The sequence below is a fragment of the Mya arenaria genome, chromosome 12 (genome assembly GCF_026914265.1).
Source record: "Mya arenaria isolate MELC-2E11 chromosome 12, ASM2691426v1".
NCBI lineage: Eukaryota > Metazoa > Mollusca > Bivalvia > Myida > Myidae > Mya > Mya arenaria.
In genome coordinates this window covers 66,366,940-66,439,028 of record NC_069133.1, presented here as the reverse complement: position 1 = coordinate 66,439,028, position 72,089 = coordinate 66,366,940, and the positions used below count along the sequence as shown (strand labels likewise).

The following is a 72,089-nucleotide window of genomic DNA, read 5'->3' as shown; positions in this document are numbered from 1 at the left end:
GCCAAATTCTGGCTGGATTCCTGCTGAAAATTTCGTACGAGAAGATGTCATTGAAGTTTTAAAGTTTGTATTCAATAAAAAAATTCTAAAGTTTGATAAATGTTTATATAAGCTAATGATTGGAATTCCAATGGGTGCCAATAATGCACCTTTACTTGCAGACCTCTTTTTATTCTGCTATGAAAGTGAATATATGTTAAAATTATCTAAGTCTGGATAAATTCAATAGCGCTTTAACATATATTGATCATATTCTAAGTTTAAACTATCCTGTGTTTACAGATAAAATTCATTCGATTTACCCTTCACAATTGCGAATTAATAAATCTTATATACATCCGTTTTAAAAGCATCCTATTTAGATCTGCACCTTTAAATTCAAATAATTAATTACCCTTTTTTAGATGGTGATGTTCCTAGTTTGCCTTCATATGCTGTTTTTATTGCACAGTTGAGATTTATTAAAATATGTACAGTTGTAAAAAACTTTAGCTCTCGCAATATACTTATGACGCAAAATAAATCTCAAACAGGGTTTCAGATGTAAAAACTTTCTCAATATTTGTTAATGGTCATTATAATCTCATATCAAAGTATAAAAGTAGTCTTAAAACGCTGATTGCTAATAGTATTGCTCATCCCGATTATTATGGTGATGTTTTAAAGAAATTTCCTAAAGTTGTTTTTTTTAACAGTTAGTTTGGTAGATAGACTTAATGAATTACTTGGATTTTATTTAAACCGTAGATATAAAGGCAATATTTTAAAGAGCACTTGCCTTCTAGTTTTTGAGGATGAATACTTGAAACAAAATAGGGTTTATGTTTAAACTTTTTGCAACTGAGCATGTTTCTGTAGCTTTTTGCATAAATATTGAGCATTCTTTCATAACTAAACTTTCAGTCCTTTGATTTTATAAAGATTTTGCTTATTCATGTTATCTTTAAAACCGTATTTGGTGAATACGTTTTTGGCTGACTCGAAGTGTTTGGCATGTGATTTCATTTGCTTTAAATATTTTACATTATTTTATATTTTCAAAATTATTAGCTAATACTTGTCGCTTTTATTGTTACTAATGATTTCCTTATTTGTTCCCAGTTTTAATAAAATGATGTTTGTTATTATGAAACTCTACATCATGATCACACAGTTTTAAACCTTTATTGTATAAGGCAGACTGTGTCAGGGCGGGTAATCGACCTTCACCGTGCCATTTCAAATGCAAACGAAAACCGGCCATCTTGGATCCAAAAGGTATGTTTTTAACTATTTCTCCGTTTCCAGAATAAACTCGAAGAAGAAATAAAGTTATGTGCATGGTAAATTGAATCGACTGGAAATGGTCACGATTTGACATGGTAAAGTACAGTGTATTTTCACTATTTTGCTTTATCTCAGCTTTTTTTGTCCAGAAAAGTTACGTTATTGGTAAACTCTCCTTATACGTAGAGCCAATTTATATTTCACGTCCAATGACCAAATTCCAAATCGAATCAAGAACAATTATTCAGTTAAATTATCGTATTTCAATTTTGGTACGGCGCAATGCTATAAAATAAATAATAAAGTGTAGCGCATTTTGCTATTCTCACTGTTTTTGTCCAAGAAAGTAATTTTGTTGGTAAACCCTCCAAATATATAGTGTTATTTTTCATTTCATGGTCAATAACAAAGTTCGAAATCAAATAAAGTACTAGTGCTCAGTAAAACTGTCGTATTTCATTTTTGTTACGCCGCAGTGCTATAGAATAAATGATAAAGAGCAGTTAACTTTTGCCCGTATAACCAAATGACATTGTCGTCGTATCTTTCAGACTGACAATAAGCACAGCTCCGCACCGATCGCCAGTTAAGTTGCAGTTCATGTATACGTACAATAGTTTATCAGTTTAACGAATCGTTATTTTAACTTAAAACAGTGATATTTAAATTACACACCGTCTATTTAAAATATAAGCATTTTATTAAGGATTTATTGGGATAAGAGTGAGGATTGTGCACATAAACTAGTTGAACCCCCCAGTAAATTTACATTTCACTGACCGTTCCAAGACGGTACCTATCAATTCTTGACAAACACCTAGTTTTTAGCTCGACTATTCTAAGAATAAGAGAGTTACCCTAGTCACCCGAGCGTCGGTGTCGGCGTAACCATGTATGTGAATGTTTGCGTACCACCTCAAATATTTTCAACGTCCATTAACATCTGCAGCCAATTGTATAAACGTGGATAATTTCTAACCAGCGGTTATCTTTTGGTTATCTCCTTGGTTTGGTCAAGTTATCCGAAAACCGATTGTATAAAAATTAAGTTATCCTAACCAGCGCATGATTCGCTAACTTTTGGACAATATTTAACCGACCTCAAGTATGGTTAACTGACTTATCCAAAACAAAGATGGCGGACCAGACACAAAAAAAGCTCGATTCCCAACTTATTTCGACGATTTTACAGACACATGGACTCTGCCTAAATAGAAAACAAATGTTATAACATCGGTATCCATGAAAGTCATGAATGTAGAGGTAAGAAAAAATCAATTTCCTTTTTGTGACCCAATTTATGCATGAAACTTATCCACGGAACCTTGAAACAAAAACAGTGACAACTAGCTGCATTTTGAGAACGATATTGACCTTGTTATTGTGTGCATAGTATTCCATAATCTTACACAAGTCTCGAATCTGGGTCGAGACCAACAATTGCTCGCTTTAAACATATTTTATTTCATTTGCACATATTTACAAGCAAAATAAACCGCGTGTAAACATTGAGAAAAGTTGACAGCAATGACGTCATTTTCAATTAATCGTACTCATTCTAAAGTCTATTTCTACAACTTTCTCTTAATACACCCTGGTAGAGGCACCCATGAGGATAATGTGTTACTGTTCAGAGGTATGTAGTTACATTACTGAAAACAGTTACCGAAGTGTGTGTGTGTGTGTGTGTGTACGTGCGTTTGTGATATAAATGAGTAAATGTTAGCATAATTGTGATTTGAGACTTGAACTGTATCCTTCAAATAACATGTCTTAGATAAAAAATAGATACATTATTCATCTCATATTGTATATAATAAATTAATGTTTCAGTTGATTGGTTTACCAGCCAAAGTCGGAAGATCCAGTGTTGAAAAGTTCTACACATGACTGCTACAGCAGGGATTGGAACCAACACCAGATCTAATTTATTCTTATACAAGGGCCATGAGGATATATAAAGCCTTATCATTCTATTTTGTAAACAAAACTATATTGTGAAATTAAATCATATTTCAAAACATAAAGCAGTATACTCATGTAGTGTACAGTCATTTGAATATAAGAATATATATATATATATATATATATATATATATATATATATATTTAAATAAATTACATAAATTTATATATATATATATATATATATATATATATATATATATATATATATATATATATATATATATATATATATATATATAAATTTATGTATAGTTTTTGGCTTCTTCATAATTCAACCTTCATTAATGACAATGGACATAAATATGATAATGTGAGAGCAATACTTTGTAGGAATTATTAAGAATGCCTACCCTACCACATGGTATGGGTAGAATTACTTTATAGGAATTATTAAGAATACCTACCCTACCACATCATTAACTAAAACTTAAGAATTATTGATAGACCAAAGGAGATTAATTCCAGAAACTTTACTACAGTATTTTTTCACATGAAACTGTATAGCAGTTAAGCAGGATGTTAGTAAAATTGACACTTGTTTCGTAGAGCAAGATATAGAATTAACAATAAATCGTGATTTATACGGATTTTTATGCATCTTAGGCAACCAGTGTATTGTAGGAATGTTTTTATGATCATCATTCAAAAGAATTTGAAATTTAGTATTACAATCGATATGATTTTTATTGAAACTTTCTTCATTCAGTTGGCTAGAAATGCAAGTTCTGGAAGATTGTAACTCTCCAATAATAATATTTACATAATATAAACGTCAAACTATGATTACATTATTAGCTGCTTTATCAGCTGGTACAAATACAAGTTTTTTATGTAGGGATTTGATATCCATTATCAACCTTGGAGTTATCGAAAAAGACTTTGGGGGAAGTGCCAACGGATTGTTGTTAAAAAAGCTCTATTTTCTTTCTTTTCTATTAGGTACAATATTTTATTCATATACGGTAATAAGGCATTTGGTTCGACCCCTTCTCTTTTGCACCAGCTTTTACTATATTTGGATAAAGTGTCTGTCAACTCTAACTTAACATTAATGGAAATTAATTTCAGATGCTATCCGGTTTTTAAGACCTTTATTAAGCAGTTTCCTAAGAAGATTATTTTTAATTAAAGAAAAATCTCCTGTAACAACATATTCAACAGGGTCTTAGCGGTACATGGAGTCAATACAATCTCAAGAAGAAGGTGTATTTGCGGAAATATCATCTTCTGATACTACTTTATTATAATTAAATATTAAATTTCTAAAAGGCTTTTTATATTTGTAACATATCATTGGCATTTCTTTATTCTTAAAGTATTGTGGAATACACTTTTCTACGTTTTTATTCTTAAATGAATTATTTAGGTTAAGAAGATCTACACCCTTGTTGCTGAAGGAAAGTTTAATGCGATATCTTTTGCTAGTATCAACACTTTCAAAAGTGGGATGAAGGTAATGTTTAGCACATTCATACTTCCACTTTCCTTATCTGTAAATATAAGGTGTTCAACTGGATGAATGGTTAATTTATCTAAACTATGTCCCGTCTTGTAAAAAAGTTGATATATAGAAAATTTAAGGAGTTATTATTGTTTTTGATTTTATAAACATGTTCACGTAATCGGGCTTTCAATGGCCTTCCTGTCTGTCCTACATACTTTATTCCACAAGTATCTACATTTCAAGTTAGAACACAAATCATATTAGATGATTTTCAAGAGACATTCTCCTAAAGTAAACAGTTAAATGTCCTTTTATTAATGGACGAGGTAATATTAGAGCTATTTCGAAGAAAAGAACAGCATATCCCAGAATGGCACGAACACATTTTAAGAAACAAGCCCCATCGTAACTTTCGCACTATTGGAAGTTTCAATGGGGAGACTACCACTCTTAAATTATTTGAGAAAAGTTTATTATTTGAATATGTGTTATAACTGTCTTGACAAGTATTAGCTTGATGTCGTGATCTCTTCCTCACAGTGTATACACAGAATTCTCTTGGTAGTTGTTGTCCTATCCGTATTTTCAGTATCTTTTGTTAATATTGATTAATTTGACGTAATAAAATTGCCGTTAAAATCGTATGTTTGATATTTTCAGTGATCGGCTACATTCTGGTGTGTGTGCCTTTAAGTTATGTAGTATGTTCCTGGGCTTAAACTTCGGTACACTTCTCAGTTTGCTTCTCGGTGTACAAGTACAAATCGTTCGGAATTTAAAGTTTTGGTCGTTTGTCTTTTCCACGATTTCTGCAGTCTTTAAATCTTTACGGGTGCATGAACTGTCGAGTTTGCCTTCAGGGTTACTTTGGCCAAGCCTCCATGTCAGGTTTGGTGACCAAAGGCATTGTTCGTTTATAAATCGGCCAAGTTTTAAAACCCTTTTACCATTAAAGGTCACTGTGACTTTTCGACCCGATGACCCCTAAAAGAAATAACGAGTTTAACTAATTTCGGTAATAAAACAAATGAGGTGCTCTTTTAAGGTTTTTAGAATGACATTTGTTTCATATAAAATTGACTTGTAAGAGAAAAGTTATTTTAGGTTAAAGTTTTAGTATGTAGCAAAATAATGCCGACGTAATATATATTACGTAATTTATCACGTAGTATATACACAGACTGATATATGACGAAATTTATCTCGTGGAATACACACACTGTCTTCAATGGGGGAGCTTAATATTTAATCGTAGTCCTTTACTTCAAATACGTTCGATTTTTTGTGACGAACCGTTGCATTAACGCCACATTTCCAATTACCAATGTATGCATGTGAAACCGTTGCGCATGCATGTGGAACCGTTGCGCATGCATGTGAAACCGTTGCGCATGTATCCACAATCTGGAATCATTTGTCTGCTATCTTTTGAGGGAAGCACATCAAACTGCAATATCTACCGGGTTGATACACTTGTAATTCTTCTCACACTAATTGTAAGAGATTTATGATGCATTGCCTTGTCATCTGCGTTCACATATGCAGTTGTTGATAGCATCATAGGTTTATCTTTCAAACTGAAGAGGATACTCATGCGCTTACATAATATACTGACTGCTCATGTGTTGAATCGCAACTTAGAATTAAAATAGGTTTTATCAGGAAATGGGTTCCTCACTGATCAATCATAATTCCATATACCTTACCTCTCAGTTATATTTGTTATACATGTGAATGTATTGCTTTTGAATACTTAATAGTATTGTCACTTAAACAGTTTATTTTCCATAATGTACTGTCTAACATTTGCAAATAATCATAGTATATGACCTGGTCGTAATTATCATTTCTAGAACAAGTTTTGTACCCCGCATGCCATTATTTCCTACTCGTTCTCTGCTGGCACTCTTGGTTCTGAAAATAAATGGTCAGTTGTATTAAATACAACAGCCCCACTATATCTGCGTCTTAATAATTTCATAAAAAATGCACTGCAGGTCCTAGTACATTTAAGCAAACAAATGCCTAGTTTATAACACCTCCGGAAAAGTCTGCATCACTGCCAGACATTTTAATGTGTGTTCATTATTTCTTTGAAGATAACTGAATCCCCGTATTAATCAGGACAGAAAACTAAATGAGGCAGTTATGATTAACATTATTTTCTTAGATTAACTGGTATTTACCACATGAACTTTTAACAGTTTGAATTTGCGATAATTAGATATGCCAGGATTAACTATAAATTTTCAAGCCCTTGAACTTGCATAAATATTGACTATGAAAATGTGAAGATCAAAGGAAGCGTTTACAAAATGACAACCATAACTAGCAACGTAGGATGTAAGAAATTAGTTTCCTGAATTAAGCAAATTTACAGATGTTACACTCTGTCATAAACTCTTCATCTGAATTCTCATCAAGCATTACCTCCTGGGTTGCCTGAAGCGAAACACAAGAGTTACGTATTGGCACTCCTATGAGAATTTAATTTTCCAAACTTAATGAATGTTTATCAGCAGCCTTCCGTCACCTGCTACACTATAATTAAAAAAATATTGCATAGTTTAACGGGATTTGGTATTTGTTAAATTCATTGACTTCTTCACATGTAATTGTTCCATGTCTTAAGGTCTTTAACACAGGTAATAGAATTATTGAGAAAATTGTTCAGTGTTATTCAATATTATTATGTCCCTCTTCGAAAAAAGGGGGTTAATTGCTGTGCACATGTCAGTCAGTTGGATGTTCGGTCAGTAGGTTTGTCAGTCAGTCTGTCGATAGACCATTGCTTGTCTATATGATATCTTGACAATTCCTAGACATTCGTTCATCAAACTTGTCGTGATGGTTTGGCCTGACCAGAAGATGAACACTTTTGGTTGTTAAGTCATCAGGTCACGGGTCGAGGTCAGAGACCTTTAATGGTCAAAGGTTGTCAAAATTTTCCGAGAAAATTTACGTCATTTTTACTTATTAGGCGATACATTTTTATCTGCAAATATCAGTCACCATTTGAGCATGATTAAAAACTGTTCCTTTTATCCTCACAATTTTGAGTTGTCAAAATCTTAAAACAGCCTCAATGACATCCAAGGAAATAATGCTTACTTGATTCGGTTGTTCGCCCGCCCGACCTTTTTTCTTAGTGTTTGGCTTTGAGCTCTGAAACGAATATAATACAAAATAATGGAAAATTAAGATGCGTACCACTACAATGTTCTGTAGCCCTTCCCTGGCCCTCCTTGCAACAACCCGTTCAATCAAATCCTTTGAACTCTACCTTAAATGCGTACCGGTACAATGTTCTGTAGCCCTTCCCTGACATGCCTTGATACCACCCGCTCTATCAGATCCTTGGACTCCTACAGAAGAATGATTCAAGTTTAAAAATAATTTACATTATTAGCCAGAGTGCAAATATGAAATTATTTATAGTTCTGTGCTTCCATTTAGATGAAAGTTTTTTTAAGGTTTTTTTTGTTTATACTTAGTGTCATAACTGTCCAGAGGTTTCACATCCTATGATTAACGTGATCATCATTAACTTTTTAACATGGATAGGTTGATTATGTAAATTTAATAGAAACATCTGTAATTCATCTCCGGTTTTGTTAGAAATTCAGCGGATTAAAACTGAATATGTTTTTTTGAAGTGTGTGGATATTGTGTATTTGCAAGTTGTGTGTTGGTATTGGTTTTTTAAACCCTTGTCACACTTAGCGGCATGCAAAGCGCCTTGAGATTTTTTTTCATGAAGATGCATGGCCAAGTCAGTAGGCTCTAAACCTTTAAGCACAATCAAAGTTGAAAGTGTTTTGTGGGTTGTTAAGTCCAACAGCGTTTTGTATGAAATATTATTTCCAATATTCTTGTTTAAAATAAAAACATATTATTAACAAAATAAACTTTAAATAAGGGAGTCATTGGTGATATACTTGATCTCTTCAATAATGTAGGTAAAAGAATAATACAATTGTTCATATGGAATTGATAGTTAAGTCATCTGAATCAGTCTATTACCGGAATGGAGATAGCGTAATATGCTTTGATAAGTGTCTTCCATGTCAGCCCAATTTGTTTGCACCTCGCCATTGAGATGTTTCTCTATTTCTCGAACATTTCTTTGGATCTCTTCCCAGTTCAGTGACAGGTTTTTTCCAGGTCCTCAGGTTTGTTCCTTTGAAGTTATTTTAAATTAAGTTATTCATTTAAGTTAATAACCACTAATAGACAAAACGTACTGAACAAATTCACTCTTTAACTATGTTGTTAAGTTCATATTGTTAATACAGATCTGTTTAAAGACTCTTATCACGTAATTTTAACAAAAAAACTGTTTAAACCCTTGTCACACCTAGCGGCATGCAAAGCGCCTTGAGATTTTTTTTTCATGAAGATGCATGGCCAAGTCAGTAGGCTCTAAACCTTTAAGCACAATCAAAGTTGAAAGTGTTTTGTGGGTTGTTAAGTCCAACAGCGTTTTGTATGAAATATTCTTTCCAATAGTCTTGTTTAAAATAAAAACATATTAACAAAATAAATTTTAAATAAGGGAGTCATTGGTGATATACTTGATCTCTTCAATAATGTAGGTAAAAGAATAATACAATTGTTCATATGGAATTGATAGTTAAGTCATCTGAATTCATTACCGGAATGGAGGAAATGGAGATAGCGGAATATAAATAAGAGGAGCTTTACCATCATAGTTTCCATGCTTTGAGTACAGTCTTCCATGTCGGACCAACTTGTTCGCACCTCGCCATTGAGGTGTTTCTCCATATCATTATGATTGTTTTGGATTCCTTCCCATTTCTGAAAATTGCCATTAATATAGAGCACTGAATGTTTCAAACATCATTAGATCAGGTCAATATGGATTATGAATTGTAACGTGACAATTTCATTATTTGATGTTTTGTGTGAAGTGACAGGCATTTTTTCGGTCTTTAGGTATGTTCATTTGAAGTTATTTTAATTTAAGTTATTCATTTAAGTTAATAATCACTTATAATCAGTAATTTACTAGACAAAACATACTGAAGAAATTCACTCTTTATCTATGTTGTTGAGTTCATATTGTTAATACAGATCTGTTTAAAGACTCTTATCACGTAATTTTAACAAAAAAAACTGTTTAAACCCTTGTCACACCTAGCGGCATGCAAAGCGCCTTGAGATTTTTTTTTCATGAAGATGCATGGCCAAGTCAGTAAGCTCTAAACCTTTAAGCACAATCAAAGTTGAAAGTGTTTTGTGGGTTGTTAACAGCGTTTTGTATGAAATATTCTTTCCAATATTCTTGTTTAAAATAAAAACATATTATTAACAAAATAAACTTTAAATAAGGGAGTCATTGGTGATGTACTTGATCTCTTCAATAATGTAGGTAAAAGAATAATACAATTGTTCATATGGAATTGATAGTCAAGTCATCTGAATTTATTACCGGAATGGAGGAAATGGAGATAGCGGAATATAAATAAGAGGAGCTTTACCATAATAGTTTCCATGCTTTGAGTACAGTCTTCCATGTCGGACCAACTTGTTCGCACCTCGCCATTGAGGTGTTTCTCCATATCATTATGATTGTTTTGGATTCCTTCCCATTTCTGAAAATTGCCATTAATATAGAGCACTGAATGTTTCAAACATCATTAGATCAGGTCAATATGGATTATGAATTGTAACGTGACAATTTCATTATTTGATGTTTTGTGTGAAGTGACAGGCATTTTTTCGGTCTTTAGGTATGTTCCTTTGAAGTTATTTTAATTTAAGTTATTCATTTAAGTTAATAATCACTTATAATCAGTAATTTACTAGACAAAACATACTGAAGAAATTCACTCTTTAACTACGTTGTTGAGTTCATACTGTTAATACAGATCTGTTTAAAGACTCTTATCACGTAATTTTAACAAAAAAAGCTGTTTAAACCCTTGTCACACATAGCGGCATGCAAAGCGCCTTGAGATTTTTTTTTCATGAAGATGCATGGCCAAGTCAGTAGGCTCTAAACCTTTAAGCACAATCAAAGTTGAAAGTGTTTTGTGGGTTGTTAAGTCCAACAGCGTTTTGTATGAAATATTCTTTCCAATATTCTTGTTTAAAATAAAAACATATTATTAACAAAATAAACTTTAAATAAGGGAGTCATTGGTGATATACTTGATCTCTTCAATAATGTAGGTAAAAGAATAATACAATTGTTCATATGGAATTGATAGTTAAGTCATCTGAATCAGTCTATTACCGGAATGGAGATAGCGTAATATGCTTTGATAAGTGTCTTCCATGTCAGCCCAATTTGTTTCTACCTCGCCATTGAGATGTTTCTCTATTTCTCGAACATTTCTTTGGATCTCTTCCCAGTTCAGTGACAGTTTTTTTTCAGGTCCTCAGGTTTCGTTCCTTTGAAGTTATTTTAAATTAAGTTATTCATTTAAGTTAATAACCACTAATAGACAAAACGTACTGAAGACATTCACTCTTTAACTATGTTGTTAAGTTCATATTGTTAATACAGATCTGTTTAAAGACTCTTATCACGTAATTTTAACAAAAAAACTGTTTAAACCCTTGTCACACCTAGCGGCATGCAAAGCGCCTTGAGATTTTTTTTTTTCATGAAGATGCATGGCCAAGTCAGTAGGCTCTAAACCTTTAAGCACAATCAAAGTTGAAAGTGTTTTGTGGGTTGTTAAGTCCAACAGCGTTTTGTATGAAATATTCTTTCCAATATTCTTGTTTAAAATAAAAACATTTTGTTAACAAAATAAATTTTAAATAAGGGAGTCATTGGTGATATACTTGATCTCTTCAATAATGTAGGTAAAAGAATAATAAAATTGTTCATATGGAATTGATAGTTAAGTCATCTGAATCAGTCTATTACCGGAATGGAGATAGCGTAATATGCTTTGATAAGTGTCTTCCATGTCAGCCCAATTTGTTTGCACCTCGCCATTGAGATGTTTCTCTATTTCTCGAACATTTCTTTGGATCTCTTCCCAGTTCAGTGACAGGTTTTGTTCAGGTCCTCAGGTTTGTTCCTTTGAAGTTATTTTAAATTAAGTTATTCATTTAAGTTAATAACCACTAATAGACAAAACGTACTGAAGAAATTCACTCTTTAACTATGTTGTTAAGTTCATATTGTTAATATAGATCTGTTTAAAGACTCTTATCACGTAATTTTAACAAAAAAGCTGTTTAAACCCTTGTCACACCTAGCGGCATGCAAAGCGCCTTGAGATTTTGTTTTCATGAAGATGCATGGCCAAGTCAGTAGGCTCTAAACCTTTAAGCACAATCAAAGTTGAAAGTGTTTTGTGGGTTGTTAAGTCCAACAGCGTTTTGTATGAAATATTCTTTCCAATATTCTTGTTTAAAATAAAAACATATTATTAACAAAATAAACTTTAAATAAGGGAGTCATTGGTGATATACTTGATCTCTTCAATAATGTAGGTAAAAGAATAATACAATTGTTCATATGGAATTGATAGTTAAGTCATCTGAATCAGTCTATTACCGGAATGGAGATAGCGTAATATGCTTTGATAAGTGTCTTCCATGTCAGCCCAATTTGTTTCTACCTCGCCATTGAGATGTTTCTCTATTCCCGAACATTTCTTTGGATCTCTTCCCAGTTCAGTGACAGGTTTTTTTCAGGTCCTCAGGTTTGTTCCTTTGAAGTTATTTTAAATTAAGTTATTCATTTAAGTTAATAACCACTAATAGACAAAACGTACTGAAGAAATTCACTCTTTAACTATGTTGTTAAGTTCATATTGTTAATACAGATCTGTTTAAAGACTCTTATCACGTAATTTTAACAAAAAAACTGTTTAAACCCTTGTCACACCTAGCGGCATGCAAAGCGCCTTGAGATTTTTTTTTCATGAAGATGCATGGCCAAGTCAGTAGGCTCTAAACCTTTAAGCACAATCAAAGTTGAAAGTGTTTTGTGGGTTGTTAAGTCCAACAGCGTTTTGTATGAAATATTCTTTCCAATAGTCTTGTTTAAAATAAAAACATATTAACAAAATAAACTTTAAATAAGGGAGTCATTGGTGATATATTTGATCTCTTCAATAATGTAAGTAAAAGAATAATACAATTGTTCATATGGAATTGATAGTTAAGTCATCTGAATTTATTACCGGAATGGAGGAAATGGAGATAGCGGAATATAAATAAGAGGAGCTTTACCATAATAGTTTCCATGCTTTGAGTACAGTCTTCCATGTCGGACCAACTTGTTCGCACCTCGCCATTGAGGTGTTTCTTCATATCATTATGATTGTTTTTGATTCCTTCCCATTTCTGAAAATTGCCATTAATATAGAGCACTGAATGTTTCAAACATCATTAGATCAGGTCAATATGGATTATGAATTGTAACGTGACAATTTCATTATTTGATGTTTTGTGTGAAGTGACAGGCATTTTTTCGGTCTTTAGGTATGTTCCTTTGAAGATGTTTTAATTTAAGTTATTCATTTAAGTTAATAATCACTTATAATCAGTAATTTACTAGACAAAACATGCTGAGAAATTCACTCTTTAACTATGTTGTTGAGTTCATACTGTTAATACAGATCTGTTTAAAGACTCTTATCACGTAATTTTAACAAAAAAGCTGTTTAAACCCTTGTCACACCTAGCGGCATGCAAAGCGCCTTGAGATTTTTTTTTCATGAAGATGCATGGCCAAGTCAGTAGGCTCTAAACCTTTAAGCACAATCAAAGTTGAAAGTGTTTTGTGGGTTGTTAAGTCCAACAGCGTTTTGTATGAAATATTCTTTCCAATATTCTTGTTTAAAATAAAAACATATTATTAACAAAATAAACTTTAAATAAGGGAGTCATTGGTGATATACTTGATCTCTTCAATAATGTAGGTAAAAGAATAATACAATTGTTCATATGGAATTGATAGTTAAGTCATCTGAATCAGTCTATTACCGGAATGGAGATAGCGTAATATGCTTTGATAAGTGTCTTCCATGTCAGCCCAATTTGTTTCTACCTCGCCATTGAGATGTTTCTCTATTGCCGAACATTTCTTTGGATCTCTTCCCAGTTCAGTGACAGGTTTTTTTCAGGTCCTCAGGTTTGTTCCTTTGAAGTTATTTTAAATTAAGTTATTCATTTAAGTTAATAACCACTAATAGACAAAACGTACTGAAGAAATTCACTCTTTAACTATGTTGTTAAGTTCTTATTGTTAATACAGATCTGTTTAAAGACTCTTATCACGTAATTTTAACAAAAAAACTGTTTAAACCCTTGTCACACCTAGCGGCATGCAAAGCGCCTTGAGATTTTTTTTTCATGAAGATGCATGGCCAAGTCAGTAGGCTCTAAACCTTTAAGCACAATCAAAGTTGAAAGTGTTTTGTGGGTTGTTAAGTCCAACAGCGTTTTGTATGAAATATTCTTTCCAATAGTCTTGTTTAAAATAAAAACATATTAACAAAATAAATTTTAAATAAGGGAGTCATTGGTGATATATTTGATCTCTTCAATAATGTAAGTAAAAGAATAATACAATTGTTCATATGGAATTGATAGTTAAGTCATCTGAATCAGTCTATTACCGGAATGGAGATAGCGTAATATGCTTTGATAAGTGTCTTCCATGTCAGCCCAATTTGTTTGCACCTCGCCATTGAGATGTTTCTCTATTTCTCGAACATTTCTTTGGATCTCTTCCCAGTTCAGTGACAGGTTTTTTTCAGGTCCTCAGGTTTGTTCCTTTGAAGTTATTTTAAATTAAGTTATTCATTTAAGTTAATAACCACTAATAGACAAAACGTACTGAAGAAATTCACTCTTTAACTATGTTGTTAAGTTCATATTGTTAATACAGATCTGTTTAAAGACTCTTTATCACGTAATTTTAACAAAAAAACTGTTTAAACCCTTGTCACACCTAGCGGCATGCAAAGCGCCTTGAGATTTTTTTTTCATGAAGATGCATGGCCAAGTCAGTAGGCTCTAAACCTTTAAGCACAATCAAAGTTGAAAGTGTTTTGTGGGTTGTTAAGTCCAACAGCGTTTTGTATGAAATATTCTTTCCAATAGTCTTGTTTAAAATAAAAACATATTAACAAAATAAATTTTAAATAAGGGAGTCATTGGTGATATATTTGATCTCTTCAATAATGTAAGTAAAAGAATAATACAATTGTTCATATGGAATTGATAGTTAAGTCATCTGAATTTATTACCGGAATGGAGGAAATGGAGATAGCGGAATATAAATAAGAGGAGCTTTACCATAATAGTTTCCATGCTTTGAGTACAGTCTTCCATGTCGGACCAACTTGTTCGCACCTCGCCATTGAGGTGTTTCTCCATATCATTATGATTGTTTTGGATTCCTTCCCATTTCTGAAAATTGCCATTAATATAGAGCACTGAATGTTTCAAACATCATTAGATCAGGTCAATATGGATTATGAATTGTAACGTGACAATTTCATTATTTGATGTTTTGTGTGAAGTGACAGGCATTTTTTCGGTCTTTAGGTATGTTCCTTTGAAGTTATTTTAATTTAAGTTATTCATTTAAGTTAATAATCACTTATAATCAGTAATTTACTAGACAAAACATACTGAAGAAATTCACTCTTTAACTATGTTGTTGAGTTAATACTGTTAATACAGATCTGTTTAAAGACTCTTATCACGTAATTTTAACAAAAAAAGCTGTTTAAACGCTTGTCACACCTAGCGGCATGCAAAGCGCCTTGAGATTTTTTTTCATGAAGATGCATGGCCAAGTCAGTAGGCTCTAAACCTTTAAGCACAATCAAAGTTGAAAGTGTTTTGTGGGTTGTTAAGTCCAACAGCGTTTTGTATGAAATATTCTTTCCAATATTCTTGTTTAAAATAAAAACATATTATTAACAAAATAAACTTTAAATAAGGGAGTCATTGGTGATATACTTGATCTCTTCAATAATGTAGGTAAAAGAATAATAAAATTGTTCATATGGAATTGATAGTTAAGTCATCTGAATCAGTCTATTACCGGAATGGAGATAGCGTAATATGCTGTGATAAGTGTCTTCCATGTCAGCCCAATTTGTTTCTACCTCGCCATTGAGATGTTTCTCTATTTCTCGAACATTTCTTTGGATCTCTTCCCAGTTCAGTGACAGGTTTTGTTCAGGTCCTCAGGTTTGTTCCTTTGAAGTTATTTTAAATTAAGTTATTCATTTAAGTTAATAACCACTAATAGACAAAACGTACTGAAGAAATTCACTCTTTAACTATGTTGTTAAGTTCATATTGTTAATACAGATCTGTTTAAAGACTCTTATCACGTAATTTTAACAAAAAAACTGTTTAAACCCTTGTCACACCTAGCGGCATGCAAAGCGCCTTGAGATTTTTTTTTCATGAAGATGCATGGCCAAGTCAGTAGGCTCTAAACCTTTAAGCACAATCAAAGTTGAAAGTGTTTTGTGGGTTGTTAAGTCCAACAGCGTTTTGTATGAAATATTCTTTCCAATATTCTTGTTTAAAATAAAAACATATTATTAACAAAATAAACTTTAAATAAGGGAGTCATTGGTGATATACTTGATCTCTTCAATAATGTAGGTAAAAGAATAATACAATTGTTCATATGGAATTGATAGTTAAGTCATCTGAATCAGTCTATTACCGGAATGGAGATAGCGTAATATGCTTTGATAAGTGTCTTCCATGTCAGCCCAATTTGTTTGCACCTCGCCATTGAGATGTTTCTCTATTTCTCGAACATTTCTTTGGATATCTTCCCAGTTCAGTGACAGGTTTTTTTCAGGTCCTCAGGTTTGTTCCTTTGAAGTTATTTTAAATTAAGTTATTCATTTAAGTTAATAACCACTAATAGACAAAACGTACTGAAGAAATTCACTCTTTAACTATGTTGTTAAGTTCATATTGTTAATACAGATCTGTTTAAAGACTCTTATCACGTAATTTTAACAAAAAAACTGTTTAAACCCTTGTCACACCTAGCGGCATGCAAAGCGCCTTGAGATTTTTTTTTCATGAAGATGCATGGCCAAGTCAGTAGGCTCTAAACCTTTAAGCACAATCAAAGTTGAAAGTGTTTTGTGGGTTGTTAAGTCCAACAGCGTTTTGTATGAAATATTCTTTCCAATAGTCTTGTTTAAAATAAAAACATATTAACAAGATAAATTTTAAATAAGGGAGTCATTGGTGATATATTTGATCTCTTCAATTATGTAAGTAAAAGAATAATACAATTGTTCATATGGAATTGATAGTTAAGTCATCTGAATTTATTACCGGAATGGAGGAAATGGAGATAGCGGAATATAAATAAGAGGAGCTTTACCATAATAGTTTCCATGCTTTGAGTACAGTCTTCCATGTCGGACCAACTTGTTCGCACCTCGCCATTGAGGTGTTTCTCCATATCATTATGATTGTTTTGGATTCCTTACCATTTCTGAAAATTGCCATTAATATAGAGCACTGAATGTTTCAAACATCATTAGATCAGGTCAATATGGATTATGAATTGTAACGTGACAATTTCATTATTTGATGTTTTGTGTGAAGTGACAGGCATTTTTTCGGTCTTTAGGTATGTTCCTTTGAAGTTATTTTAATTTAAGTTATTCATTTAAGTTAATAATCACTTATAATCAGTAATTTACTAGACAAAACATACTGAAGAAATTCACTCTTTAACTATGTTGTTGAGTTCATACTGTTAATACAGATCTGTTTAAAGACTCTTATCACGTAATTTTAACAAAAAAGCTGTTTAAACCCTTGTCACACCTAGCGGCATGCAAAGCGCCTTGAGATTTTTTTTCATGAAGATGCATGGCCAAGTCAGTAGGCTCTAAACCTTTAAGCACAATCAAAGTTGAAAGTGTTTTGTGGGTTGTTAAGTCCAACAGCGTTTTGTATGAAATATTCTTTCCAATATTCTTGTTTAAAATAAAAACATATTATTAACAAAATAAACTTTAAATAAGGGAGTCATTGGTGATATACTTGATCTCTTCAATAATGTAGGTAAAAGAATAATACAATTGTTCATATGGAATTGATAGTTAAGTCATCTGAATCAGTCTATTACCGGAATGGAGATAGCGTAATATGCTTTGATAAGTGTCTTCCATGTCAGCCCAATTTGTTTCTACCTCGCCATTGAGATGTTTCTCTATTTCTCGAACATTTCTTTGGATCTCTTCCCAGTTCAGTGACAGTTTTTTTTCAGGTCCTCAGGTTTGTTCCTTTGAAGTTATTTTAAATTAAGTTATTCATTTAAGTTAATAACCACTAATAGACAAAACGTACTGAAGACATTCACTCTTTAACTATGTTGTTAAGTTCATATTGTTAATACAGATCTGTTTAAAGACTCTTATCACGTAATTTTAACAAAAAAACTGTTTAAACCCTTGTCACACCTAGCGGCATGCAAAGCGCCTTGAGATTTTTTTTTTTCATGAAGATGCATGGCCAAGTCAGTAGGCTCTAAACCTTTAAGCACAATCAAAGTTGAAAGTGTTTTGTGGGTTGTTAAGTCCAACAGCGTTTTGTATGAAATATTCTTTCCAATATTCTTGTTTAAAATAAAAACATTTTGTTAACAAAATAAATTTTAAATAAGGGAGTCATTGGTGATATACTTGATCTCTTCAATAATGTAGGTAAAAGAATAATACAATTGTTCATATGGAATTGATAGTTAAGTCATCTGAATCAGTCTATTACCGGAATGGAGATAGCGTAATATGCTTTGATAAGTGTCTTCCATGTCAGCCCAATTTGTTTGCACCTCGCCATTGAGATGTTTCTCTATTTCTCGAACATTTCTTTGGATCTCTTCCCAGTTCAGTGACAGGTTTTTTTCAGGTCCTCAGGTTTGTTCCTTTGAAGTTATTTTAAATTAAGTTATTCATTTAAGTTAATAACCACTAATAGACAAAACGTACTGAAGAAATTCACTCTTTAACTATGTTGTTAAGTTCATATTGTTAATATAGATCTGTTTAAAGACTCTTATCACGTAATTTTAACAAAAAAACTGTTTAAACCCTTGTCACACCTAGCGGCATGCAAAGCGCCTTGAGATTTTTTTTTCATGAAGATGCATGGCCAAGTCAGTAGGCTCTAAATCTTTAAGCACAATCAAAGTTGAAAGTGTTTTGTGGGTTGTTAAGTCCAACAGCGTTTTGTATGAAATATTCTTTCCAATATTCTTGTTTAAAATAAAAACATATTATTAACAAAATAAACTTTAAATAAGGGAGTCATTGGTGATATACTTGATCTCTTCAATAATGTAGGTAAAAGAACAATACAATTGTTCATATGGAATTGATAGTTAAGTCATCTGAATCAGTCTATTACCGGAATGGAGATAGCGTAATATGCTTTGATAAGTGTCTTCCATGTCAGCCCAATTTGTTTGCACCTCGCCATTGAGATGTTTCTCTATTTCTCGAACATTTCTTTGGATCTCTTCCCAGTTCAGTGACAGGTTTTTTTCAGGTCCTCAGGTTTGTTCCTTTGAAGTTATTTTAAATTAAGTTATTCATTTAAGTTAATAACCACTAATAGACAAAACGTACTGAAGAAATTCACTCTTTAACTATGTTGTTAAGTTCATATTGTTAATACAGATCTGTTTAAAGACTCTTATCACGTAATTTTAACAAAAAAAACTGTTTAAACCCTTGTCACACCTAGCGGCATGCAAAGCGCCTTGAGATTTTTTTTTCATGAAGATGCATGGCCAAGTCAGTAGGCTCTAAACCTTTAAGCACAATCAAAGTTGAAAGTGTTTTGTGGGTTGTTAAGTCCAACAGCGTTTTGTATGAAATATTCTTTCCAATAGTCTTGTTTAAAATAAAAACATATTAACAAAATAAATTTTAAATAAGGGAGTCATTGGTGATATATTTGATCTCTTCAATAATGTAAGTAAAAGAATAATACAATTGTTCATATGGAATTGATAGTTAAGTCATCTGAATTTATTACCGGAATGGAGGAAATGGAGATAGCGGAATATAAATAAGAGGAGCTTTACCATAATAGTTTCCATGCTTTGAGTACAGTCTTCCATGTCGGACCAACTTGTTCGCACCTCGCCATTGAGGTGTTTCTCCATATCATTATGATTGTTTTGGATTCCTTCCCATTTCTGAAAATTGCCATTAATATAGAGCACTGAATGTTTCAAACATCATTAGATCAGGTCAATATGGATTATGAATTGTAACGTGACAATTTCATTATTTGATGTTTTGTGTGAAGTGACAGGCATTTTTTCGGTCTTTAGGTATGTTCCTTTGAAGTTATTTTAATTTAAGTTATTCATTTAAGTTAATACTCACTTATAATCAGTAATTTACTAGACAAAACATACTGAAGAAATTCACTCTTTAACTATGTTGTTGAGTTCATACTGTTAATACAGATCTGTTTAAAGACTCTTATCACGTAATTTTAACAAAAAAGCTGTTTAAACCCTTGTCACACCTAGCGGCATGCAAAGCGCCTTGAGATTTTTTTTTCATGAAGATGCATGGCCAAGTCAGTACCAAGTCTAAACCTTTAAGCACAATCAAAGTTGAAAGTGTTTTGTGGGTTGTTAAGTCCAACAGCGTTTTGTATGAAATATTCTTTCCAATATTCTTGTTTAAAATAAAAACATATTATTAACAAAATAAACTTTAAATAAGGGAGTCATTGGTGATATACTTGATCTCTTCAATAATGTAGGTAAAAGAATAATACAATTGTTCATATGGAATTGATAGTTAAGTCATCTGAATCAGTCTATTACCGGAATGGAGATAGCGTAATATGCTTTGATAAGTGTCTTCCATGTCAGCCCAATTTGTTTGCACCTCGCCATTGAGATGTTTCTCTATTTCTCGAACATTTCTTTGGATCTCTTCCCAGTTCAGTGACAGGTTTTTTTCAGGTCCTCAGGTTTGTTCCTTTGAAGTTATTTAAAATTAAGTTATTCATTTAAGTTAATAACCACTAATAGACAAAACGTACTGAAGAAATTCACTCTTTAACTATGTTGTTAAGTTCATATTGTTAATACAGATCTGTTTAAAGACTCTTATCACGTAATTTTAACAAAAAAACTGTTTAAACCCTTGTCACACCTAGCGGCATGCAAAGCGCCTTGAGATTTTTTTTTTCATGAAGATGCATGGCCAAGTCAGTAGGCTCTAAACCTTTAAGCACAATCAAAGTTGAAAGTGTTTTGTGGGTTGTTAAGTCCAACAGCGTTTTGTATGAAATATTCTTTCCAATAGTCTTGTTTAAAATAAAAACATATTAACAAAATAAATTTTAAATAAGGGAGTCATTGGTGATATATTTGATCTCTTCAATAATGTAAGTAAAAGAATAATACAATTGTTCATATGGAATTGATAGTTAAGTCATCTGAATTTATTACCGGAATGGAGGAAATGGAGATAGCGGAATATAAATAAGAGGAGCTTTACCATAATAGTTTCCATGCTTTGAGTACAGTCTTCCATGTCGGACCAACTTGTTCGCACCTCGCCATTGAGGTGTTTCTCCATATCATTATGATGGTTTTGGATTCCTTCCCATTTCTGAAAATTGCCATTAATATAGAGCACTGAATGTTTCAAACATCATTAGATCAGGTCAATATGGATTATGAATTGTAACGTGACAATTTCATTATTTGATGTTTTGTGTGAAGTGACAGGCATTTTTTCGGTCTTTAGGTATGTTCCTTTGAAGTTATTTTAATTTAAGTTATTCATTTAAGTTAATAATCACTTATAATCAGTAATTAACTAGACAAAACATACTGAAGAAATTCACTCTTTAACTATGTTGTTGAGTTCATACTGTTAATACAGATCTGTTTAAAGACTCTTATCACGTAATTTTAACAAAAAAGCTGTTTAAACCCTTGTCACACCTAGCGGCATGCAAAGCGCCTTGAGATTTTTTTTTCATGAAGATGCATGGCCAAGTCAGTACCAAGTCTAAACCTTTAAGCACAATCAAAGTTGAAAGTGTTTTGTGGGTTGTTAAGTCCAACAGCGTTTTGTATGAAATATTCTTTCCAATATTCTTGTTTAAAATAAAAACATATTATTAACAAAATAAACTTTAAATAAGGGAGTCATTGGTGATATACTTGATCTCTTCAATAATGTAGGTAAAAGAATAATACAATTGTTCATATGGAATTGATAGTTAAGTCATCTGAATCAGTCTATTACCGGAATGGAGATAGCGTAATATGCTTTGATAAGTGTCTTCCATGTCAGCCCAATTTGTTTCTACCTCGCCATTGAGATGTTTCTCTATTTCTCGAACATTTCTTTGGATCTCTTCCCAGTTCAGTGACAGGTTTTTTTCAGGTCCTCAGGTTTGTTCCTTTGAAGTTATTTTAAATTAAGTTATTCATTTTAGTTAATAACCACTAATAGACAAAACGTACTGAAGAAATTCACTCTTTAACTATGTTGTTAAGTTCATATTGTTAATACAGATCTGTTTAAAGACTCTTATCACGTAATTTTAACAAAAAAACTGTTTAAATCCCTTGTCACACCAAGCGGCATGCAAAGCGCCTTGAGATTTTTTTTTCATGAAGATGCATGGCCAAGTCAGTAGGCTCTAAACCTTTAAGCACAATCAAAGTTGAAAGTGTTTTGTGGGTTGTTAAGTCCAACAGCGTTTTGTATGAAATATTCTTTCCAATAGTCTTGTTTAAAATAAAAACATATTAACAAAATAAATTTTAAATAAGGGAGTCATTGGTGATATATTTGATCTCTTCAATAATGTAAGTAAAAGAATAATACAATTGTTCATATGGAATTGATAGTTAAGTCATCTGAATTTATTACCGGAATGGAGGAAATGGAGATAGCGGAATATAAATAAGAGGAGCTTTACCATAATAGTTTCCATGCTTTGAGTACAGTCTTCCATGTCGGACCAACTTGTTCGCACCTCGCCATTGAGGTGTTTCTCCATATCATTATGATTGTTTTGGATTCCTTTCCATTTCTGAAAATTGCCATTAATATAGAGCACTGAATGTTTCAAACATCATTAGATCAGGTCAATATGGATTATGAATTGTAACGTGACAATTTCATTATTTGATGTTTTGTGTGAAGTGACAGGCATTTTTTCGGTCTTTAGGTATGTTCCTTTGAAGTTATTTTAATTTAAGTTATTCATTTAAGTTAATACTCACTTATAATCAGTAATTTACTAGACAAAACATACTGAAGAAATTCACTCTTTAACTATGTTGTTGAGTTCATACTGTTAATACAGATCTGTTTAAAGACTCTTATCAAGTAATTTTAACAAAAAAGCTGTTTAATCCCCTGTCACACCTAGCGGCGTTGCCACTGCAACTGCACCGGGTTTCTAAATTTTGCAAAGCGCCTTGAGATTTTTTTTCATGAAGATGCATAGCCAAATCAGTAAGCTTTAAAGACAACTCTGATATTCTACGGAGTTTCATGGTGTTCTACTGCTATCCAACAGAGTTCTAGTTAGTACGCGCCATGGCTTGGCTTTCTTTGCAACACTCTGCATTCACTGGCGATGCCACTACATTGCTATGGAGATGCTTTTAATTCCACTGCACCCAGATTGATTTTTTAACACCTTGGGAATGCAGCCTTATTGTGATTGGGGTTTAATGGGCTGAACAAGAAATGGGCACAGTTTGTATTTGTTGAATCAATTTTGTCATTATCACAATTCTGTCATCTGTCTTAAACCTTGAATAATGCCTTTAACTTTGATTAAGGAAGAGCTGCAGTTTAAAACAAAAAAAGTTTTATCTTGCTCAAATAGCTCAAATTTTGTTGATAAAAGGAAGCTTTTTAAAGTATTGCGTACTTTATTTACCCATTTATTGGCATGTTCATCTTTTTTGAAGGTATTTCTTGCTTTAATTTGTACTTGAGCCCTATCATTTCAATTTGTAAATAAATCCTCTAACCTTGCCATTAACAAATACACGTTTTGAATCTTTTATAGCTTTCCTCATCCTCAATACAGCCTATGTATCTACGTTGTTATGATCATACTTAACAAGTCCATGCTGATGATTTCTGGATCTGCAAATAAGATAATCGTATTTCAGTATCAGAGCATGATTAAGTTCTGTAAGAATCTTTTTAAAATTATTATCAAAATTATCCAGTATGTAGTTGTTCAATCTGAAATGGATAAAAGCAACAGCTTATTTGTTAAATTTAAGAAATACAACAACCAATTTCTGTTGATACAACAACCAATTTAACCTTCCTTGAAATGATATCATTTATCACTTAAAGTATTAATTACAAGAATATTATGATTTATTTTTGAATGCATTTACAATGATGTACATGATCAGTATTGGAGTTAACACTGCCCTTTACTCAATTATTTTATTAAAGCTGCACTCTCACAGATAGGCAGTTTCCACATGTTTTTTATTTGTGTCTCGAAATCAGCTGATGTTGGCATCAAAGCCTTTAATTCATTCATAAATGTAAAACTAAAAAAATAACATATCTCAATTGTGGAAAACTGCCGTAAATTTCAAATATAAATGTTTAAAAAACTACAATTTGATATTTTGTCACCTGTCTTATATAACTTGTTTGTTACCGAAATATTAGCTTGTTCCAAGAACTTCTTTCGTCACTATGGCCAATCTGTGAGAGTGCAACTTTAAATATTGTTGAATTTGTCATAAGGAATCGAATTCCTTAAGTCTTCCTATCATGAAACATCTCTTTTTTAAACAATGGAAGTTCCAGATCTAATTACTTAAAATGTTACCAAAACATATTGCAAGTGAATACAGAGAGATGAGTCAATTGTACATGTACAAGTAAACAAAATACTGATATTCAACTGTTATTTCTTATGTCATATGTTTTTGGATTTGAATTCATTGATTGGAACTGTTCAACCTCACTCCCTGTTCCTTCTGGCGATGAGACCTCTCCTGTTTTGACCTCAGGTGAAGTTGCCGGGACCTATGATGACATGATGCCATTCAATTGTTCTGCATGGTGAATTACAAGTGGCTGTCAGTTATTTGTAGTAATAAATGTATTTAAATACAAAACATGCTAATGCTGTCATGTCTGTACCCTACAATTAACCCATATCTATGTTGTCACAATAACAAATACATGTTAATATATTTCCGTTTTTGATTGAGGTACTTATCAGTTCAGGGCATGTTGTTTATTTTGTAACACAAACTTAGCACTAGTGTCGATCCCCCCTTCTATCCAAGAAACAGACACCTTTGGTATGGTTGCAAGGACCTGGAAAGGAGAAATCTGTTTTTCAAAATGAAACTATTTCACGAAAATATTCAGTAAGAAACAATAAAAATACTGATACTATAATGTTTGCTTAAAAGGGACCCATTCACATATTGTTGGGAAAACAAAACTTAAACAAGAAGTCAAGAAATAAAGGGCCATGATTTCCATTAACTGAAAAATAGAAGTCTATCACTTGCTTGCTCCAGTTGGTGTTTAGGAAGCCCTGTTTAAAGTTTTTTATACAATACAGAAGAGTACAATGATGAACATGTCTTGCCTTCTCCTCCCAATCCTTCATGTTCATCTCAATGGGCTCGCCACCTCCGGTTTGTTTGTGGCCATGAAGCTGCCCAATGACCTTCATTTTCACTACAGACTGCATAAAAAATGTGTTTACATTATTGCACGGACCTATAAACCATTTTAGGTCCGTGATTATTGACATTAAGTTGCATGTGTTACTTACAGATCATGCAACTTATCTACTACATAGAAATATTACTTTCATTAAACTTCACGAATAGTTGTTGTAGTTAATAGCAATAGATAAATACAATACCTCAACATTTTCTCATGAAAGAGGTTTTAAAGCACTTTACCCTGGGTTAATTATGGAGTATTATACATGTATGATCACTTGCATATTGGCATTATTTGAGAAAATAAAAACTCAAACATGCCATTTAGTCATGTAGCTATAGTGCCCTCAAAGGATTAAAATTTGACATGTTGCATTTTATTGGGGTATGGTATGCAATGAGGCTGTTCAAAATGGACGGAGTCCGAAGGATGACAGGACAGAAGTATCAAACAAATGCATGTGATTTTGATGGGAAATGCCATAGCACTTTATACAGAAATAATGTGGAATTGATAAACAACAACCATCGTTTACGAATGAAGTGTTAATGTAAATATTGTACCTTCAAGTCGATCCATTTTTTCTTCACTTCTCCAGCGTCCCGGCCATGCCCACCAACACTGTTTACTCTATAAAGGTATAACAATTTCCTTCGCAGTGGTCAAAATTAACACAAGCCCGCAAGCCCTGCACTGGTAAAATGTCATTGGGCTTGCTCAAATTTTGAATTGTATATAGCAGGGCTTGTTAAAAATTTGATGCCAAGCAATAGTATAATAATTCGGGCTTGTTGATCCCAAAGTCTTATTCCAATGACTGCCTTAGTCCAAATAATTGTACGTTGGCAGATTTCTATAATTTTTTTAATATGGCAATGTTTTTTGTATAATGGAATTATATATCAATTACTCTCATTTAATTTTAAATGTGATAGAAATTTCATCCAGACTTCAGTTGACATTTCCACTATTTGTCCTCGAACATCACATATTCAGTTTACCTATCAATTTGAATTCACTTTACATAAAAAGGACTTACACTTCAGTCGCTTCATTCCATGATACAGACAGGGTAATCTTCGTGGACATAATCATGTCGATTAAAGCATTTCACAAAGGGGTCACTCCTACCACTCTAGACAATTCGACATTTTCTGACTTTGTAAAAGTGCAGTATTTCATAGTTATTTATGCTAGATAGTTGGTTGGAGTGACCCCTTTGCTGAATCTGAAGAAAAAAATATATATATTTTAGGTTATTTTAGCTTAAATGTCACTAAATTTTGTAAAGGTCAAAATTCAGCACATTCCCACCAAATCACTGTGATCTATCTATCTGATTGTAATATACTTCAGTGCAAGATTATTGTTATGTGATCATTTTTTTTTATTTTATGTGTGTAACATATTCTTCAAATACGTTTGTGCACTTGATCTCAAATGCATAACAGCTCTACTTAAAAATTAAATGAGAAGAACAACTCTCAAACTTCGATATAATATATATATATATATATATATATATATATATATATATATATATATATATATATATATATATATATATACATATATATATATATATATTATATCGAAGTTTGAGAGTTGTTCTTCTCATTTAATAGTACGATATATAATGCATACAATATAATTATAGATGATTGTGAATATACTAAATTCACTGCCAACAACAGAAGAACTGCTTGTTATTTAAAATGGTGTGAAAGACTTCCAAATTTCATTAACTTCTACGAAAACGTTTCCCTTTTACTCCTAGTATGTTTCACTTAGTCATCAAGAAACTTTTACTTTAAAGTGTCAGGCAATAACAGTTCAAGCCCGTAGAGGCAACGCATTAGTTCATATTAAGGTTTTACATATTTGGCACAGCGGGGAACCATGGGTAGATGCAGGATTTGATGTTAGAGGTGGCATAAATTATGGGCATTTGCTTTTGACATGCACGCTCTCTCAGAACCGAACTTTATTTGGTTTAAAGTGTTGATATAGGTAGCTTTGGGTTACTCTACCAAGAACATTTTAACAATCCCCCCACCCCTGGATTGCCTGGAGGGAACAGCCTTGTTTCAACATATTATTAAGGAGACAAAATGTATACTTTTGACATTTAATTGATATACAGGTGGAGGAGTCAGGAAATAAATTTTGCAAACAAACAAATAATTCTGATCAATAAGTCGATGTAAGTTATATGTACAATTTTAAAAATGAATGGTCCATAAGCCGGAGCCATTGCTTGTCCATTACTTAAAATTTTAAATTATACTTTCATACAATAAGGACAAATATATATGTCATTGTGAGTGATAAATGCAATCACAAGCGAGTCAAAGTTTACTTTATATATCAATATAGGAGAGAAAAAGTAATGAAATACACACAAAGTGCACCATTTATATACAAATTAATATAAAAATATTTTTTGGGGGTGGAGGAGTAACCTCCAGAAAACCAGCAAGCACTTTTAACGAAATCATTTTCGGTTCTGAGGGAGGGGCTCAAGTCTTAGGGTAACAACCCTTAGTTACGCCCCCTCTAACGTCAAATCTAGATCCACCTCTTGCAACTGCTCGAGTAAGATATGTGTTTCCTGCAAGCTTCTTGTCTCCTGTATGCACCAAATATGTTAAAGTTTTAATAAAACAAACATTTTTGCGATTGATTATAACTATTAAAAAAGAACAAACTTACAAATTTATGTATGAACTATTTCATGGAACTAACTGTTACAATTAACCCGCTTGGTAGGTATCGGTTGAATATTTACTTGGCCACATGTGCTAGTAATAGAGTTGATAGATCATTTCTACCTATAAACTCTAACCGTGTACATGTATGCACAAGCATTTTGAATGTGACCAATTTCCTTCAATTGTTTACATTCATCAGTTCAACTGTTCATTTTTCTTTTTTTAAAAATGCTCAGCCTTGAAACGGCTTGTCCAATAGCTGAACGATAAAGAATTTCCGCCTTATCAAATAGTTCAGATAATCGGCCATAAAAACCTGATCAATTAAAGCAGATTAACCCTTTGCATGCTGGGTAAGTTGTCGTCTGCTCAAAAATGTCGTCTGGTTTGTTCTAAATTTCTTTCAATTTACTTAAAACTTTGGGGATATATTGACTGAGTGGCAAACAGCTTGGAACCTGACCAGGCGCCTTACTAGGCCGTGGTGTTTTCCGACATCTTGTCTGCGCTCCATCCCTCCCAAAAGCATCTGCGGGCACATCCTCGACATTTCCTCTTGGGCCTTTGTAAACACAAAATTTAACGAAAACGTTACATGCAACTTTAATAGATATGAACTTAATTCGCTATCTGAACATTAAAGCATCTTTCGGCTGCACTTGCCATCAATTCACCCCGGAAAAATAACGTAAGATCCAGGGACAGTCCATCTTTGTTAATTCAAATCTGTTCAAAAATGCCACATGCTCAAGTTTTTTATTTAATTGTTTTAATACGCGATACATATATTTATTTATTTCCGAAATGCTTTTGATTAAATACTTGCTTTGTGCCTCAATAAATGTTGAATATAATAGGTTTCGTTGATGGTAGTAGGGTTTTATCTTAAATAATTTCTGCTCGCTCGAAAAGGATATTTTTTCCGTGACCGCTCGTGAAATAAAATATGATCTTGCATTGAATTAAACAAATATCCTCTATTTCTTCTTGTTACACTTTGGGACCAATAACAAATCGATATCGATCTAATCATTCCACTTCGCTTCTTCTACCTTTAATCATATTTTGACTGACAATTATTAAATCAAGAAAGGGATCCCCTTTGGTATGTTCAAAATGCGCATGTGTAGTGACAAACATCCGTTTAATTACCGCTAAGGTAACAATTGCGTACTTGCGTTGAAATGTTTCAAAGCGTTTCATTTCGTAACTGCGTGTTTATATGGAAAGTCATATAGGTCCGCAATTACACAGGCCTCCATATATGCGGATCTGGGGGAATTTCCTATGAAAATACCATCAGAACTTATGACTTTCCATAAAATTATAACAGTAAGTGAGCCTGCTAAGTGCGGACTGCGGAATTGTTACATCCTTATCTATAACTCAGTAACTGCGGGATTTGCTAAGCGCGGATTCGCGGGAACTATGGCTTTCCAATACCTCACGTCCACACTTAGCAAACAGCGGTATTGCTAACTGCGGGATTCATTAGCGGCGCAACTAGTGAGTTTTCTATGTGCGGGATTGCGGAACTTGTAACTACGGCACGGCAAACTGCTTCAGTTACTGCGGGCTAGCTAAGTGCGGTACCGTTTCAATAAAGGATTTTAATCTTAACTTTAATAACTCAAACCTGTTTAAAGATTAACAACATACATGTACATCGATTTTTTTATTTACTCAACTTGGTGTTCATTTTCAATGCTGACTCAAGTTCAATTCACTGAAATATGTAACAAAATATTGAAACTATGACACCGAGATAATTTCAATTTACGCTAAAACTCTTTTTTGAAACGCACCCCTGTGTAATTGCGGACCTGCGGGAAATTCCTGTGAAGATACCCTCGGGACTTATGGCTTTCCATACAATACCTTGATGAAGGGCCGATCATAAGAACAGTTTCGAAACAGAAACAAAAACTTGATAGGTAACGTTTAAGCAATGGGTAGGTAGAAGGACTGTATTTAGGGATACAGGGAATAACATAACTGGACATTCAACCTGTGTCCGTTTTATTTTTCTATCCAAACAGCCCAGTGGAGCATTGTCCCAGAATATGAACGGCCTGGTTGACCGTCTCTCCCGCCTCTCTCCAGAGGGCCTGCTTCACGATCCATGATATCCGCAACCAGTCTGCCCATCCCAGGTTGCAGAACGTGGGGACGCCAGCCGCCGCGCGCGTGTAGCACTGCCCATGCGTATGAAAGGCGAACGTCTGCACTTCTTTACACGTCATCGGTTTAAGCGGTTTTAGAGCAGGAACTAGACTTTTCTGGAAAAAAAGTCAGGATGTTTAATATAAAACTGAATACCATTACATTGGTTAAGCACATCTCTCAAATAGCTTAATAGTGCAATATTGTAAAGAAAATGTGAGCGATATGTGTTACGTGGTTCTTAGACTCGCTAATGTCAGCTCAATGCGGTGTCAGTTATTTCACGTATACACATGCCTAAAATTTGAGCTAACGCTCATGAAAATGTGAGCTTTATACGTAATGTGTGATCAATAGCTTGTCACAAGGTGAGGTGCAATGTGTAACGTGCTAGTTACTCGTTTTAAGGTGGCTTTTTGCATGATGAGCTATGTGCTTTACGTGTGAGCTATTGCTTTTATTAAGGTTAGCTTTATGAGTTACGTTTGAAATAAAGCTTGTGACTTGGTGAGCAATACGTGTTACGTGTGAGCCTGTACCATGGAGGCTATATGCAATGTGAGCTATTGCTTTAATTAGATAATCTACATGCGATACGTGTAAACTATAGTTTGACAAGGTGTGCTATATACGTTATGTGTTAGCAATAGGTTTTGCTTGTTACATGGGGGGCTATACGTGTTACGTTTGAGGTTTTGCTTGTTACATGGGGAGCTATACGTCTTCCGTTTGAGGTTTTGCTTGTTACATGGGGAGCTATACGTGTTACGTTTGAGGTTTTGCCTGTTACATGGGGAGTTATACGTGTTACGTTTGAGGTTTTGCTTGTTACATGGGGAGCTATACGTGTTACATTTGAGGTGTTGCTTGCTGCATGGGGAGCTGTAGGTGTTATGTTTGAGGTTTTGCTTGTTGCATGGGGAGCTATACGTGTTACGTTTGAGGTTTTGCTTGCTGCATGGGGAGCTAAACGTGTTGCGTTTGAGGTGTTGCTTGTTATATGGTGATCTATACGTGTTGCGTTTGAGGTGTGGCTTGTTGCATGAGGTGTTGCTTGTTACATGGGGAGCTAAACGTGTTGCGTTTGGGGTGTTGCTTGTTGCATGGGGAGCTAAACGTGTTGCGTTTGGGGTGTTGCTTGTTGCATGGGGAGCTAAACGTGTTGCGTTTGAGGTGTTGCTTGTTGCATGGGGAGCTAAACGTGTTGCGTTTGAGGTGTGGCTTGTTGCATGGGGAGCTAAACGTGTTGCGTTTGAGGTGTGGCTTGTTGCATGGGGAGCTAAACGTGTTGCGTTTGAGGTGTTGCTTGTTGCATGGGGAGCTATACGTGTTGCGTTTGAGGTGTTGCTTGTTACATGGGGAGCTAAACGTGTTGCGTTTGAGGTGTTGCTTGTTGCATGGGGAGCTATACGTGTTGCGTTTGAGGTGTTGCTTGTTGCATGGGGAGCTAAACGTGTTGCGATTGAGGTGTTGCTTGTTGCATGGGGAGCTATACGTGTTGCGTTTGAGGTGTTGCTTGTTGCATGGGGAGCTATACGTGTTACGTGTGATGTTGAGCTTGTGATACGGTTACCTTACCAGTGTTAAAATAACGTCAACGTAAATAAAACAAAAACCTTGCGACTGTAAACATGTGGTACTAATAGTAGAATTTATTACAAACGAGAATCGATGTAACTATGCACCTGAAGACATGCACGTGTGGCGTCCACCCATCGTTGTCCAAGGGGGGGAGAACTCAGCCCTACTGTTCGTGAAGTCAGTGCAGATCCGCTCACCGAATCCAATAGCGTACGAGTCGTTACTTCCGTTACATCCGTCCACCTTCTGTATGTTGTCAATGTTGTATAAGTTATATTTAAGGAACTGCTTGCCAAACGAAAGCTTACGAGATGTATATGCAAAAGAGAAAACATATGTAAGAGCCTGTACCACGTCCTATATTAACTTACTGAGGCAGTCCCTGTACCACTTGCAAACTTAACTTACTGAGAGGCCGTCCCTGTGTCACGTGCGGTTGAACTTACTGAGTGGCAGTCCCTGCGCCACGTGGGGTTGAACTTATTAATAGGCCAACCCTGTATCTCTTGAAAACTTAACTTTCTGAGAGGCAGTCCCTTTGTCACGTGAAGCTGAACTTACTGAGAGGCCAACCCTGTGTCACGTGCGGTTGAACTTACTGAGAGGCAGTCCCTGTGTCACGTGCGGTTGAACTTACTGAGAGGCAGTCCCTGTATCACGTGAAGCTGAACTTACTAAAAGGCATTCCCTGTATCACGTGAAGCTGAACTAATTAAGAGGCAGTTCCTGTATCACGTGAAGCTGAACTTACTGAGAGGCAGTCCCTGTATCACGTGAAGCTGAACTAACTGAGAGGCAGTTCATGTATCACGTGAAGCTGAACTAACTGAGAGGCAGTCCCTGTACCACGGGTAGCTGAACTTACTGAGAGGCAGTCCATGTATCACGTGCGGTTGAACTAACTGAGAGGCAGTTCCTGTATCACGTAAGGCTGAACTAACTGAGAGGCAGTCCTTGTATCACATGCGGTTGAACTTCCTGACAGGCAGTTCCTGTATCACATGCGGTTGAACTAACTGAGAGGCAGTTCCTGTATTACGTGAAGCTGAACTAACTGAGAGGCAGTTCCTGTATTACGTGAAGCTTAACTTACTGAGAGGCAGTCCTTGTATCACGTGCGGTTGAACTTACTTAGAGGCAGTTCATGTATCACTTGAAGCTGAACTAACTAAGAGGCAGTTCCTGTTTCACGTGAAGCTGAACTAACTGAGAGGCAGTCCCTGTATCACGTGAAGTTGAACTTACTGAGAGGCAGTCCCTGTATCACGTGAAGCTGAACTTACTGAGAGGCGGTCCCTGTATCACGTGAAGTTGAACTTACTGAGAGACAGTCCCTGTATTACGTGAAGCTGAACTAACTGAGAGGCAGTCCCTGTATCACGTGAAGTTGAACTAACTGAGAGGCAGTCCCTGTATCACGTGAAGCTGAACTTACTGAGAGGCGGTCCCTGTATCACGTGAAGTTGAACTTACTGAGAGACAGTCCCTGTATTACGTGAAGCTGAACTTACTGAGAGGAAGTCCCTGTATCACGTGCGGTTGAACTAACTGAGAGGAAGTCCCTGTATCATGTGAAGCTGAACTGACTTAGAGGCAGTCCCTGTATCACGTGAAGCTGAACTTACTGAGAGACAGTCCCTGTACCACGTGCAATCTGTTCCAGGGGGATCAAAGCACCATGGCGGAAGTGACAATCCTTTCTCTTCACCGATTCCGGTTTCATTTTTGTCAGTGGTTTCTGTAGAAGCCGTTAATATTTCGTTGTCGGTACTTAATGTCGTCGATGATTTTATGATCACAAAAGAAAGTGCAAATATCAAATTTACGTTAATTGTCACCATCCTTTATATTTTACAAGGTTATATATCTGCCTCTTTTCGACACCGTAAATCTGATGGCACATCAATACTGTACGTATGAACCGCCCTGTAATTGTTAGTATTTCCTTACTTTTATATAACCTTTCTTATCTTGTTTGTGAATAATTAACTATGTCATTGTTATTCACTTAAATTTGAATTACTATATCGTAAGGCTTGAACTAGCCATTGCTTTAGCGTTGCTCAGGTGAACAATACTTAGCCTTAACTGGGCCACACACGATATGCATTTGGGGCGAACGTATGATAAGTGTAGTAAATTCCGTTCGACAGCTTTGTACTTCTTCGTTGTCTTTGTCAAATCAAACATATTGTTTAAGGGTGAATACTTGCAAAAATGAAGTCAGCGGACTACCATTAAGACGGGGGTCTATTCAGCAGAATATATTCATGTAAACTGATGTAAAACTTCTTCTTAAACAGTGGCAAAATACAACTACATAGCTTTTTTATGTATTCTAACTAATAAGTCGCAAAAAAAGGTTGAAAAGTATGTCCAAGTTTCACAGCTCATATTTTTGCAACTTAAAAACTATGAGTGTATGTTCCCAGTACATGTACGTCAGTAATTGATGTGAAATGTTAACGGATCGATTTAAACACACACAAACTATTGTAATATTTCCATCGAATTTATTATTTTTAAAACATTCCTGAGGGAAAACAAGAATTTAAAATACTCGAAACGTAATCGATCATTCTATACGCCCGTTCGAAAAGCTACATCATATATTATCATTATATTTCTGAAATACCTCACTAGCGGGTCAAGGGGTGGGGCGTAATCTTCAAAGTCCTTGCTACAAAAGAGGAGAAAAAAGTAATAAAATACATGGACAATACTAAACCATAGACAATACTGAACCCTGAACTACAATAAACAATGGACAATACTGAACAATGGACGATTCTGAACCATAGACGAAACTGAACAATTGACGCTACTGAACCATAGACGATACTGAACGATACTGAACGATAGACGATACTGAGCCCTGAACTTTACTGAACCATGGACGATACTGGACCCTGGACGATACTGATCGAACCATGGACGATACTGGACCCTAGAACGGCGATACCGAACCCTGGATCATGAATGATACTGAACCATGGGCGATACTGAACCATGGACGATACTGAGCAATGGACGCTACTGAACCATGGACGATACTGAACCATACTGAAACCTAGACGATACTGACCCTCGACGTTACTGAACCATAGACGATACTGACCCCTGGACGATACTGGCCCCTGACGTTACTGAACCATAGACGATACTGACCCCTGGACGATACTGGCCCCTGACGTTACTTAACCATAGATGATACTGAACCCTAGACGATACTGAACCCTGGACGATACTGGCCCCTGACGTTACTTAACCATAGATGATACTGAACCCTAGACGATAATGACCCCTGGACGATACTGACCCTAGACGATACTGAACCCTAGACGATACTGACCCTAGACGATACTGTACCCTTGACGATACTGACCCCTAGACGATACTGAACCCTAGACGATACTGACCCCTGGACGATACTGAACCATAGACGATACTGAACCATGGACGATACTGACCCTTGACGATACTGAACCCTAGCCGATACTGACCCCTGGACGATACTGAACATTGCCAATACTGACCCTAGACGATACTGTACCCTTGACGATACTGACCCCTAGACGATACTGAACCCTAGACGATACTGACCCCTGGACGATACTGAACCCTAGACGATAATGACCCCTGGACGATACTGACCCTAGACGATACTGAACCCTAGACGATACTGACCCTAGACGATACTGTACCCTTGACGATACTGACCCTAGACGATACTGAACCATGGACGATACTGACCCTTGACGATACTGAACCCTAGCCGATACTGACCCCTGGACGATACTGAACAATGCCAATACTGACCCTAGACGATACTGAACCATGGACGATACTGACCCTTGACGATACTGAACCCTAGCCAATACTGAACCATAGACGATACTAAACCCTTGACGATACTGAACCCTAGACGATAATGACCCCTGGACGATACTGACCCTAGACGATACTGAACCCTAGACGATACTGACCCTTGACGATACTTAACCCTAGACGATACTGACCCCTGGACGATACTTAACATTGCCAATACTGAACCATAGACGATACTAAACCCTTGACAATACTGAACCCTAGACGATATTGACCCCTGGACGATACTGACCCCTGACGTTACTGAACCATAGATGATACTGAACCCTAGACGATACTGAAACCTAGACGATACTGACCCTCGACGTTACTGAACCATAGACGATACTGACCCCTGGACGATACTGGCCCCTGACGTTACTTAACCATAGATGATACTGAACCCTAGACGATACTGAACCCTAGACGATACTGAACCATAGACGATACTGTACCCTTGACGATACTGACCCCTAGACGATACTGAACCCTAGACGATACTGAACCCTAGACGATACTGACCCTTGACGATACTGAACCCTAGACGATACTGACCCCTGGACGATACTGAACATTGACGATACTGACCCCTGAACGATACTAACCCCTGACGTTACTGAATAGGGATGCAAACGAATATTCGAATATTCGAATATTCGATCAAACGTTTGGTATTCGAATGTCAAAATCGGTATTCGAATATTCGAAAAAAGTTCAATAAAGAGAATAAAACACATTTTGCCTACAACGCTGATGTTGTTTATAAAGTTCGTTTGTCTTGTTTTTACAACGATTGGCCCCTTATGCCAGAGGTGTGAATGTGATGACTAGACACGCGTCATGTGTCATTTAGGTACATATCGCCGGGTACTATAAAAGGTCCCCCTACTTTTACAACAACTAGCTAGGGATCGGCTTTAACAACAATGTATTGTCTTGGCTGCAACTACTGTACAACAAAGCGCAAATGGAAGTGATGATATGAATGCCATGTGCTACAAAAATGTTGTTGTATATATGTGCTTTTTGAATAAACTGTTTCCATGTTTCGATACAATTTTCGTGCTTTGAAATGGATTTTAGGATATATTTCCTCTCTTGTTGTACAATAGCTGATTCCAATACACTTATGTTTTCGTTTAATTATTTTACTAGAACCGAGTTGGTTTGGGGTTTCCATATCTTTATTTAGTCAATTTAGAGGTCAATCTCAGAACGAGGCTGATTATCCTACGGAAAGACCCTACATAAGTGCAAAGCACTGTTTGACTAGGAATCCATCTAATTTCACATTGTTTACAAAAGGCAGCGGAATTGAATTATTCAATTTGTTGTTTATAATGTTTTGCCTTTTTACTTCCTGAAAATGGAGAATTTCAAAAGCTCATTTGGGGAAATCAGGGTCCGTTGCGCGTACTGGCTACGACAAAGTAGGGTAAAAAATGCCCCGGCTATTGCTTTAGCGAATAATAATAATATTTAATACATCTTCTAAAATACGTATTTCGGTAATCGAATATTCGAATATTCGATCGAAAGAATTACCGAATATTCGAATATCAATTTTGCCATTCGTTTGCATCCCTATTACTGAACCATAGATGATACTTAACCCTAGACGATACTAAATCCTAGACGATACTGACCCTCGACGTTACTGAACCATAGACGATACTGACCCCTGGACGATACTGACCCCTGACGTTACTGAACCCTAGATGATACTGAACCCTAGACGATACTGAACCCTAGACGATACTGACCCTTGACGTTTCTGAACCATAGACGATACTGAACCCTAGACGATACTGACTCCTTACGTTACTGAACCCTAGACGATACTGAACCCTAGACGATACTGACCCTTGACGTTACTGACCCTTGACGTTACTGAACCATAGACGATACTGAACCCTAGACGATACTGACCCCTGACGTTACTGAACCCTAGACGATACTGAACCCTAGACGATACGGAACCATAGATGATACTTAACAATAGACGATACTGAACCATGGACGATACTGTACCATGGACGATACTGAACCAAGGGCGATACTGAACCTAAACTTTGGACGATACTTTACCCTGGTAGCTATTGAACTTTGGACAATACTAAGCCAATGTATGTATTTACCATTATGAACACTGTTATCATAATATTGGTTTGTAGTTTTCAAAATATTTTTCAAGAAAGCTGTTCATCAAAATAATCTGTTAATGTTAACTCTCTGCATGGAACAAAACTATGATGGTGTGCATGTTAAGTTAAAAATTAGAATTACGCTGGTTGTTGTTGGAGGCCGATTGGCAAATATATTGTTTTCTAAATCTTAATTAACGTACTCACAAGGACACGCCACAAACGTTATTGAACCATATGTTTACGGAAATGAAATGGCTTAGGAGATTCCATAATTGAGTGTATGTTTACCTTAAGGATCCAATTTCAAAACTTACAAACTCAGCAAAAACATCAATATTCACTTTACAATAATAACCATTGATCATCATCAAAAAATCATAGAACATGCATTTGCAGGCCCACGGAATATGGAAAATCTCCATATAAAGCAAACATTTCTTGACTTAGAGAATTAGACAAGCTCTGGAAAACGTTATGTTTCTATTTAATTTAAAAATAAAAAAAAATCGCCCGGTGACCCTTTACCCACAATACATTCGGCTTGACCTTGGGTCCTACAGGGAAACACCATGCCCATATACCCACCAGTGGGTCGAATTGGTTATGTACCGGCACCATCCCCATCCTATTTGTCCAATACTTAAAATAAACTCATGGCGTACTTATGGTAGAAAAACATGATAAAGCAAAATAATCAGATACAACAGAATACCCATTTTATGCTAAAGTCAATCGAATGAATTCAATCATTTGGTGCCGAATTACACCCCTACAACTTACATAGCAAATATATTAAAGGGGAAGCATTCAATATTGTTCTTCATTGGCTCTTTAAACAAGTTTATTCCAGTTTACATTTTATTTAATAGTTACAGGCAACCGGCCCAAAATACTTAACATGCAACGTGAACAAATCAAAGCGCTGCTATAGTCCAATGGCTTACCTCCCGAAATCACAATGTTTGTGCACTTTTGGAAACAAGCATGAAATTTTGCACACATATACATATGACCATTACAGACTTTTTCTGCTGTAGAACCACTTCGACAGCACCACCTGGTGCCAGGTGGCGCCACCTAGCGGCAGAGGTGGGAGTTTTTTGCTTATATATTTACATAAGTGACCATAACTTGTGATCTAGGTAACATTTTTACATTCTGTTTGCAGCATATATGTCTTGTTACATAATAGCATAACATGGAAACACTTCTGCAGCGCCCCCTGGTGTCATGTGGCACCACATAGCGCCACCTGGTGGCAGATGTGGGATTTTTCGCTTATACACTAACATAAATGCACAAACATTGTGATTTTGGGACCTAAGCCACTGGACTATCTGTGCCACTTCCTAATTGAGTTCTTATTTATCTTATAATTGATGTTGTAGGTTTGTGTCTACTATGAAGCTCGCATGAACACAAGGCGTTGGATAGAGATGGGCCAGTGAAGAAATCTATCATGGCTATATTGGACAATTTAGCGGGAACACGTGTAGTACTTTCATTAGCCATGGCTGAGGTGGACAGCAGAGACGATAAAAACGTGTCTATTAAATGGCATCTATGCATATTTTGCCAATCAAACACTTCGGAACATTTGGAATGTCCAGCAAAATCCAAAGCAAGTGATTCTGGAAAAGGTTACACAACATTGGTGGACTATTTGAAGGAGTTTCGCAATGCTGAGGTCTTACCAATTACCATAGACCTGGTGAATATGGATGTTGAGACATTAAAACGGCACGAAGCTTCCTGGCATAAATCCTGCAGGGTTCAGTACAACAGGACTAAGTTACAGCGGGTATTGAAGCGCAAGGTGAAGAGCAGTACGTCAGGAAATGATTCCGGACTAAGTGATGTTAAAATCACTAGATCAGTAAGCAATCCATCTGCAAGTTTCAGCGTTTTTTCAGACAAATTATGCTTTTTCTGTGACAAGAGTATTTCGTCTTCAGATAGATACAAGCGTGTGGCTTCAACCTTTGCTTTGGACAGAAAAGTGCGAAAATGTGCGACTGATCTTTGCGACTCTACATTGTTAACCAAATTAGCTGGTGGCGACATGGTAGCTACTGAAGCAGAATACCATGCAAACTGTTTGACGTCTCTGTACAAACAACATGCACAGTTTTTGGAACAATCACATGAGAGTAACTCCGATGGTAACATCCATGGCATTGTGTTTGCTGAACTGCTTGCATACATTGACGAGGCTAGGTGTGATGAAGAGCGACCTTCGTTCAGGTTAGCTAACCTGGTCCAGTTGTACAATAACAGAATGGAGGAACTGGGTGTTAAGGACAGTGTGCATGCAACACGATTGAAGGACAAAATCTTGTCACAAATACCAGATCTCTCAGCACATACGAGTAAATGTAGTCAGGGTCAAGGTGTGATTTTCATGTTTAACTCTGATGTAGCAAATCTTGTACAGGAAGCGAATCGCCATAGAGACTATGATCTGGATGCAATCCATATTGCAAAGGCGGCTGAAATAGTGCGATTAGACATGTTCGACAATGTGTCCTTATTCAATGGGTCATTTCCCCCACAGTGTCAAGAACATGTCATACCCAAGTCTTTGAAGGCATTAGTTGACATGGTTCTTCAGGGACCGAGCATAAAGGATCAGTCCGCAAAGGAAGGCTCAGACCTACAAGCAGCCCTAACCATATCACAGATGTTCCTTTTCAATGCTGTAAACATTCCAGGCATGCATCTACCTCTGGACAGGTCAGACATAAAGCGGATCGTGAAACACCGCTGCCTCTATATATTGGCCTAAAACTACACGCTGCAACACGCAAGAAGAGACTGGTTGACATGATGTTTCAGCTTGGCATGAGCGTGTGCTATGACCGTGTTTTGCAGGTTATCACTGATCTGGCAAATGGAACATGTGATAGATTTGAAGCAGAAGGCGTCGTTTGTCCTGTCAATATGAAGCTAGGACTGTTCACAGTAGGTGCCCTTGATAACTGTGATCACAACCCAACATCAGCTACCGCACACGATTCCTTCCACGGAACAAGCATATCACTCTTCCAGTTTCCGACAGAGGCTGTACCTGGAACTGACAGAGGTATAACCTTGCTCCATCCTGCATCACCACACGATGACAAGCGAAAGGTTGTGCCACTCCCAGACGCCTATGCAGATGTCCCACCAGCAATACTACGCACAAAAACAATGTGTATTCCAGTAGCAATTGTTGGTCCTGTTACGCCAGCTGAAACTTCCGTTCAAGAGGCAATGCTTGAAGAACAAGAATGGCTTGTCCAAGTGAGACGTCTAGTAGACAAGACCAAACTTGAAAAAGGTGAATATGTGTCATGGGCTGCGTATCATGCTTCCCGACAGTCCCAAGAACCACATCCAGTCACCTTGGGTTCCTTGTTGCCACTCTTTTATGAGAGTGCGCACACAGTTGCCATGGTCAAGCATGGGATGGATGTGATCAGAAATGCAACACATTATGTCAATCCGGGTCAGATCGCAGTCATGGCTGTAGACCAACCCCTGTATTCCTTGGCAAAGCAGATTCAGATGTCCTGGCCAGTTACACACGGTGAAGACAAATATCTCATTATGTTTGGTGGGCTACATATTGAAATTGCTGCATTTCGAGCACTTGGTACTTGGCTGCAAGACAGCGGTTGGACATCAGCCCTTGTTCAAGCAGATGTAACAACGCCCGGCACTGCAGACTCATTTATTAAAGTAGCTCATGTCACAAAGACGAGACATGCCCATCAAGTCACAGCTGCTAGCCTTGCCATCCTCAAGCACAAGGCGTACCAGGCGTACATCGATTCACTTCCTGAAGAAGATCCAAAAGTTGAAATTGGCGACTGGGAGGAGCAATGGGTTGTGGCATGCCCTCACTTTCAATATTGGTGGCTAACTCTGAAACTGCAACTCATGGTATTGATGTTCGTTAGAGCTGAACGCGATGGCAATTTTTGCCTCTACGTAGAGACCCTGAACAAGCTGACTCCGTGGTTCTTTGCACTGGATCAAACCAACTATGCCCGATGGCTACCTGTTCACATTCGAGACTTGAACACGCTTTCACAGGTTCATCCAGACTTACACACTGAATTCCAGAATGGTAACTTTGTGATTCACAAAACTGCTCGTGTATCATCTGGAATGGCAATTGATCAAGGTCATGAGCAGAACATTGCGATGGTGAAGGGATCTGGGGGTGCAGTAGGCCTCACAGAAAATCCGAGTGCGTTCAGACGTTGGATGGTTGCAGGACCTGAGCTAGCAAGGATAACAATTGAATTTGAGACCGCGTTCACTGCTCAAGATGATGCCACCGGTCACCATGAGCAGACTCCAGCAGTACAAACTGCATTTGCCAAGCAGGTAATGTCTCTAGTGTCAACTATTGAAGACATGGGGAATCCCTTTCTTGAAGAAAGTGCTGATCTTCTAGTCCTGGACACAAAGGACATAGTCAGTGAGTCCGTAGTTAAGACGGTCAGGAACATAGAACAAATAGGCGTGAAAGCGTACAATGCCTATGTAGAGCAGAGGCTAGTGAAGGCAGAAAAACCCATCTCAGACCCCATAGCGAAACAGCAATTGCCACTCTTCAGCAGACCACAGAAAAAAAATCCATCTCGTTCACAGCTGCAAGTAGCTGACCTAGAAGTTGATCGCGAACTTATGTCGCAGCTGTATGTATCCTGCCAAACACGAGCAGTTAACCAAGACGACTTCTTCATGTATGAGAATCATCCCTACGCACCAAGTCTCTCAGATCATGGGAAGCTGCGTGCAAGCAACAAGTCAGATTTGATTCCATGCCTGCAAAGCCTGATTACTCCTAAGACTGATGGACCTACAGTGGACTGTATAATCTTGGATGGTGCCGCAGTAGTGCATTTACTTGCTCCAAGAACAGCGGTAACCTTCAACGAATATGCCTCTGCCATATTTTTGCCATACATTGACAGACAGTTACAGAATGCACAACGCGTGGATGTGGTTTGGGATGCATACATACCTGACAGTCTGAAGGAATCAACAAGGAAGAAGAGAGGAACAGGGATCAGACGGAGAGTTTTGGGAACATCTAAAATTCCGACGAACTGGATGAAGTTTCTCTGTGTGGCAGAAAACAAAGTAGAGCTGTTTGACTTTTTGACACACGCTGTTATAAACAGACAACAAACAGAACACGAGGTGTATGCCACTGATGGAGTAGACGTACTCTGCTCACAACCAAATGCAGACTGTGCCTACATTAGTCCATGCAATCATGAAGAGGCGGACACGAGAGTCATTCTTCATGCCAGTGATGCTGCAAACAAAGGCAGTAAAAAGTGCCTTATCAGGACCGTAGACACTGACATCCTCGTTCTAGCGATTGCATATGTAGAGCAAATTGGTGTCGAAGAGTTATGGGTGGCCTTTGGCACAGGCAAGGGATTTTGTTATCTACCAGCCCATGAAATTGCGTGTGCACTAGGCTCACCGAAAGCTGCATCGTTGCCGATGTTTCACGCATTCACGGGATGTGATACGGTGTCCGCATTCGCTGGGAAAGGAAAGAAAACCATGTGGGCCGTTTGGCGTGTGTACCCAGAGATAACAGAAGCATTTGTAGACTTGTGCAGCGGCACTGATGTCATTAGTACAGAAGCTACTTCTCTGATAGAGAGATTTGTCATTCTTGTCTACGACCGAACCAGCCAACTCAAAGACGTCAATGAAGTTAGGAAAGATCTCTTCACAAGAAAAGGCAGATTCAAGTACGACAGTCTACCTCCAACGAAAGCAGCTCTCACTGAGCATGCCAAAAGAGCTACTTATCAAGGTGGCCATGTGTGGGGGCAATCGATCAGATCACAAATGAAACTACCAGATCCGGCAGCGTGGGGTTGGACGAAAACAAACGATGGATGGGAGCCATATTGGACCCCGCTACCAGAAGCATCAAAGGGATGTCGCGAGCTCATCAAATGTGGCTGCAAGAAAGTGTGCACCACAGGCCGTTGTGGATGTTTCCGTGCTAAGTTGTCATGTACCACGCTGTGTTCATGCATGTGCATGGATTATGCATAGACAATTGACATAATTAAGGGAGATAAATGATTGCTTGTGACCGAACAAAAAGCAATTGACATACCAATGCAAACACATCTGGTAGGCTTTGGAGGCAATGTTGTGGATATTTTCGTTATAAGATGACATAACCATGTCGTGTTCTAATTAACATTTGCATTCTCCATAGACAATTAGTGGCATTATTAAGAACACTTGATCCCAATATAGGGGACTTAAATTGTCGCTTGTGACTGAAACAGTGAAATTTATATATATCAAGACAATTAAGCATGACTATGTATTGGAGGTAACTCACTTGCATATATGTAAGATGAGTCAACTATGCCACTAGATGGTGATACCTGCCATTAATGCTTCTACTAGAATAATATATAATTAGTAGCAGTGAGCACATGCAACAAATAACATAGTTGTTTGCACAAATGCACATATATTATCGTCTGAAAACTGAATAAACATATTTCAACTACGGTAGATCGAACTTTATTATTAAGCACTTCTGCCACTTCTGCACCACTTAGATACCATGTGACCCGGCACAAGTGTTTCTATGTTGAACATCTTAAAGCGAATAGACACGGCCATCTACAACCTCGGGCGGTTCAAGAAACTCTTTATTTATACGTACCTTCATACCCAATAACATAATGTATAAGTCATATCATTTAACGAGTTAGAATCGTGTGAGGTCCAACGGAGGTGGCATTAAGGAAAATCAGTTCGCTTTTTTCCCACGCGATGTTATTCAATTTAGTAAATGTTTTCAGCCATTAATTCGTTTTGGTTAGTTTTTACCGTTGGACTAGTTGTGTACTGGTAATATATTATACCCCAACAACACAATTACAACCACAGCAACACTTGCATCAGCAACGACAACAAATACATCATCACCAACAACAGTAAATGAAAATTATTATTATTATTATTTTTTTTTTTTTTTTTTTTTTATTATTATTATTAATGTTGATATTATTATTATTATTATTATTATTATTATTATTATTATTATTATTATTATTATTATATTGATGATGCTTGTCTTTAATTGTGGTGTGAATCGTCCTGCATTTATTGCATAAAGACGAATTGCATTACATATTTCATTTGCAATATATCCATGAGGACGATCGAGTACCATGTTCAGTCTGCGTCTTTACATGAACACAATCCTTACAGATGGCGAACTGGACCATTATTTGCAAAAAGCAGCATATTTTGTCAATAAAAATACGCTTGTTGCTGTTTGCACTCTTGTCTTACTGATTGTGGTGTGATAATACAACTCTCTTCATAAATCATGCATACCAAGTCCTGACATAATGCAGAGGGAAGTGTATGAACGGGCTCCTGCAAAGCGTATATATATATATATTCTTTTTTGGAATGCTACACTTGTGCTTTGGCTTCAAATAAAACAACAGTCACAAAATGGACTAGTGTGTTTTCATATCCGTTACGTTTGTAAGAAGTACACGTGTGTGTAATGTATGAGGCTGCTTTATGATAATTACTTTATTAATTTGTCCGGTGAACCGTCTCAGTGTAACACCAGTCAACCCAGGCTGAACATATGTATATTGTAGATATCTTACTTTGCTTGCTGCTGTAAAAAAGTAAAGTCGTCAGCATAAACAAGTCAATAAAAGACGTGAAGGTGGTACCCGGTTTCATTTACATTTATCAGAGTAAAATTAAGCCCCAGTGATTGACCCGATAAACGACATTTGACACAATGGAACAATGGCCCGGGTTTTCCTTAGTTACACTAATTCGATAATTAAGATTTCAGTAACAATTAATCTTCTATACAGTACGGTAGTTGATTTTGGGGCGATACTATTTCCCGGTCCCGGTCTCATCCGGTCCCGGTCTCCTCCGGTCTCTGTTTTATAGTAGCTATCGGGCGTGATCAAAAAGGTGTTAATGACCACGGGGGGTAATAGGATTACAAAAGATTACAGTTGATTAAAACATTAGATATTTGATGATAATTATGTCACTATTTATTTCAAATTTTATATCAATAAAACATAAAATAAATTTAGGCAAAGATAAAAACATGAAATATGCACATGTACTGAAATTAATGTCATGAATAACAAACACATTGAGTGTGTGTTTTTTTCATATTAAATTCAGTTATAAGTATACTATTGATAATAGTAATACAAAAAATAACAATGCTTGACTACATGTAAATCAAATTTGTAAGTTATCTCAGTACTTCAGGAATTCTATTATCCTTCTTTTGTTTAACTATTGATTTTGTTGCAGCAGATGCGCTTCCACGACCAGTTGCCTTATGTATTTCTGCCAACTGATCTTTTAATTTTAATTTTTATGCCGACGCATTTCATGTGGAATATTTTCCTGCATGTTATATTTTCGCAAATAACTAAATTATCGACGAATTCTGGCATTTCACATGAACAGAATGTTTTTAATTTGAAATTCATAGGGATCGCGACTTTTCATTTTCTCTATAAAACGGATTTTTTTTATTTTCTAGACAGCTGACTAGATGTTCCCTCATTTCATTTACAACGAAATTGACGTTTGTATTTACATAGCCATTCTTAAAACAAAAATCCACAGCATTAGCAGTTGCAAAGACACCACAGGCATGTACATTTGGTTGTTATAGAAGTCGTGGAACTTTTATAAGCTGAGATTTGTTACTTTTTATAAATTAGGAGCATCGTAGTTCCACCGATCATGACGACTTTAAATAAAGATTCTTGTATGTTGTAAGTTATATTTCATTTGTAAAATTGCCTTCCGAATATTTCAGAAGTTTATTTATTATCATTTTATTTTGTCAAGGAACTCTTCATAACAGGTTTATGACAATACACAATAATGTCATATCATGAAAGGTGTAAATGCGTTATGCAACGCGTGTCAGAGATTAGCGAATGTCCCTCGATAAGGGCATGATAAACGGGTTAGTGTTTTTTATAACACACGCACGGCTACTGTTCGGTTCATACCCTAAAAATATTGTTGTTTATTATAAAGGCAATTTTATAGAATAAATGATTGTTATGCAAAGGCTCTAATAATCTTAATTAGAAATAATACGATGATAACATATAACCAAATTCAAAAATAAATAAAATAATCAGCATCAGATTTCTTAAACAGCTAGAGTTTTATTGCAAACTTCAAGTTGACAAATAAAATATATTCGGCTAAAGTTGTGTAATAATGACGAAGGTATTCAAATGTTTTCAATGTTATGCTAGGTTTACATCTGGCCACGATCTCCCCGATTATCCAGAGGCTAAAAAAATCGGGGAGCTCTACGATTAAATGGTCTACTCCACGTTCTGTTACGCTTCCTTACGAAATCAGCACGTTTTGTTGCGCCCTGCTGCGCTTTGCTACGATCGAGCCCACGATTTGCATCACGTTCTGTTACGCTTTGTTGCGATCAACACGATTGGCTTCCACGCTCCACCACGTTCCGTTACGTCCTGTTAAGATCTCCCACGACAAAGCCGCTTTGTTGCGATCTCCTGCGATTTGACCTACGATTTGAGACAAATGCCCACGTTTTACGTCACGATTTGAAATTTAAGCAAGAAATAATTCACTTTAGGCTTATTATTCGCAACAATGAACCAGCTGGATATAGACGATCCTGAATTGGCTGTTTTAATTTACGCATATATTGTTGAACGAAAGAAAAGGTCACAGCATACACGTGATATAAATATCGGATTAGAAGTCAGAAGAAGAAATAGAAAGCCTAGGTCATGCTGGGTTAAGCCATGGTTAAGTGTTGAAAGTAGGCTTCAATATGGACATTACACACAACTATTAAACGCCGAACTCCGGTGTCGGGATGTCGGAGCATCCTCAATTTCTTCCGGAGTGGAGGTGGGGGAGGGGGTGGTGGCGGATGAACATCAACCACAACAGTTCTTGAAGTTTTGGAACCTTTTCGTTTCGCTGGCATGATTAAACGATAGAGTACCAGTAGATAAAGCTGTTATGTATATGCAGCTTGCGTGGAAATCGTGGCTATCGTGAGGAAACGTGTTGGAGCGTGTCAGAGCGTATCAGAACGTGAACGACAATCGGGGATACCGTAGGAGAGCGTGACGCAACGTGGAGCAATAAATGGTAGAAAAGTGTATATCGTAACAGATCGTGGTAGATCGTAGCAGAGCGTGGAGCTATCGTGAGACGTCGCAGCGAAGCGGGATGAAAAAATGTGTCCACGCTGGTCCCGATCTGTTGCGATTGTACTCCACGTTCTGTTACGCTTCGTTACGTTCCGTTACGTTTTGTTACGAAGGCCACGCTATGTCACGATTAGAAAATGAATCGGGGCAATCGTGGTGAAATTTAAGTTTGATTTAAAATCTGTCCCGATGCCCAAGATGTCCCCGATTCAACCACGTTCCGTTACGCTCCCCCACGATCACCCCGATTCGACTCCACGCTCTGTTACGTTCGCCACGATGCTCTGGAATCGGGGACATCGTGGTAATCGTGGCCTAATATAAACCTAGCATTAGCGAATAGCACAAAATTATAAACGAAAAATGGAGACATAATGTGTTGATTACTTCAGGATGGCTCAACTTCAAAGAAACACTCTTCATCTAGTAGCTTTAATGTCTAAGCACACGCATAATTACTATAATAGGATGTTATAACATTGCAACTTTTAGCTCCAGAAAATGTGTTTGTGTACTTTTTCTCCATTCATTGATTTACTTGTTTACATGCGATGAACATTGTATAATGTTTTACGCAATAAACATATCGTATCGTATCGATATGAGTCGGATATGCAAACATGGAATTTTTCAATTGTAATCATTTATGCTTAAATTTTTTTATGTCGGGGGTAAACATAAAAGGAAGAACAATAAACAACTTTGACATAACATAATTTAAAAGGTGCAATTCTAAGTTACTTCATACTCTAGCCGTCCTCAATCTTTTATGCAAAAAACATGAGCATTTGTACTGCATCGCATCTTTCTCTACACCTTTAACACGAATTGCATAAATAGTGTATACCTATAACAAATTGCATAAATTAAGACATAATGTTTATATATTTTATACCATTTTGTTACATATAAAAACAAATAAGATTGTCAAAATCGTGTTATAAACATCAGCAACACAATCCGTTGCCTGGGGCCATAAGTTATGAACCGTGAATTATGAGACCGGATGAGACCGGATTTTACGAGGAGAGACCGGGAAATAGTATCGCCCTTCATTTTGCAATTTTTACAACTGTTTGATATTTTCATTATGAGTGACGTCACAACCCACGTGCCACCGGCAACTCGCCATATCGCGAATAACTGCAATTGTTAATAAAAACATTGAAATATTCATAATTAGCATGCTGTAAGACTCGACATAATGCCGACTTATTTCCAACGACCCGAAAATGCCCTTAAGAGGGCTAATGGTTAGCTTGATTCATTATTTTCTTAAATATTTCTGTTTCACCATTTGCCAGCTGTCAAACATTTTTTTTGATGTGGGTCATCAATGATGATAACATTAAGAATGTTTACTATTGTTTCAATCCCATGTAAAATCGGCATTGATTGTTTTTTTTTATCCTGTTAGTTCTACAATGATTTTAATCTTAACTTACAGAATTGCGAGGGGCTGAGTAGAATTTAAATATTCCAACTGACTAAGCTATCACATTTTGTGAGGGACAATAATCTTCTCATAGTCAAATAGTCATATCAAAGTTAGAGCACTTGATTGTTAAAACTTAATATTTTTCTGATCAGGTTATTCCTACATAATAAAGTTGTAATACTGTACATGAATAAAAATGAATACATTCGTTACCAAGTGCAGACAAATTTTTAAAAAAAAATCCCGCCTTGTCGTTGTATATCTCCCAGTCTCGTCCTTCTACATTTTCCAGGTTTAAGACCTTTCAGGAACATTAGTAGAGCCCCCTTCTTCATTGGTTTTGATTGCATATGCAGAGAACGAAAACTTTTTTTCTTCTCAGGACATAGCAACAGGTAAACACTGAAAGTTTACCTGTCGCACCAATTTTTTACCTGTCGCAATGTTACAAACAGTATTCAGTTACATCAGCCTAAACCTTGATTTAGAACCTCTTATTTAAATAAGTTTTGTAATTTCCCATTATAACAGGTTTAGATCTTGCTTAGATGTGTCCTACTATGATAAATTACAAAAAAGAAGATAAAGGTAAAAAAAAATCAATATTTCGGATCTTCGCATAATTTACCTCCTTGCCTCCCCAAAAAACTCATATCTGGTTTGTCTACCCATGGTGCAGCTAGATCTAACTTTTAATTCATCTTTAAATCAAAGATACAGTACGGTTATAATAATATAACCAATTGTACTACAAGTCAAACTCAGACACAACATTCACAGACAACGCGAAAACTTTTTCTTCTTCACAGGACATTGCGACAGGTAAACACCTTAAGTTTACCTGTCGCAACAAATTTTTACCTGTCGCAATGTTACAAACAGTATTCGGTTACATCAGCTTAAACCTTGATTTTAAGCCTCTTTTTTAAATAAGTTTTGTAAATCCCCATTATAACAGGTTTAGATCTTTTTGGTTAGACTTGTCTTACAGTTCTATAATAAATTACAAAAAGCTAAATATCATGTAAAAAATCAATATTCGGATCTTATGTCATAATTTTTTTCTTCCCTTGCCTCCCAAAAAAACAACTCATATCTGGTTCGTCTACCCATGGAACAGCTAGATCTTACTCTTTTAATTCATCTTTAAAGATACAGCACGGTTATAAAATGTAACGAATTGTACTACAAGTCAAACTCAGGCACAACATTTATGCAAAAACGAAAGTAGATTTCTTGTTATTGGCAAAGTTAAACAGAGCGGAAAGAAAGTCAGCTCGGTATATTAATCATCATATCTAAATTAAAACGATTGCCGGGAACCACTTCGCCGAAAATAAATACATACGGAATTTTGTAATTTCCAAACATTTCCGTAAAATAAAAATATTAGAGTACGAGCTGAAATCGGAACCTTACGCGTTTTATCGGCTTTTACGGAAACATGTCGAAACGGGGTTTACAAATAGTGATACACGGATTAACACGCTGAATAATCATGATATAATAGTTAAAAATAACTCTGAACATTTATTTAGAAACTGAAAGTAAATTTTCCGAAAATTAAACGGTGCTGACTGTAATTTTTCACCGGACATTGTGACCAACCAAAACAAAAGTTTCGCCGGTCAAAATGGAAATATACCGGACATGTCCGACTGTCCGACGGACATTAGCATAGTCTGCATTCATGCAAAAACGAAAGTAGAGTTCTTGTTATTGGCAATGTTAAACAGGGTAGAAAGAGTGTCAGCTCGGTATATTCATCATCATATTTAAATTAACACGATTGCCGGGAACCACTTTGCCGAAACAAATTACGTACAGAATATGTAATTTCCGAACATTTCCGTAAAATTCTGTCTATATCAATAAGTATTAGAGTACAAGCTGGAACAAATAGTGATACACACATCAACATGCTGGATAATCATGATATAATAGTTAAAAATAACTAAACATTTATTTAGAAACTGAAAGTAAATTTTCCAAGATTAAATGGTGCTGTCTGTAATTTTTCACCAGACACTGTGACCGACCAAAACAAAAGTTTCATCGGTCAAAATGGAAATATACCAGACATGTCCAACAGCCATTCGCATTGTCTGCATATGCAGGTCTTTTTCTACTATTACACCCATACTTAAAGCAAAATATATAGAGAGTATGTGGGTGAAAGCCAGCCGCCCAGTTAGCTCAGTTGCTTAGAGCGCAATGCTAGTGTTCCAGTGCAGGGGTCCCCCGGGTTCTAAAAAGTTATCGTCACTTTTTCGCTGGGGGTTAAATGGGCAGTGAAAGGCCTCCTTAAGGGTCCAGAGCAGCGCCTTTCTGGGGGTTCGGAGGGGGCAAAGCTCCCTGAAGCTCATGGGTTTTAGCATTTTAAGTGCCTTAAATTGCATTTAATTAGCACATTGTCGTGCAGAGTATGATATAATATTGTTGAACATGAAGCAAAAGATATAGGCAAATTGTTATTCTATCGACGAGTATAAAAATAAAAATATTGCCAAAAATGAGACATAAACATCAATACGTTAATTTCAGTCAAATGCCTGCATACAAAAGTCTCATAGAATTAAAGAATACAATTATGGTATTATGAGATAAACTTAAAATAAATGGAAACTTAAAAGAAATATACGTTGTCAAACTAAGCCCATACTGTCTGAATAAATTATTGTCTACTCTTTACTCCAACCAACTTATTGGAAGCCTTATCAAATGGGATTTAGTTTTATTTATTTGTAAGCATACCCAATGACTTCTGTTAATCTCTTTAACACTTTTTAAACCCCTAAAATGATGCATTTATAGCAATTACAAATTGCGACAAAACCGAAAGCAAATCTATTTTTAGCGCGTAAACATCATTTCTAAATCTGCATTTCACGTGTCTCTCCGACAACCTAAAATTCTATGATTTGCATTTTTAGAACTAACACGTTAATTACGCAGCAACAAAGCTGTTGAGCTAAATCATAAAATTGTTTGCTATAAGAGACATACTAGCGAAAGGATGGCATTGGTAATCAGTGAAAGCAATAAAATTGGATTTGTGGTCGCACCAGCAGATGCACAGTGACAGAATCGATTATCATGCAGACCGCATGGGCACTGCTTACGTCATTTTAAGAAAATATTTTCTAAAAAAATATCAGTCTCCATCAGTCTCCATAAATTCCCCAAATTTGAAAAGATTTTGTCGCAATTGGCGACAATGGCAATCGCCAGCGGGAACCCTGCAGTGGAATTGGGTTCACTTTTGTATTGATTTTCAGAAATTCTGTTATCAAACAGCTTCTATTAATGTGCTTTAGTTACTACTTTACTCTAGACTTTTGCTGTCTGGCTAATGCTAATTTTGACCACTGGTGTTTTGTCATATTTTGAGTAAGCATTACAAACCACTCAAAAATATGTGAACTGGCCTACTGCATAATTTATATCTTCATGGATGAAAGTTTTCCGGACTGCTCCGGAAGTTCCGAATTTCTTTTCCTTCGTGTAAATCTGTTGAGATTTCAGAGGGGGGTAGGGGGTATAGGCCTACCTCAACCCTGACTTCGACTTTCAAATTGTTGAAATGAAAACGAAAGTAAATTCTAGTGATTCGATCTGTTTAGTGATTTATTTTTAGTAACGATTCGTCATTGCAAGGTGCTCGCTTAGGGTTTTTTACGAAGATAGCCCGGAGCGCTTGCGGCTACGGCCGTAAATAGACTAGCTGGGTTCGACCGTTTCCGCCAATAAGTTCTGAACGGGAAAACCAATCGGGAATGTTCGCGTTTCACAAGACATTGCAGGCGCTTTTTAAACGCCTAGGTAGCGGTGAACTACGATATAATACGACAGTTCTGATTGGCTCGCTGTACGCTGTAGTCCAATAAAATAGCTGGTCTTTAGGCGGTTAGGTGATTCTTTAAAAAAACAGCAACAATATTCTTGTGATAAAAGATCGTTGCAAAAAATATTGAAAATGACCCTGGAAAAGAATTAGAGGCGTGTAACTGTGAATGTGTTCCAGTCTTTTTTTCTGAATTAAATTGTTGAACAATGTGCTAGACCTTGTGAAATTAAATTAAAATAGTAATCTTCCTACTCTTAACCAATGATCAATGGTGATATCATGCATTTTTTGCATGTGCATAATATATTATGTTGATATCAATTACATGGACACAAGAATAAAAATGTTGCTAAATAAAATTTTGAAGGTTATGTTTCATTTTAAATCTACATCAAAGAGTATGTTTATGGTACATGTATATCCATGAACAAGAGCTGTTTACAGAAAATCATGCATTTTCTGCATGATAATAAGTCAGTTTCTTTGGCAATCATATAATCCTGGAAAAGCACTGTACAAGCACTCAAAACCACTAATTCCCAGGTGCTTCAGGGGGGGCTCCCAGCTAAATTTTCAGGATTCTCAAGATTTCCAACTTTCACCCATGTGTCTTAATTTTAATCCTTACTTCATGTATTTGCTTACTATTTGTACTATTTCTGCTGTTTACAACCATCAATCTGGTTATTATTATAATATACACTGACAGTGTTTTAATTTGCAGAGTTCATTGATGTTGGAAAGAAGCAGCGAGCTCTGGACGCTCTATACGATGTCATCAAGAGCAAGAAGCACCGGACTTGGCAGAAAATCCATGAACCTATCATGGAGAAATACCTTGAGCTGTGTGTGGAGCTGCGGAAATCACACATTGCTAAAGAGGGGCTCTACCAGTACAAGAATATCTGTCAGCAGGTTTGTTCTTACAGGGTCTATTCTTTAGTGATGATCAGAACATAGTGTACATGTAGTTTAGAATTTATTTAGTGAATGCTCTGGAAAAGTGTCAAGTCATTTTGTTTGACAGTATCAAAATATTTGTCAGGCCAAAAGTAACATGATGATTACTATTTATATCTTCTATTATTAAGACCCATGTTGCAGTCTGTGCCGAGTGTGGTCTTGTAACAATTATTATGGACCAAAATGTTTCAAGTTAAAAAATTCTTTCCTGCGATTTAAGATGCAGTGTGTGAACATCTTGAAGATAAAATGAATAATTATTAAAAGATGTTTTTGTGTTTGTCTATGTAGTCTTTCACTCGAGGCTTTCATTCTATATATATTTTAGAATAAAGTGATATGTGTACAAAACAGACACCATATAAATAAATTAAACCAAACGAAAGAACAATTATAATAAAAATTCTCTTCTAGGTGAATATCAAGTCTCTTGAGGATGTTGTAAGAAGGTACATCCATCTGGCAGAGTCAAAGACTGAAGAAGCTAGGCTGGAGTCTCACCAGGTGGTCATAGATGTGGATGACCTTGAAATGCCTGACACTCCAGAGAGGTGCAACATTCATATTCAGTCGACATAACACTTAATACTTTACCGGACAATTATCCAGACCAATATAATAGTTATCATGATGTTTTGTCATTAAGTAGCTATTATGAGCCATTCAGTGTCCCAGTATGACTCCACAAACTGTTCAATGCTGCACTGACCAAATGTTTCATAGACAGATCTACCTAAATGATTAAACATCAAATCCTATTATTTGTAAGTCTCAAGTCTATGAATGAAAGCACTTGGCATATTCCTTGGTAATGCAGACTTGATTGAGCATTTTAAACCTTTTTTCTGTATGAATGTGTGTAATTGTGATATTTTAGCCTGTTGCTGAAGGCTGTGAGCGGTGAAGACACGCAGGACCGGACAGACCGGGCCATTCTCACGCCGTGGGTCAAGTTCTTGTGGGAGTCATACAGGCAGTGCCTCGATCTCCTCCGTAATAACTCTAAGGTCGAGAAACTCTACCAGGACATTGCCCAACAAGGTACCCATTGGCATAAATAATCGTTTGAGTTATTGCATTAAATCACATCATGGAAATCCTTGTGGTAAACAGGACCATAACTTCATAAAGATGATTTGGTTTCTGTCTGGCCTGGTTGGTGGATAACTAAGTACATATCCAAACAAATCCTAGTACATATCAATCCAAACAAATCCTAGTTTATGTATTATTTCAGCTTTCAAGTTCTGTCTGAAGTATGCAAGAAAAACAGAGTTCAGAAAGCTTTGTGACAATGTAAGTATGTCATGTCTTGATTAGATACATGGTTACATAAAGCAGATAAAAGGAATTAATTAAACACTTCTGTAGTTAATCATTTACTTTTGTTCTTATTTTGATATTTTAACTGCACTATCTAGCAAACTCTGAACTTACGTTGGCACACTTCAAGTCAGCTTTGGCTTATGTTCAATCTGTGTCTGAGCGTAAGGTTTCCAGCATATTGAAGTCAAACAAAAGACAAAGTTTTATAGCATTACAACTGAAGCTGACTATGTTCATGTATGTTTGAAGCTGCGTACCCACCTGGGTCATGTGCACAAGCACCAGCACCAGCAGACTGCCATCAACTTGAACAACCCCGATTCCCAGGCCATGCACCTTGAGACGCGCCTCGCTCAGCTTGACTCCGCTATACAGATGGAGCTCTGGCAGGTATTAACAAAGGGCTTGTACTTGTTTGTTTTGAATCCTAGTCCAAACAATGTTACAAGTTAGTGTTATAATTTTCTTCAGTGAATGAAGATGTTTTGCTGTAAGCTGCCCTGTTTTGAATGCATGGATGTAAAGGATGGATACTTAAAACTTTAAATCATTAATGTAATACAAGGCTGAAGTTTAACAGAGTATTTGCATCTAAATTAAAGCTATTATCTCTATGATAACAAAACTATTTCAACCCTGTTTTGGCTTGTTTGTGGATTGTCAGTTAACTTGCCGAACTATACAATGTGAATGTCCGTCGGACAGTTGGACATGTCCATATATTTCCATTTTGACCGACGAAACTTCTTCTGGAAAACTATCAAATAGAAACTGAAAGTAAATTTTTAGAAAATTTAACAGTGCTGACTGTAATTTTTCATCGGAAATTTTCAGTGTGTATACCATGAGATAAATTGTATCATAAATGCTATGTCAGAAGGCAATATTTTGCTTCGAATGAAGACTAAACAAAGATAACCACTATTTCTTCACCATTTTTAATGAAACAAAGCGCAGTTTATGCTGCTTAAAGAACCCCGCCTTCGCTTTATTATTGAAGTTGGATAAGGTATTTGGTTTCATCAAACACTTCGACACAACTGTTTTCAAAATAATGTTTTGACAGTGCTCTGTCGGGCGGTCTTATTGTGAAATGGTTTTTGGAAGTGTTTTAAGAAACTAAGCTCTCAATCAAACTCTGGTAAATGACTTAAAAATCCGAAATATTGATGATTGTATCCTGATGTTTAGATTCCTATTTTTGATTTATAACAGTTGGACACATCTACCAAGAAAATCTATATGCTATAGCAGGAAATTACAAAACTTATTGAGATAATAAGAGGCTTAAAATTAAGCTAAATTAAGTTAAAGGCGGATGTAATTGAATACTGTATGAAACATTGCGATAGGTAAAAATTAGTTGCAACAGCCAAACTTTTAGTGTTTACCTGTCGCAATGTCCTATGAAGAAAATTCTTGTCTGCCAAACAAGGGCATTTTTTAAAAATATTACTAACGACCAGATACATCAGTACACTACATATGTGAAATGTACATTGAACAGGAGGCCTTTAAGGCAGTTGAGGACATTCATGGCCTTATCTCCCTGTCAAAGAAGAGCCCGCGCCCGTCACTGATGGCAAACTACTACAGTAAGCTGGGTCTGGTCTTCTGGAAGTCTGGTAACACCCTGTTTCATGCGGCTACACTCACCAAACTCTTCCATCTCTCCAAGGATCAGCGCAAGAACCTCTCACAGGAGGAACTACAGAAGTAGGTTACCTTCTATTGTATGATCATAAAAAATACTTCACCCATAGATTTTGTTAGGGTTATTTGTGCTTTTGTTGTCTATATGTCACAAATTTGAGGCAATGTCTTTCAAAATAAGATGTCAACATTGTGTGAATATTTCTCCTCCTTTCTGCCATTATGAGGACATTCCATTGAATCATATTTTGCTCACCTCTCCTGGCAAAGAAAGCAAACATGTATGTTATCAAAATGGTATTTGCTCGCCATAGGAAAACTATTTTTTTATAATGACTAATAATAACTTGAATAATGGTTAGTGCTTTGTCATCATAAACCTATCATATATGCATTTTATTTTCTACTTTATAAATTGTTCTTGTTATTTCAACCAGAATGGCATCCCGTGTCCTGTGTGCGACACTGGCTATCCCGATCCCAGCCGCCCGAAGTGCCATTGACACCCTGCTTGAGATGGGGGAGGAAACAGCCGAGAAACAGAGACGTCTGGCCGCTCTTCTGATGCTTACCAGCCCACCCAAACGACAGGGACTGGTCAATGACTTGGTATGTACAGTGTGTGAGGGGTTTTAGGGGTTTTGAATGCTCTTAAGCTCTGAATTCGATGAAAAACAAGAACTCAAGTAATCGGGCATTTGTCCATGACATGGTTTGATGTATGTTCTGGGAGTGTGTGTGTCAACTGCTAGACTTGAATGTTTTATGTTCATCCTTGCATGTATTACATTACAAATACCATACAGGCATTGTTCTGTTCTCAATCCCTATGCACAACATTCCCTTGCATCTTTTGAAGGTAGGTTTTAAGTTTGACACAAGGCTCCAAGTCAGAACACCCTTCGTAGAAGCTGTCAAAACAGTCATTAGAGAGAAGATTTATGTACATTCATGGCTATTGAGTATTTTACTGAAATGTTGATGCTCATCTTCACTGTAGGCTAAGCACAACCTGATGCAGTATGTGTACCCGGAACTGAAATGCCTGTACAACATCCTAGAGATGGACTTCCACCCCCTTAAGCTGTATGAGAAGGTTAAGCCCTGCATGGACTACATCACCTCCAACGAGGACCTGTGTCAATATGTGCCTGCCCTAGAGGACATAATTGTCACTCGGGTTCTTAAACAGGTACGTAAGTGAACATCTAATATGCACAGAATTTACAGGTTGTTGTATTATAACTGCCATCAGTGAAATTTTGTGTCACAAGTGTCAGATTGCACATTGTGTTGATAATGACATAGAAAGTTTCCTTTGTCAGTAAATCAATAAAAACAATTTATTTTCAAATTTTTGTTTTGGTTCATCAAAAAACAAACTTAATGAAAATATACAGTGATTTTTTTTGGAATTATTTTTGCCCCCTTTGCCTTGCAAATTGGGAAAAAAACTTGACTTTGGGAAAAGTACAAAATCAGGCCAAAATAGCTAATATAATAGTTAATATATGTGTTCTAACTTTTTATGCATACATTATGCTGTGAAAGAGTAAATAAAAAGTGTTTTTTTATTCATAAATGTTATCTCCATTAATCAAATTGGGAAAAAAATATAAAGTTTGGGAAAAATGGACATTTTTTTCGCAATGGGAAAGAAGCTTTTAGAAGGCAGTAAATTGCACCAAAAAAAATCACTGACATATGTGAGCAACTTTGAAACAGATCTTCCTTCTGAAGCATTATAAAGAGTGGTTACAATTTCATGATATATTCAAAAACCAGGTTGCCCAGGTGTACCAGACCATTCAGATGTCGAGGTTCGCTGCCCTAGTTCCCTTTGCTACCAGCTTCCGTCTCGAGAGACTCATTGTGAACGCAGCCAGGCAGCTAGAGCTGCAGGTATTGTTATATTACAGGATTTTTCACTTTCTTCAGAGGAATAACTTGGTAAAAAATCCCAATTGAAAACCGTTATTTGACAAAATTATTAGATATTTGTGTCCACTCAAAATAGTTTGTAAACAACATGGAATCATTATTTGTTCTGATTTTATACATGTGTTTGTTTCTAATAGTATGTCATTGTCCATTGTTTTAAATAAATGAGCGAGAATCTTCTAAGTTGGAAGTGTTTTTGCATTTAAAAAAGGCCACGATTCGTCCCAAATTTGTGTAAAAAACATTTATCAGAGAAAGCCACTGTTGTAATACATACTTGGGGATACCTAAATTGTGATGTTTACGTGTGTTTATTCAGAACAGTTTTGATGCCCCCGAAAGTGGGCATATTAAAATCGCACCGTCCGTCCGTCCGGCTCTGTAACTTTCCCTTGTAAGGAGAGATTTTAAAATAACTTGCCACATGTGTTCCACATACCAAGACGACGTGTTGCGTGCAAGACCCGTGTCCCTACCTCAAAGGTCAAGGTCACACTTAGTGTTTATTCACAATGGAGTGCTGCATATAAGGACATAGAGTATAGGTTGTCGTGTCCGGGCTGTAACTTTCTCTTATATGGACAGATTTTAAAATACTTTGCCACATGTGTTCCACATACCAAGACGACGTGTCGCATGCAAGACCCGTGTCCCTACCTTAAAGGTCAAGGTCACACTTAGTGTTCATTCACAATGGAGTGCTGCATATAAGGACATAGAGTATAGGTTGTCGTGTCTGGGCTGTTACTTTCCCTTGTATGGACAGATTTTAAAATCACTTGCTACATGTGTTCCACATACCAAGACGACGTGTCATATGCAAGACCCATGTCCCTACCTCTAAGGTGAAAGATACACTAAGTATTTATTCACAAGGGAATTCTGAATATAAGGACATAACAGTGTAGGTTGTCAAGTATGGGTGGTATTTTTTTATGTTCAGAGGCAATTTAAAATAACTTGCCATATGTATTTGACACGTAAAGGCAAGATCAACTTTTCATGTACTGACCTTGTTCATAGGTCAATGTCACGTTCCGGGGCATTCGTCACATACTGTGACAGCTCTTGTTGAAAGTTGATTTCTTAACAGGAAATGTGCATGTGTCTTGATTTCTGTTTTGATGTGTGGAAATAATTCTGAGTAACGGCCATACAATTCTTGATGTCAATAAAAGCTAGGAGGATAATTTGGAGACGTTATATAAGTACTCCTGTCCAAATAATGCTGTAATTACGCATGGTACTATTTTCCCCAGGTTCGCATTGACCATCGGAACCACTCACTCAGTTTTGGCACTGACCTGGGAGTGTCTCAGAAGGAGGAGGTTCCTGAGGGCCCGTACATCCAGCGCATGCCAAGTGAGGTGATCAGAATGCAGCTGACGCACTTCGCCATGGCTCTCAAGTACGCAGTGAAGACTATACAGCCTAGAGACCAGAATGTGAGTATTTGTGAGGTTATATGGCTGCTAGTTAAGGGAATGATTGTTTCAAGTGCTGGTGCTCATGAATATTAACACTCTACTGTTGGGGCATTTTTTTGAATGTCTGAAACATTATAAAGGGATATACCCGGCAGGCAAACATCAAACATTAATTGAATAAAAAGGCACACTAGTTGAGATTAACATATCAATAGGCTTAAAAATTAAATTCAAACTTTAGTGTGCTTTAATGAATATAAATTGCAGTACCTGTTGGTATAAAGCATTTTTAGAATTTTACGTATTTGGATACATTTTTCCTTCAATTATACACAGATGTTTACACAGAAATTAAAAGTTGATTTACTGACTGTCCTATCTATTTGCAGCAACTGCTGGCTCAGCTCCAGGTTCAGAAGGAGGAGCTCAAGTCTCAGATTATGAATAACTACAAGCTCACGTCCAAGAAGGAGCACTCGAGAATTCTGCAGAGACGTATCACCATTGAACAGCGCAAGGAACAGCTGGAACACATGAATGATCAGAGGGTAAGACTCTCATGGGGATTCATCATTTCTTTGCAATACTTGATTTTACATCAATAATATGTGATGCAAAATGAAGTAGAATTGCAGGCTTCAAAATTTTCAAAATCCACTTTGAAATGCTTGAAATTTGAAAAGAAAAAAGATTTGTGTTTAAGCAGAAAAATTCCAATCATATGGTTTGTTCAATGAATGTGTTTGCCAGTAGGGTGTAACAGGCAATGCTAGAAGGAAAGCCTGTTTAACATGTGAACTGGTATCAACAATATTCTCTGATTCTGTGTGGTAGGAGAGAGAGGAGCATGAGCAGCAGGAGTCGGTGAAGCGTAAGGCATTCGAGGCAGAGAAGGTGCGGCTGGAGTCTGAGGCCAAGGAACGGGAGAGGCAGCGCCAACTTGAGGAACAGAGGAGTATACAAAAGAAGCACGCTTTAGAGAGGATTGAACAACTCAAAAAGTCTGAGCTTGGCGCGAGGGTCGTACAGAATATTGATGAAGAGGTATGTGTTGTTGGGTGTTAATTGGCTGGAGTAAGTTAAACTGTTTTGTTTATTTGAGATAATTTGAAGATTTTAAATACTTAAATAACTTTAGTAGGCTTATGATTTAAAAAGGCTTTCTTAATTAAGTGCTTGAAATCCTACGAATTTACCTCAGTAATCAATGCAGTAGCCGAAATGGTTTGAGACAAGGTCGAAATTTGTAAGCATATAGAAATATTGAAAGATGTCCACAGTTTAAACTGATACTAAAATAAAAAACAGATCTTGTTAGACTTAGACTTTGTATATATGTATAAAAATGCTAACTCATACATTCCTCATTCTAGGACTTGGCTAAGATGGATGTGGACGATATCATGGCTAAGCAAGTTGAACAGCTGGAGCGGGAAAAGAAAGAACTACAGGAGAGGCTCAGAAACCAGGAGAAAAAGGTTCGCATTGTGTTTGTCTTGCAGTATTAAAAATCCTTAACTTAAATCTGATCACTAGCCCTAAAAACGTAAACGATTTTTGGTAAAATATATACAGGCATGTTTATCATAGAATACAAGCAAAAAAGGCTGTTTTACTAGGTTTTTAATTTTTGGCTCTGCAAATTTGTTATCTCTTGAATACGGTAAGGACTGGGATTTTTTGTTTTTGAGTGTTAAATTTCAGAAACTTTATATTAAGAATCACTATTTTATTTAAAAATGACTGCAAATCATTCAAGTTGAAATTGTGTAATTCTATAATCATCAGGTTGACCATCTTGCCCGAGCCAAGCGTTCGAAGGAAATCCCTCTACTTGAGAAACAGTTTGACGATGACGGGATCCGTTCTCGAGAATTTTGGGAACAACAGGAGGAAGACAGGGTATGATGTCACTCATAATGGGACATAAAGGACTGGCTATAAAATAATCAAGTGATAGGTGTACTTTAATGTGGATATTGATGAAGGTTTATCAGCTTCAAAAAAGTATTTCCTGTAAATCAAATGAAGTACCAAAATGCTGGTATTTAACCTGGTTTAATAACAATATGAAAAATTAAAACTTAATGATTGTTTCATCAAGTTCTATTTTTATTGCTTGGCTATTTCCTTCTCTAGTTTAAACTGTAAAAAGAAACCATCTTCATTCTTGCACTAGAAGAATGTAAATATCTAGGATATGTGCTGAATTTTGGATTAATATCAATGATTCATGATTTATTATTTACAGAGTGGTCACAGAAAGCTATTGATTTTGCTTTAAGTGAAACAGCTAGGGAACCAATGTTGATAGGAGCAGTTAAAATGTCCAAATTTAATGAGAAATAATCTCTCTCAAAGATATAAGATGAAATATTGGGGGGCGGGGTTGTAGCCAGATTGATTTTGTGTTGACAGTGTTTCTTTGCCGACAAATTGTTTCTTTGCTTAGATTATTACTTTGTTGTCTGATGGGTTTTGTTGTTTGACAGATTGTCTCTTCGCCGACAAATTGTTTCTTTGCTTAGATTATTACTTTGTTGTCAGATGGGTTTTGTTGTTTGACAGATTGTTTCTTTGCTGACAGATTGTTTCCTTGTTTGTCAGATAGTTTCTTTGTTGGCATTTTTTTCTTGTTGACAGATTATTTCTTTTTTAACAGATTATTTCCTTGTTAACAGATTGTTTGTTTGTTGACATATTGTGTCTTTGCTGACAGATTGTTTCTTTGTTGACAGATAAAGAAACTGGAGGAGGAGCATGAGCTCCAGATCTCGACACGTGACCGTATGACGAGGATGAAGAAAGATGCCATGGACTTCCTGTCTCAACTGAAAGACCGCAGGAAGAAACAATACAAGGTAGGAATATGATATCAGTAGAACAGGTCCATTTTGAACAATTAAATTCTAAGTGAAAACCATACAATGGTTATAGTATAAGATTGCATTAATTTCACCAAGTGAGCTCCAAAAGTTACATCACAAGAGGCCACGAGTGAAGTATTTATTTTTGGTGTTGAAGAAATGAAGTATTGCAATCTTAAGTACACTGAAACACTTTTCCTTTTTATGGTAATATATATATCAAACGAAATTTTAATTGCTGATTTCATAAAAGCATTTAAAATTTTATTCCAAATGTAAGGTCATTTTGTTAATAACAAAGTTGTGTTCAAGATGTAAAATTTCAAAAGGATGAAAAATATCAAATTGATATTTTCACTGTTAGCAATAGTGAAAATAGAATATTAGTACATATAAACCTTATTGGAATGACTACAGTTGACATACTCCTGATCGCTAACAGTGTAACTCGCCCTTTCTTCATTTCTATCTTCTTTCCTATTGTATTTGTGATGATTCCTCCTTTCTTTAAGTAGAGCTATAAATCATATCTCTGAGTTTGTGCTACATTTTTAGGAGAAGCAGTCGGCGTTTGACAAGAAGCTGGTTGAGGAGCGTCGTGCCCGCCTGGCAGCTAGGAAGGAACAGCGCAAGGAGGAAAGGAGGAAGAAATGGTACAAGGAGAAGGAAGAAGCTGAACAGAAGGCACGGGATGAGGCGTTGATACGAGGTGGGTGATACAGGGGTGAGGGAGGAGGTGTTAAAATAAGCTGGATGGTACAAGGGATTAATTAGTCAGTTCATTGGAAACAATTGATTGGTACAGAGGATGAGGCATAGAAACAAGATTGATGGTGTAGGTTATGTGTCACTGAAACATATAAGATGGAACAGGGGAAAAGGTATCGAAATGATTTGGATGGTACGGGGGATGAGGCATCAAATCAGGTGAGGTGGTACATAGCAAAAGGCATTGAAAAGATCTGGCTGGTACGGGGGATGAGGCATTGAAGTGAGTTGACCGGTAAAGGGTGTACAGGTGCACAAGTTGTAGGATAGACATGTTATAATAAAGAGTTGTATGTAGTGCTAGTCAGAGTGCCATCTACTATTTAAGAGAGAGAAGGAAAAAAAGTAACAAAAGGGAATATTTGGCTCTTCAGTGAGGAGAAAGTGAATGTGTGTTATCACATGAAACAGAGTACTTGTGTTATCTCATGTAACAGAGTACTGGAAAACATTTGAGACACACTTGACATTTGTCTGACGTCTATAGTTTAAGCAGGACTTTTTCCTCTTATGTAGGGGATTTTTAGGAAACATATAAATACTCAAAGTATTTGTTATGTTTGATATAAATGTATAACAGGATGAGACTTCAACATTTTTTTTTTTTAATTGACATACAATTTTGACATGCTCAATTAGACATTATTTAGATACCGAGTTATAACTAAACAAATGGTGGTGTAATCTTCCTTGCTGAAACTTCCAAGTCAGTGTCAATATCTGAATCACATTCAGTCTTCATCATTCACCACTGATGTGTCTTTTTGCATATTTGCTGCTTCACTTATGTGCTCTATCTTAACTTGAATGTAGTAAGATAACTCGGCACTGTCACCTGTTGCATTTTAATTCATTTTCATTACATTGATCAGATATCTATAAAAGTGCCGTAGTTTTAAATGAATTAGGCAAGACTCGTTTAAGATGCAAAGTAGGTTGAAGTGCCGTTTTCAGGAAATGCCAGGAAGATGCATTTTAGTTTGATCTTTGTGTGCATGTACACTTCACAGATGTGGTATATAAATATCCATATACGAGATATTTTTATTTTGGCTATCAGTTTGACACTGACAAAATATTGGACAATTATGTTTTTGGTTCTTTGAAGATATGATTGACAGTTTAAAAATCTGCTGGCAATATCTGACAATTCAACACGTTTTTGTGCACACTGTGTTCTAATTGGATATGTGCCAAGAAAAGGGGGTTCAATGAGTCCTATATTGATTTTGAAAAATAAGTGTTTCCATATAGATATTCATGGTACATAGATTGCAAAACAAGCCATTATAGTTGTTATTTAACAGAACGTGAGGAGAAGGAGCGTGCGGAGGTTGAAAAGCGTGAACAAGAGGAGCGAGAGTATGAGGAAAAGATGGCACGTCTCCAGGAGATAGAAGAGAAGAAAAGACAGCGTGAACGTGAGATTGAGGAACGCAGGGCAGAGGAGATAAAGAGGGAGGTTGATACCAAGAGGTAAGGCCCAAATATGTTACAATAGCATGACATGTATCCATGGACCTAGCCATTATTTGCTTTCCATGCTTGAGTTGTTAACACTAGGTCAATACTTTTATGGAAGATTTATTGAACTCAGCACAGGCTGTGTGTTTGGTTTTCCTGGATCATGTTTAAGGAATGTTTTAATTTTGAATTAAGAAATACTTATATTTTTAGATATCTTAGTTCTGATTTTTTTTAAGTACAACAGTAAAACTGATATCTCTAGGATGCCAGGGTCCAGGCTTAAACCTCGAAGGAACCAATGTTTCAAATGACCCAATTTCCCTGGCTGTTGTGAAGTGTCTCTCAGTGAATTTTAAGTTTGAGGTCATCAACCCGAATGATCGACACCGATAATGTATTCTGTTGGAGAAATTGCTCATATGTTTAAAGGCTGTTCGTTTTTAGCTCTACTATTCGATGAATAAGGAGGGCTATACTACTCGCCCCTACGTCGGCGTCTGGTTAAAGTTTTAGGGCAAGTTGGGATTTTCACTTATAAGTCCAATACCCTTCATTCAATCGACTTAATACTTCACATAGTTGTTCAGGGCCATCACATAATGAGGTTAGATAACTCCTTATTATCCTTTATACAAATTATGGCCCCTGATTGACTATGGAACTTCGGTTAAAGTTTTAGGGCAGGTTGGTTTATTTATTAATAACTTCTATAACCTTTGTTCAATTGCCTTAATACTTCACACAGTTGTTCAGGACCATCACACAATGAGGTTACATAACTCTATATTGTCCTTAATACAAGTTATGGCACCTGATTGACTTAGGTTAAAGTTTTAGGGCAGGTTAAAGTTTTAGGGCAAGTTGGAATTTTCACTTTTTAAGTCCAATACCCTTCATTCAATTGACTTAATACTTCACACAGTTGTTCAGGGCCATCACATAATGAGGTTAGATAACTCCATATTATCCTTTATACAAATTATGGCCCCTGATTGACTATGGAACTTAGGTTGAAGTTTTAGGGCAGGTTGGGATATTTATTGATAACTTTTATACCCTTCATTCAATTTACTTAATACTTCACACAATTGTTCAGGACCATCACACAATGAGGTTACATAACTCCATATTATCCTTAATACAAGTTATGGCCCCTGATTGACTTAGGTTAAAGTTTTAGGGCAAGTTGAGATTTTAATAAAATAACTTCTATACCCTTCATTCAATGCACTTAATACTTTGCAGAATTATTGACGACCATCTTACAACAAGGAACTTAACTCCATTTTAACCCTTAATACAAATATGGCCCTTGTATGATTTATTTTTATTTTTATTTTAATTTCTTTTGAAAGGCACATTTTTATATTCTTAACCACATTTTCATAAAGGGAAAAGAAGTTATTTGAATGACTTGCGTCATTGTTCAGGCGGGATGGTGGGAGGGCAGCATCAAAGTCACCTTATGTATCGAATAATTTTAGCTAGGATTGACATAAAGAAACCAAACTTGGTATATACGAAGAGTTTATAGAGACCTTTTATGGGAATGCCTTTGAGGCCCCTATGATCAAGGTCAAGGTTACTATTAGTTGAAAAAGGTCTGGTATTGAATAACTTAAGTAAGGGTCTACATATTGTGACCAAACTTGGTATATAGTAAGAGTTTATAGAGATCTTTCCTAAAATTGTGTTTTGGGCCCCGATAGTTATGGTCTAGGTCAAGGTCACTGTTGCTAAAAATAGAAATATGGTTAGTACTGAATGACTCAAGTAAGGGTTGACATAGTGTGACCAAACTTGGTATATAGGACAAGTTTATGCAGAGCTTTCATGGATTGCCTTTTGGCCCCCTAGGGTCAAGGTAACTGTTACTAAAAATAAATTACTGTTTCAGTTATGGTTGACATACTGTGATTAAACTTGATATGGAGGAAGAGTTTATGGAGGACTTCCATGGGATTGTGTTTGGGGCCCTTAGGATCAAGGTCACTGTTCCAAAAAATAGAATAAAGCAGTTGAAACTGAATCTCTTCTGCCAATAATTAAAAACCTGGTTTTGTCACATTGCGATTCTTGTTTACTTTTTAATTTGATTGTTTTATTGCTTTTGACAGGCACATATTACATCATTATTGTATTCACTTCAAAGTCAAAGTGGCGTAGTTGAGCACGCTGTCTTACGACAGCTCTTGTCTAAATGTAAAAATGTAAAAAAACAACTAATCAGTGAATAGATATCAAAGCTTCTTTTTTTGATACAACACATTTTTTAAACAAGTAACATTGAAATTTGACTGCATTTTATAATCATAATTATCTTTTAAAATGCCCTTATAAACAAATAGCGGTTATCTGTAAACAGTGATAAACGTTTCACACCTTATCAAATTTCCTTTGAACAGTCATTGCAATTTTTACAACTTTTGAAAAAACTTTTACACATAGCAATTCTGTTTATTTTGTAACACGCTTTCGGGAAAAAGTGTGAAATAATGACCTCGAGTGATTCATAAGGTTTTGTGCATGATTTATGTATTTGAGACAGGCTATTGTGCTTGACTCCTTAACTTATTTAGGTTTAAATGCATCATTGGTATACTTTATATGGAAATAGAAGGAAAAATGTTAGGGACTAAGCTTCAGCCTCGAGGGACCGCTAGTTCTAGAACGACCGCTGGTTCGAATGACCGCAGTTTTACTGTATTGCTGTTAATCTCATTGTTGTCTAAGTTCATTTTCATCTATAATAACAAGTTTGTAACTTTCTATTCCATTAATTTCTCCAGCCGGAGTGATAGAGGCACGCCAGGCCGCGATCGAGGTCCGGGAGAGGAGCAGCCCAACCAGCGCTGGAAGCCCACTGGTCAGACTAGCTGGCGGGAGAGGGAGCAGCAGAAACATGATAGCTGGAAGAAAGATACAGCCAGGTAGGATAGTCAGTCTAGATGCATGAATATAAGCAAGCACATGGCTGATCAAATATGTCTTTGAGAAATCTGCAGTTCACTCTTTTATTAATAAACATTTGAATCGAATGATTTTTGTGCAGGGCAAGTTATTACACATGTAGAATTATGTTTTAGCCCGTTAAATTCTGATGACAGGGATGAAATACCAGATGTGCGTGGTCCACCAGAGAGGCGCGTAGAACCTCCTAGTGACCGGTTTGCCAGGCCAGGACCTGACCGGGATGATAGAGACAGTATGCGTGGTGATGATCGTCGTGATGATGTGGGTTGGAGAAGAGGTCCGCCAAGTGACGACCGTGCTCCACCTACCCGTGATTCCTGGAGGGACAAGGAGGCGGCAGCTTCCAGGGATCGAAGGTTTGACAACAGAGACATACGATTGGATAAGGATGAGATGAGCAGAATGGAACGTGAGCGCAGTGAGAGGGACCAGTCCGGGCCGCCCAGGGACGCAGGAAGGAGATGGGGTGCAGACAAGGATGGGGATAGGTGGCGCCGGGATGATGGGCCCCCCAGGAGAGATGATGGACCTCCTATGAGAAGAGATGATGGGCCACCCATGAGGAGAGATGATGGACCTATGCGGAGAGATGATGGGCCCCCTTCAAGGAGAGATGACGGACCACCTATGAGGCGGGATGCTGGTCGTGGGGACAGTTGGAGGGAGAGTGGAGGCGGAGTTGGAGGAGGTAAGATTGTCCCATTATTATATGTATAGCATTGCAGCAAGATAACATTTATCTATTTATTTAAAAGTACCATAGGTAACTTGCAGTACCTTACAATTCATTGTGGATAACATTCACAAGTAAAAAGCTGTAATAATAATTGCTTGTACCTAAAGGAAGCAGCTGGCGTGACCGGGAGAGGGACAGGGGCGGTGATCGTGGAGGTGATCGTGGTGGCGATCGTGGTGGGGACCGAGGTGGTGGAGGTGGAGCCTGGCGCCGTGGGGAAGACCGGGCACCCCGTGATGATGACCGGGGAGCGCGAGATGACCGTAGACCGCCTCCGCCACGGGACGACAGAGATGCATGGAGGAAAGGTATAGCCAATCTTCATGCTGCATGCATGAGGTGTTGTTATATTTGAATAAATTCTAAAAATAGAGAATAAATGAGTATGGTTGGTGATTTTAAATTTACTTAAATTTCATGCTATTCAATTGTAAATAATGGAAGTATAACAATTGTGAAAACTTTCTTAACCCACGTGTATGTGGTTTGACAGAAGCCACTTCTGTTTCAGATGGCCCACCCAGAGATAAACCCAGGGACAGACCTCCTCCCTCGCAAGGTAACACATGCCATTTTCACTAGTTTATCGAAATCCATCTGTCTTGCAAATTTTTGAAAGTTTTTCATTACGCAATACAGATGATAGAGATATTCTTAACATGGGAGTATGAATCAGGTCCTATCATTTATTGATAATTCAAGCAGCAACGCTAGTTGAATTGCATTTCTACGTCAACTGCAAGAAGCGTAGGAGCATTAGGGTGCCTTCCATTGTGGTGCGCCGGTAGTAGAATTGCCTTTATGTAATGATTTTATATTTATAAAAGATATGTAATACATCTGGATGTAATAAGAAATGAAACAGTTAAACTACTGTAAAATTATGTTATATTAGCTAATGTTGGACTTAGAATAAGTATTAAAATCAGGTTTTCAATTGTTGTATTTATGGTTATGTGCAATTATTTTACCTCCAATTTCCTTCTTCTTCAGATGAGGAATGGACAACTGTGAGGCGCTAAGGGGGAGTCCCACCTTTCAGTGGAAAATATCCAGCTGTTAAATAAGGATTATGTTGTCACTTGGACTAGTGTTGCATTTGTATCCAATTATAGTGTTTTGTTTTTTTTCACATTTATTAATAATTATGTTTATATAATGTTTTCCATCTGACAGGTGAATTCAAACCCAATCATGAATCAAAAATGTGTGTTTCAATATTCAACGCCACAGATATGGGAGTTGATGTTGTGCTGGCCATTTGGCCGTTTGTCTGGATGTATGTCGTTCAATTTGTCAGTTAATATCCCAAACTCAATTTTTATAAACTTTCACAGGAATCATTAATAGCATGCCTTTTGGGCGCCTTTTCGTCCGCATGTTCTGCTCGGCTTAAATTTTCAGAAATCTTGCTCTTCAATTCCTTACCTTCAGTGCACCTAATGATCAGTTCTTCCACACCGGAATCTTATTCATTTGTCTTCTTTTGACTGCATTTAATGGTGTTTATTCTATATAAAAACTTAGAAATGCCTTCATTGTGAAATAATAATCACAGGAATAAAAATGTGTACAGGAATATTCAGTTTTTTTCCTTTTTATAAGCTCACCAGAACTCGAAAGGTTGAGCTATTGTGTCGCTCACTGTCCGTCCTCAACAATTTCCTTGAAACATCGCTCTAACCGCTGGGTCAATTTCAACCAAACTTCACATGACCCAAACTTCCAGATTCCTTCAAACAAGTGGTTCAATGCTGAATTCTGGCTGCCATGAAAGCCTAAAGCAAAAACTTAAATATCCTCAGAAACTGCTGATGAGCCTTTACCAAAGCTCTTTATGCCATGTTGGTTTCTAAAACAACTGCTGTCGGGGTAAGGTGTAGTTTTCTACATGTCAAATAACTAAGCTAACAGTGCCGAGATATGTACTGTCTTGATTCGCGAAGTGGCCTGTAACCATTACTTTCCTCAACAATCTTCGATATCAATATCAACAACTAACTGCCTTGGAAACCATTTTATTTTAAAGACCAATCACTTAGCAGCCGCTTACTTCCCTAGCAACAGTCTTATTCCCTTTAAAACATAGAAAATGTTTCCCTAACAACAGTGTGTGTATATCATGTGATGAATTACGTCATAAATCCTACGTCAGAAGGCAATATTTTGCTTCGAATGAAGCCTTTAAACAAAGATAACTTCACTATTTCTTCATCATTTTAAATGAAACACAGCGCAGTCTACGCCGCTTACGGAGCACAGCCTTTGGTCTTTAACTAGAGTTTGATTGAGAGTTTAGTTTCTTAAAACACCGACAAACCTTTTCACAATACGCCCGTCTGACGGAGCACTGTCAAAACAATATTTTGGAATTGGGTTTGTTTAAGTGTTTGATGAAACTTATCACCTTATAAAACTCCGGTAATACAACGAAGGGGGTTGGGCTCCTCAAGCGGCATAGACTGCCCTTTGTCTCATTTAAAATGATGTAGTAAAAGAAAAGTAATCTTTGATTTAAGTTTTCATTTTAATA

The 72,089-nt window shown here is 36.4% G+C and overlaps 1 protein-coding gene and 1 pseudogene across 3 annotated transcripts; one reads left to right on the top strand and one right to left on the bottom strand.

Moving 5' to 3' along the window:
* Positions 1-30,071: 30,071 nt before the first annotated feature.
* Positions 30,072-33,801, bottom strand: LOC128211007 (uncharacterized; annotated as a pseudogene).
* Positions 33,802-49,255: 15,454 nt separating this feature from the next.
* On the top strand, positions 49,256-71,135 carry LOC128211636 (eukaryotic translation initiation factor 3 subunit A-like). Of its 3 annotated transcripts, none has more exons than XM_052916631.1 (23): positions 49,256-49,403; positions 54,160-54,350; positions 54,813-54,949; positions 55,276-55,439; positions 55,636-55,694; positions 55,974-56,114; positions 57,232-57,440; positions 57,815-57,986; positions 58,378-58,569; positions 59,163-59,279; positions 60,578-60,763; positions 61,135-61,293; positions 61,580-61,789; positions 62,119-62,223; positions 62,534-62,647; positions 63,484-63,606; positions 64,168-64,321; positions 65,688-65,856; positions 68,637-68,777; positions 68,955-69,508; positions 69,664-69,864; positions 70,050-70,115; positions 70,550-71,135. In XM_052916631.1, the coding sequence occupies exons 1-23, from the start codon at positions 49,355-49,357 to the stop codon at positions 70,576-70,578; spliced, it is 3,642 nt and encodes a 1,213-aa protein (XP_052772591.1). In that variant the 5' UTR covers positions 49,256-49,354; the 3' UTR covers positions 70,579-71,135. The 3 variants fall into 3 exon arrangements, with proteins under 3 accessions (XP_052772591.1, XP_052772590.1, XP_052772589.1); XM_052916630.1 differs by having other exon boundaries at positions 68,934-69,508; positions 70,068-70,115; XM_052916629.1 differs by having other exon boundaries at positions 68,934-69,508.
* The last annotated feature ends 954 nt before the right edge of the window (positions 71,136-72,089 follow it).

Excerpts from the sequence above, each read along its gene's own strand:
- LOC128211636 (XM_052916629.1), top strand. The coding sequence starts at position 49,355 with ATGCCGACTTATTTCCAACGACCCGAAAATGCCCTTAAGAGGGCTAAT. Across the intron at positions 49,404-54,159 it reads TGCCCTTAAGAGGGCTAATG|AGTTCATTGATGTTGGAAAG; the intron begins GTTAGCTTGATT and ends TTTAATTTGCAG. Across the intron at positions 54,950-55,275 it reads ATGCCTGACACTCCAGAGAG|CCTGTTGCTGAAGGCTGTGA; the intron begins GTGCAACATTCA and ends GTGATATTTTAG.